This window comes from Dermacentor variabilis, chromosome 6 (genome assembly GCF_050947875.1).
Source record: "Dermacentor variabilis isolate Ectoservices chromosome 6, ASM5094787v1, whole genome shotgun sequence".
Taxonomy (NCBI): Eukaryota; Metazoa; Arthropoda; class Arachnida; order Ixodida; family Ixodidae; genus Dermacentor; species Dermacentor variabilis.
The window spans coordinates 191,758,041-191,830,129 of NC_134573.1; the positions used below are offsets into that span (position 1 = coordinate 191,758,041).

The window sequence follows — 72,089 nt, forward strand, 5'->3', positions numbered from 1 at the left end:
CCGTTTCAAAGGGGACGCAGTTTGTATAGGTGTTCTGTGGGGGACGCTCCTACCTTCCATCCACCCATTCGCAGCGCCCTCTGGGCAATGCAAGAACCCCATAGCATAGAGTTTCCTAACTCTATGCCCCATAGTACCTAGAAGCATAGAGTTTCAAACTCTATGCCTAGAAGCTTCTAGCATAGAGTTTCCTACAATATGGCTTCTAGGCATTGAATCCACCATTGGTTCCATGCGAGATTAGTGGTGCTAGAGGGCAATAGGGGCTGGTTGTAAAACAACTTCAGAAAAAAAAAATGTTACGAGTATTTATTTTAATATGTTTTTATAAACAATTATTTATTCTGTTGAAGTTGATGGCGTATCAGGACCATGGTCCAATTAGGACATTTAAGAACAAAAAAAAAAAAAGCGACGGAGACGGATAGCTCATTGTAGCGTAGAAGCCTGTAGATGGTGCCTGTAGCTGATGATGATACTGCTGACTATCATCAGCAGTAGCCACGAGCAAATCCTCCGTGAAGTGTGATGCATGGTGGAGGGTGCGAAGGGGCGTAGACTTTCTTACAATTATTGTAAGAAACTCTATGCTAGGGGTATCCTTCACTGTCCAATGCATGCTCATCCTAGTCCTCACGTTGTGGCAAAGTCTCGAGGTGTTCTGTCATTCAACTGTTTGAGATTGATTAATCGAGGCTTTTTGGCTGCAAGGGCATGAGTCGCGAGTGGCGGCCGCTCATTACGCGAAGCTGCCTGTTTGAATTCGGGCATGAAAATCCGTTCGCCTATCTGCGTATATCGTCATCGGAGTTTTTGGAAGAAATAAACGAGCGTGGCGTTTGTCCAAAATGTCGCAAGTCGCGTATGTACTTTTGCTACACGTGCTTTACCGCAGTCGACAGCATTCGCGACAGAATTCCATACTTAAAGGTAAAAGAGGCACAAAACCTTGCTGTATTTCTATCCTTATCAATATCGTGCATGCTAATGTAAAGACAGGTAAACTGAGAAACTTCGATGAAGGTGTTGTTTGGTCGTTACAAAGTATTGAAAGATAGCCGTCATGGTGCTTCACTGAATGGAACAGACTCATGTTTTGCGTGTACTTCTGCAATTTTTTTCACCACCGCTTTGAGCGCATCGTAATTCTGCACAAAAATATAACATGAAGCCAGATACGAGAGCGACGTGTTTTGAGAACGGGCTACCATTGGGTAGCCTTTAGTAGTTCTATGCAGTACTTGTAGCTGCATCAAAGCCAAATCTGAACGCTTCCTTTCATGTGCATCTGTCAAAACAATCTTTTGTAACTTGTGTAATGTACATATTTTTTTTAATGTCACAGAAGTGATGTCTGTTGGTGCCCTGTTACATCTTACTGTTTTCTGTATATTTCAAGTATGAGTGAGGGAACTAAGCTCCCTCGTGAATGTTTTCCTTGCTCCAACGAGTTCACGCGAGGTTGAGGTGTGCTAGCCGGAATGACCGACAATTCACATTTTTGTGTTTTTTTTTTTTAGTTGCCCATGCAGATTGCCATTCTGAAGCATGCTGGCGAAGTTGATGGCAAAAGTACTGCAGCTCACTTGCCTGTCCTTGCTCCAGACCACGTGAAGATTTACACATTTCCAAACATCCCAGCTTTCGACCCAAATGAGGTGAGCATTTCACTGTGTATCATTATAAACTGAGTGCTTCCATAACAGGCAAGGATTCGAATATATAACATGCCTTTTGCCAATCATTACTTATTGCTTCTCTATTTGTAGCAAAACGACAAAACAAGATTGGCTATATCTAGTTGTTTTTTAATAATTATTTACTTGATTAATCACGAATGTGCTATTGTAGACATGCCCTGATATTTTATCAAGTTTTGTATTCTTGAAATAACTGAACTATGTTCTTACAGCTAATATGCATGTATAACATTGTACCCTTTGAAAACAGCAGCTACGCAAGCACAACTCCGAGCAATGATGGACACCATTGTTTAGCCATCTCTTCACCCCACTCATCAGAACACATTTGTCAGCCCGCACCTCAGCGACTGCACACATGTCTTCATACGCCGAGAAGCAGTCGGTGCTCCACTACAACCACCATACGACGGCCCCTTCAGGGTACTCAACCGTACGCCCAAACACTTTACGTTGATGAGCGGTCGCGAAGACACCATGTCCATTGATCGTCTTAAACCGGCTAATTTAGACAATGAATCGATAAGCACACGCACCACCTTCGAACCTACATATTGAGTCCTAGAGTGCGTTTTGCTACAGATACAACCTTTATTCCTTCCTTTCGCGCCACTTGGTGCGGCTTCATTACTAGAGTGAGGGCACTGTAGTGCCTACTTTTCGGTGCATCGGCTCGAAGAGAGAAGAGGATGGTAAGATTGCACATGCTTGGTGTGTCACTTGTTCCCTGATCACCATATGTTCGAACATGTATTTGAAAGGGACAACATAACGTTATGTTGTCTACAAATGTTTGGTCTATGTATAATGTACGACAGCACATTCTATGGCGTCTACTTTCATGCCACACTGTCTGCAGTTCTGTAGTAGGCAGGTACTATCATGCAATATGCCGTGCTATCGCAATATTAATTCTAGTAAAATTTTTTTGGAGGAGGCGTTGCAGATAACACTGATAAGCACACTTCATCTGCTTGATAGTGTTTAACCATTTTACTAACTGAGCGGCTAAATGTGATTTATACAAGCATGAATGTTTTTTACATGTTTAGCTGAATATATGGATGAATTTCTCAGTCGCCGCCTATGTGTTGATGAAACAATGTTGCGATAATGTGTACTTTTAAAGTAAATTACAAACTATTGGTTCATCAATTTGCTGTTTCTCATGATGAAATCGAATAAGCGCACCCCTTGTTTTGTTTTCGTGGAAGTGGTAGTGGCATTATTGTGTCTAAATTAACACAACCCAAGTTCTAGATTTGCTTTATATGTATGCTCTTGTGTGGTTCTCACGTGACCAACTCGTGCAGAGTGACTTTGTATCTGCCAAAAAAGCAGTTTCTTGCCGTGCCTCTATTCTTTGTGGTGTTTTTATCCTGTATTATCAGTGTCCTTCAATGCTTTTCTGGTCACGAAACTCCGCCCGCAGTTTTATACAGGGACAGAAGCTGCTGCTAGGGTTGCTGCTGTTAGCATGGGGGCATTCCATGTCCGCACGCACCACACTTGGCTGAAACTCCTGTACCGGTTTGAGGCAACTGCTTATCTTTCATCAAACAACTAACATTCTACTGCCACTCATATTTTGGCTTACGTACAATGCGCTTATTGCATGTGCGCGTAAAAAAGTTACTTTCGCTTACCTGTGCAAGATAACAAGGCTACGATGGAGGCAGTCGTGCCGATGCAGCAATAGTGAATGTATGCGTCATTGCAGCGCAGTTCCTTATCTCAGGCAGAGGAGCATGAGATTATTTGTTTAAGAATAGGTCATTTGCTTGGGCTTGTGACACTGTGCAAGGCCCAAGAAACTCGCCAAGTACTCGCACATTTAAGCCTCGCAGCAAGACTTGAAACAGCACCAATCTCACTAGCTATTTGCAATGAGACCGTCTATGCCACGCGAGCTTGCCACTGCCGCATTACAAAACAGGAAAGCTACTAAATTTCCTGTGTTTACAGTTTATAAAAGCTAACTTCACTCTGCTGCAAGTTATCGCAGAGAGCGTCGGCAACATTTCAAAGCGGGAACGATGAAGATTTCGCAGGGCAACGTCCGTGTGTCGCGTGAGTACGCGCTGATCTCCAACTTGGCCTTAACTCCGAGTTTGTACCACCGTCTGCTCATTTCCGACGTGTAACCTTGACAAGTTCATGTTACGTAGGCATTGCACGAGCGAGAGCATGTCTCACTTCACCTTGTGCAGCTACGCAAGGCCACCCATGCACCCCCAATTCTCGCGTTGGTTGCGCTTTCACAAATGTCTCGCCTTCTGGGACGAGTCCCGCTATCACCTCCACTCCGGTCTGGCATGCTTCATAATGACAGCGTGTGTTGCTTAGACGGACTATGCTTGCATAGCGTGAGATTGAGTAATGAAGACTGCACCGGGGAGACTTGATTAACTGAAACGAAGCCGTGTTTCATGCCACTAATCTAAATAAAAATAAGCACACATGTTTTTGAAGAAGAAGAAGTGCCGAGCAGTGCAGACGTGGAAGCATCGGCTCCGTTTCTTTTTCCATGCTCCGCTCACCAATTTTGAGAGTGCAACGAAAAGAAGCACACCACTGGATTCGCGAAGCGACAGCGAATCTACTGACACCAAGATTCGAGGTGGGGCTTGTTTCTTCACAATTTTACGGAAAATTTTCTGCTCCTTAGTGAGGAGTAGGGCCTTTGTTGGGCGTAGTAAGCCCACATGACCGCAGCCATGGCGGATACAAACATGGAAGATGAAGATTTTGCTGGAAATGAAGGAAACAATGATCAGGACGATTACGGCTGGCAAGTAGTGGCTGGCCGAAGATCACGAGCTAGCACAAAGGCTGTGGATGAGGAGAGCACATTGCCACGTAATCAGCGAGAGCATGTAGTCAAGGGAATCGCCGTAGGTGGAATGGTCAAGAATCGGATTATAAAAGCTTCGAGGATGCCTCAACTGCCCGAGGAGCACAGAACGATTATTATACGACCTCGACGACGGCTCAATTTGAACAAGGTGAGCACCACCACGATTGGTTCCGCAGTTATCGAGGCGTCCGGCCTAACGGAAGAGGAGGCCTGTGAAGATGTTGTCTGCCCGAACTTCACTCAAAATATCATCGTAGTCAGCACACCTAAGCCCGAACATGCTGCGAAGTACATTAGAATCAAGTCATTCAAGATTATGGAAGCGGAATACGAGGCAAATGCATACGAAGCGGCACCACATGCCACATGCAAAGGCGTCATCCGAAGAGTGGACATCAGAGACTCGCAAGCTATGATAACAAGAAACATTGTGCATGGCTTGAACCCGCTTGCGCTGGCTGCGAAGCGCAACAAGACGTCGGGATCGGTCATTGTACTTTTCGATGGACTCAAAGTGCCCAATTTTGTCAGGTACGGATCCACACTAGTGAGGTGCTACCTCTACATGAAGCGATTCGACGTCTGCTTCACCTGCGAAAGGGTCGGGCACCGCTCCGATGTGTGTCCAACACCTGACTTTGTTCAATGCAGGGGATGTGGAGCTCGCAACCCAGGAGATGAACATGTGTGTGTACCTAGGTGTAAATTTTGTGAAGGCGATCATCCCCACCGGCGACAAGTTTTGTAAGCAAAGATTTCAAATCCCTTACATCGTACGACTTCGTCGAAGAGAGTGCAACAGGACTCGGTCGGCAACAAGAGTGCAGTCGGAAGCGCAACAGCTGGCACCCAACCATCGCCCCAAGGACAGGGAGCACTCACGCTCCAGGAGTCGCACCAGATGCAGGCATTGTTCACTCTCCAGGGAGAGAAGGCGCTCCAAGTCAAGGGAAGCGCAGGTGCACTTCGTGCAAAGGGACTCAATACCTGGCGAGAAGAAGACGCCAGGAACCACTTGGGCTGACAAAGTAAAAGGTATGGCGAGAGTTGCTGGGGGCGCCTCGGCTGCTGTGGGTGATGACAATGATGCCAGAATAGAGCAATTAATTAAAGAAGTAACTTCTTTAAGAAAAGCTAATGAAGAATTGACCAGGCAGGTAGAAGAGCTTCGTAAAAAAGAGCAGTCGAGCCCTGCTAGAGTAGAGATAGATAGACCTGTAATCAAAACCAGCGATCCAGGGGAATCCAGGGGCCGTATTCTGTAGCGGTTCGTTTTGGCTGTTGCCATTGGTCGGCACTTCGTTGTCGTCATCCCTGGTGGACGGGACGACAAATTTTGATGACGTCACACAGGTTCCCAATCATCTGGAAAGGAACCGGTTCCCTGTTACGAGAGGAACTGCGGAGAAGTGGTTCGCTCGAGGGTCGCGCGCGGTGGCGAGCATGATGTCGAGGGTTGCTAGGGCAACCGTGGCTGCCGGCTAGTCTCGCGCCAGCTGACGAGCCGGCACCTAGACGAGACTAGACAGAGACGGCAATGGCGGCTCCTTTGGTTGTGCTAGGTTGTGCTGCTGGCGAGCGCCGAAAGACAACGACGCGACGAGAGGCAACGACGCGACGCGTTCGGCATGGCCGAAGAAGAGTTTCAAAGGCATTTTAGGCTCTCCAAAGACATAGTGCGATGTCTTTGCGATGAGCTGGAAGAACATCTCGAACCTCAAAGATTTCGTGGTGTCGACACTACGATGAAAGTGCTGTGCGCGCTGCGTTTTTTTGCCACCGGGAGCTTTCAACAGTGCGTCGGGAATGAAGAAGCGATTGCACTGTCGCAGCCTTCGGTCAACCGGATCATTACAGCCGTTGCCAAGGCCATTACGGTTGTGGGCAAAGAAAAAGGATAGGTTAGATTCCCATCCACGGCGCAACAGAAAGCCGCCGTCAGCTGTGCTGGCCCAACACACACGACGCCTTTGCTAGGTAGGGGCGCTCCTCGACAAATGAAACAAGTATTTCGCGCTGCCTCGCTGAAACATGAGGACCCAGCCACCTGTCCTTGTGCGACGACATTGTTTCGGTTTCAGTGCGCGAACAAGTCCAAAACGTAAACAAGACGAGGCAAGTTGTTTGCATAACGTATGGCACACCACCTAGCGACTAAATAATATAACAACACAAATAAAATTACAACTCCCAGTAGCCGTCTGCGCCGTAAGCTCACATTTATTACTGAAAATATATTTGCAAGTGTTCTATACAAACCAGTGTTTTTTTATAAAACCAGCAACATCCTTCAATTGCTATACCGTCCCCCAAGTACAAACAAAAATGATGACGGGATCTTCCGGCAGACCGCCGCTCGTTCATTGGTTCCCCTCACGCCGCCCCGTTCCACTCTTTCTCCGAGTGACGTAATCCTGATGTAACAGCCAAAAGGAACCGGTTCCAAAACGAACCGCTACAGAATACGGCCCCAGCTCTCCTGCCCCTAAAAAGAGGGCGGTGATTTCCGAGGATGAGTCGGTCTTCTCAGCCCTCAGTGAAATAAAAGATGCAGTTAAAGCGATAAGAGAGACAGTGGAAACGACCAACTTTAAAGTGGACAAATCGTGGAAATCGAGGCTAACGGCGGAGAAAAGACTTAGGAAAATTGAGACGCGAGGGGATGACGACGATGAGTATCTGCCATCGGAAGCGGATAGTATAAAGTCCATTCCTGGATTGTCGGGGGCCATCACAAAGAGGAAAGTAGCAGGTAATAGAAAGGCAGCCTCACCTAATAACAGTGGACAGTAATCATGGATTTAACGTGTGGCAATGGAATTTTTGCGGGTTCCAACACAAAAAAGCAGCACTGCGACAGGTGATCAGGTCATCTGAGGCCAGGCCAAAAGTAATTATGCTGCAGGAAACCTTAGCGGACGAAATTATGCTTACTGGGTACAAAGTTATATGTAGAGACAAAAAAACGGGGAGGGGGTAGGCGACCCTCATTGACAAAAAGTTGCCTTACATTGAGCATGATATTCATCTTAGACATTCCAGGTTTGAATTTATTCTAGTTCAGATAATATTTAAAAGAAACAGAGGTAAGACGCAAAGCATTTTCTGTTTGAATATTTACAGCAGTCCTAACGACATGAGACAGAGGTTTAGAGCACTCTTCAAGGTGCTTTCGGTTGCCAAAAACTCCCCTCTCATTATTGGAGGGGACTTTAATGCTCCCTATCACACATGGGGATACACTTGGAACACAAAGAACGGAGAGGAGCTATGGAGTCTTGCCATGGATCTGGGGTTATGCTTGATTACTGATCCGGCGTATCCCACCCATTGTGGCACGTCCATAAGCAGGGACTCCACGCCAGATCTTACTTTTGTAAACAACTCAAGAGGAACCAATTGGGAAAATTCAAACATGGATCACGAGAGCGATCATTATATCATACACATAACCATACGCATACCGAGACAGGAAACTAGAATCTTCAAGTTCACTGATTGGGATCAGTTCAGAAAAATCAGGGTGAACAGAAGGAAAGTGGGGCCTCTAGATGCCGAGCAGGATCCCCTTCAGACGTGGGTCATCCAGCTCAGAGAGCACGTCAAAAAGGCCACTAAAGAAATCAGGACAGAGAAAAATATTGAGGCTATGGACAGCAGGCTGGCGCATCTGATTGAGGCCAAACAGTCTATATTACAGAGATGGAAAACGCAGAGACTTAACAGAAGGCTAAGGAAAAAAATAGCGCAATTAAACAGAGAAATTGATGATCACTCGAAAACCCTCGTGAAGCAACAGTGGGATGAGATCTGTAATTTGGCTGATGGTGGACTCAAACATGGAGGTAGCTGGAACCTCCTAAAACACTTGCTCAACGAGAATGAAACAAGGACAAGCAAGAGAACAGCTATATCTAAGTTGGTTCATCAGGAAAGCCAAGATAAAACACAGAAGGATATCATGGATAGTCTCGCAGCCAAATATCTCCCACTTAAACAACCAAACGAAGAAGACGAAAGCCCCGAATATACAGGAGGCATATGTGAAGAACTTGACCGGGACTTCACTGAGAGTGAAGTGAGGGCGGCTCTTCACAGTCTTAATAGTAGATCGACGGCTGGACCTGACGGAATAACTAACAAGATATTAAGAAATATGGATGATGAATCAATTTGTTATCTAACTGAACATTTCAATGAATGTTGGAGAAAAGGGGTATACTCAGAGGAATGGAAGGTGGCCAATACTATCCTCATACTAAAGCCAGGAAAACAACTCAGTCTAGACAACCTCTGTCCTATTTCCTTAACGTCATGTCTACTCAAATCTGTGGAACATGTCATCCTAAATCGACTCACTAAATACGTTGAGCAGAACGACATCCTCCCATACAACTTGATCGGCTTTCGTCCCGGGCTGTCAACTCAGGATGCTATGCTGCTGATCAAACACCAACTTATACACGCCAGCCCAGTGCATAAGAAAGCTCTTTTGGGATTGGATGTGGAAAAAGCTTTTGATCATATAAAGCATAAGGCAATACTTGGCGTCCTCTCGGAGACGGGGTTAGGTAAGAGACTTTTTAACATGATTAAGGACTTTCTTAGAAATCGAACTGCGCAACTCATGCTGGGTGAGCTTAAATCAGAAGCTAAGAATTTGGGAAATAGGGGCACTCCATAAGGGGCTGTGCTCGCACCCATGCTATTTAATTTAGCAATGTCCAAGGTTGCAAGAAATCTGGAGAAAATTTAGGGTATACATTATATGGTATATGCCGACGACATAACCATATGGAGTGCCAAGGGTAATGTAGGACAGACAGAGACCAGATTACAGGAAAGTTTATATGTTGTAGAGAACACACTGAAAGACATGGGGTTGAAATGCTCGGCAGCCAAATCAGAACTCTTGGTCATAAAACATCGCAGAAAAGGTCGCAAACCAAGAGGTTACATTCCGGAAGATGAGCCAAGAGTGTGCTTATACACTCATGAAGGATCTGCAGTCAGGCTAGTTGAAACAGTCAAGGTTCTTGGGTATCACATAGACGGAAACAATGCTAACTATAGAACAATACAACATATCGCGAATAAAACAGATGAAGTCATTAGGTTACTAAGGAGAATTACCAATAGACACAGAGGCTTAGGAGAGGACAGCGCTTTGAGGCTAATACACGCCTTTGCTCTCTGTCACTTCACTTATGTGGCTGGATTATTCAAATGGAAGCAGGCAGAACTTAACAAGCTTAATGTGATGCTCAGGAAGCTCGTTAAAGTAGCCCTAGGGATACCCAGTAACGCTGCAACTGACAAACTCATGAGTCTAGGGCATGGAGTAAGACATCTAGGAGGTGAAACTCCCATCAGCGCGAGCGAGTGCGGGTGACCAGATAAGGTCACAATTGTTGTATGCGCCGACGGAGCCATATACAGTGGCGGCGCCATGCGGCGCGTCGTAGAAGCTGCAGCGAAAAAAAGAAATGCAGCGCCCGGGCAGCGCGCTCTCAACGGCGGTGATTTCTTTCCAGGCTGCCAGCACGATAACGGCTCCGCGGGCATGTGACTTTTTCTGGTCGCCGCAAACAGCGTAGTTTCCACTCCTAAATGTTTCTTGCTCCGTGGTCTAGGGGTGCACAACACAATGGAAGAAATCGCAGAGGCCCAACAGCTAGCGCAACACGAAAGATTGACAAAATCACGAGCTGGCAGGAACATATTACAGGCAATAGGTGCAGAACTGAATACATCAAAGAGCCCAATAGAGGCTGAAGTAGAATTAAGGACTGACGTTAGGAACAAGATCAGAACCAACCCTCTCCCCAGAAACATGCATCCAGAATATAATGTCGAAAGGAGAAAGGCAAAAGCTAAAGCACTCTTGCAGGAAATAGAACAGCAGGACCAATTGGCAGCTATAGTTGATGCAGCCTGGCTGAAAGGTAAAGAAGCAGATACAGCCATTGTCTCAAATTATCAAGGGAAGGTGCAAGATGCTATCACTATTTTTACCAAGGACCCCATGGTGGCGGAACAAGTGGCAATTGCTCTAGCCATCAGGAGTAATAAATGGGCTTGCATTTACCGTGATTCGAAATCTGCTATAAAGTGTTTTGATAAGGGCTACGTAGCTGGTGTTGCAGCTAAACTTTTTGAAAACATTGGGATTATGAGAACTGAAATCCGATGGTTTCCTGCACATATAGGGAAAGTGGATGAAACTCGGATAAACCTCAATGAGGTTGCTCATGACTTGGCACGAGGATTTGCTAACCGTGACAGTCACAACCGAGCTGTTCACCATCAAGCCAGGGAATCTAGAGATCATTTAATGACATACAATGACATTACCAAACACTACTATTTGGGACGCAGGCAATTCCCATTGCCACATTCAAAACTGAACAGGGCTCAGGCAGTCTCACTGCGCTTATTGCAGACAGGTACATATCCCACACCGTACACCATTAATAAAATATATCCAGAGAGGGAGATTAAGATGGACTGCAACAATTGTAATGGCATCATTGGAATCAGACATATGCTGGCGGGGTGTCCCACGGCTCTCCCCAACCTCGTTGAAGAATGGACACAGTGGGAGAAAAGGATTCAAAGCCCATTGTTTCAGGACCAACTAAGGGCCGTCCAGAGGGCCCATGATGTCGCTGAAAGGCTTGGCCTGACAGTGCCAATGTGGGAGCGGCCCGCCTTGGCTTAAGAAGCCAAGCCTCCGGACCTCATTACCATAAATGTTTTCACACACACACAGACACATGTTCACGAGCATGATGCTGCTGCACTGCAGATTTATTCAGAATGTGAACCACATAACATGGGGCAAATATCCCAAAATGTGTCAAGCTGAGGAGACACTAATGCCCATTGCGTCACAAGCTTCAGTATAATGGCACATTCCATTACATATGTTTGTCAACATGACACTGTTTTGCAAAAAAAATTACAGTAAACAAAATACATAGTATGATGGAAAGCATCTCAAAAAACAGCAAGCTACGAAGTAGTTCTAGTGAAGTAGTTTAAAAATAGAAAAATGAACATGGTTGACATAATAGTGAATGAAAAGAGAGAAATGCATTTTTTTTATGATTATCTATCGCATTGAAAAAAAGCAGTGAAAAATAAACTGCTGCTTGCTTGCATGGCTGAAACCGTTAAGGAAGCAAGAAATTCAGTGGATCACTTTCTTGCCCCCACTGGCTAGGCATGTTGCGCGCTTACTTGCCTGTGCAAGTTTGTTCTTTTCCCTTGTGAAGAAGTGAAGACGGCATCTGAGAAACAAATGCACACTTTCTGCCGTGGTGCCTATTACATCGGCAGCCCTTCGAACAGCCAAGGAACGGCGCTGGACAAGGACACAGCGTCACATTTCACAATGAACTTATCGCTTCGAACAACGTCCGTGGTGCCAAAATCTTTTTCACACACTCTGATGTGTTGAGAGTCGAAGGTAAAGCCGCCAGCTTCCTGTCGTGGTATTGCACGTTTCCACTTCACCCGCTGATCGGCGTCACTAGGCAAACAAAATAACGATACCTTTTTTGCATGTACCTCTGTAGTCGAAGTGACAACGCGGCACAGATCAACAAATTATCTCTTGAAATGAGGTAAACCGACTGCTGATGTCGCCGGACTACTTGGGCGCCCAGCCACAGAATAAAGAACCAACTGATGCAGCGCGCAGCTTTCGTCTTGCCCCCACCTAGAGTTACTGTATATGCTACCAAACGTGCTCTCAGCACCGCTGCGTGGCAGCTGCGACAACATAGCAAGCTCTCTCATAGCGTTATGGCGGAGTTTCGTGACCAGAAAATCATTGAAGGCCTCTGGTATTATGAGACCAAATAAATGTATCACAGCAATGGGGGTCTTAGTGCTGGAAGACATGGACAAGAGCGAGACAAGGACGAGTGAACAAGTAACGAGGACGCTCGTCCTTGTTGTCTCATTCTTGTCCCTGTCTTCCAGCGCTATGAGCCCCATTGCGGTGTCTAACCAACTAGCCCAAACAACCATACTTGTAGATGTATTACATTGCATATTTCTCATGGTGAGCGAAACCTACGTTAGCCTCATGTAGACATAACAAGAGAGAACTGGAGAGAACTGCCTGTCAATCATGATCAGTAGCGATTGTGCAACAGCTTTGTAGGGAACATCAGGCTCGTGGGTTGTTTGAATAAAGGGGCTTGAGTCAAGCTCGAGAGTGAGGAGCAAGAGGAACCAAGGGCCCCAGTATTTTGTTAATTACAGCTACATGAGACCAGTGATCTATGTCTATGTGACACACTGCTTGCTCAAAATTATGGTGAAGTTGCATTACTGTGGCTGTATGCTAAGTAATGGAATAATGAATTCTGTGTTTGAGTACCTAGGTCAAATCTCTCTCTCTCTCTTTTATGACTGCACTGTTAGTTTTATTGTTTTATTTAGTCTGTTTTTACAGTGAAGCTGTATATGGCTAGGGTTCCTTGCATATTTGCTCTCTGTGAACGAATACTATCATCATCAATGGCTCATACCCTCGTAATCATTCATACTACCGTTCATACAGTGTATTTCGTCGTGCCTGTAAGGCAGAGGCTACAAGCACTGAGCAAAGTGAAGCGAACAGTGCTTAAATTCTTCCTAATCACGCATACAACATACAGAAAAGCACATTGAAATCTGTCATCATCAATGGCTCATACCCCCGTAAGCAAGCAAAAAATCCAATGGCTCTTAGTCTATAAGGTTCATGGTTACTCACTTTGTGTGAATTAGCTGCGATGACACTACCCCTGTGGCCGTTGTCATTAATTTCAATGTAGATGTGTCGGTACCCAAAAGGGATCGGCTTACACATTCCGTGTTGCAGGCGTATTTCTCGCAATGCGATCCGGCCCAGCCGTGTATGTGCATGTGCATGTGTATGTGCATTGCTTTGACATCATCAAGGACTGTGATTGGAGTTGCAAGTAAAATAATGACCACCGATCAGGACAATAAATGAGTGTGCATACCTTTTGTCACGATGACCACCCATCACGACAATAACTGAGTTCGTATCTTTGTTCAAAATTATGTGTCACCTCTGTGTTGTGTGCTAAACAGCTTCGCTGGTCAACCGTGTTCGCAGAGTCGAATGGCTCATGATTTTTTTAATAGTTCGTTTATAAATATTTATTATAATTTACAGCTACAACTCAATGTGTAGCTGTAACAGCTTATTATTTGATTTTGCTTTACTAGAATTTAATAACAACATTAAAATGGAAGTGCTTTGTGCCCGGGGCGCAAACGAAAGCAGTCTTAGCAGAAAAGTACAAAACTTGCCTAATGGTACGTGATGCTTAAACTATGTTGCAAGTGATTACAAGCAGTCAAAACAACTCCATGAGCTGGAACAGACTGTGTTTCTGCATTTTTGTTTGTGAAATAGGTGTTGCTGCTTTTTCCCGGAGAGAATGCCCAGCCCTTTGAGAAGCTGTGGAAGAGCAGGCAGAATGGCCAGACAGCCGGCCCATGTGTCATTTGTGCAAAGGAGCATTTCAACATTCCCTGGAAGACATTAATATTTATTGACAGGTATCTGTCCCTGCTGTGCATTTTTATTCTGACATCAGAGTTTTTTTTCTTTTCAGAAATACAGTGATATTAATCAGTGTGTTAACTACAAAGCACACAGCTCCTCATTTTCGCATATGGGCGATGCTTACTAAGGATGATGGAAATTTCTAGTGTGTGCTGTTTTTGCAATGCTTGTTTTCTGTTGTTCCTGGTAATTTCGTGAGGCGTTTTCGTTCTAGAGCTCTTATGTCACAGAGGTGTGGCATTGCTGGTGTTTTTGTGAGCAAAATATGTGGCTGTATCCACAATACAGTCGACTTCCGTTAATACGATCCTGACGGGACTGCCGAAAGTAATTGAATTATCTGGCGGGTCGAATTAAACAAAATGCTGCAAAAATGCCATAACATACTGCTGACGCATTTGTTAGTGTTTGCCCTATTCTAACATGCCCGCCAAATCAAATGCGCGTCCGCGTTCTATGAGTCCAAAGCAGAAATCTAGCGTGCACCCGATTTTTCAGCTAGAAAATATGTTGCACAATGGTGGCCAGTTGCCTAAAGTCAACTTCGCAACACGTTTTTCTAAAGTTAGCTCTGCCACATTACATCGAGGTATTGCGGTAAAGCACGCAATTGTTGCAAAAGCGGTTTTTGTTTCAGGTACGATTGCACCGCGCTGGCAATTCTCGGCCCAATTTTCTTTAAAAAAATAACAAAGGTGTGTGTTGGAATCAGGTAGAGACCCTAATAAGGCAATTTGAGTTACGGTTGTTGCTTGTAAATTTTCCTAGGACGGGCCCAAAATAGGCGTTGTCGATGAGAGGTGACATGAGTTCCACGCATGTTCCCTCCCTAAGCTCCGCTGAGACAGACGTTGCCACTATGGGGGTCGCCATCGGCTTCCCCTACAGGGACCGGGTGTGTGCGTGCTGGCTGGTCAAGTTGGAATTGTCCTGCGAAGGCCAATTATAGGATTGAAATAACGAAAGTTTGGGCCCGTAGAAATGCATAGGCACCGGCCGGCACCTTCGGTTTTATTGAATTAACCGAAGAGTTGAATCAACCGAATTCTAAATTTCTAAAGTATACTGTATTACTACATGTAAATGAGCTTATGTATGTCAACACAAGATAGTCTCAATTAGAGCACAAATTTGTTCACTATATTAATTGTAAAAGTTTACACGAACTTCAGCTCTCACAGTACCCGTCACAGTGTACGTAGTATTAGCGACAACTATTATATTGAGGCTACATAAAGGTCTATGCTACTGCTCAAGATGAGCTCTGATTGCTGCTTCCACATTGTTAAAGCACCCAATTACATGCGTTTTGTGCGTAAGAAGACTTAAATGTATGAAGAGTACATTTATCTTTTGCGATTGTTGGACTTTTTCTGCTAACTTGCATATTTCAGCTAAACAGAAACAAGAGTTTGCTTCGTTGAAATACCATGTCAGGCCCCACATTATAGCAGTAGGTTTTATGTTATGTTTACTTCATTGTGTCTGATTATTTGTTATGTCGGTATCCATTACACGAGGTGTTTCTTAAGACCATGCAGAATTTTTAAAAATCGCCTGTGGCAGATAGTGTAATTGTAGTCCTTGAGCTGGATTACTTGAAGCCGCAGAAGCTACTCGCATGAGAAATCAAAATGCATTATCAATAATTTAAAACTAATTTACTAATTATTTCTTTATTGAATTACATTATGGCTCATATTGCAATTTATTAATTGTAGCTGGTGAGCTTGCAAGTTTTATCTACTTGGAACGAATTTACAGGATGACACAAGTTTCGAGATATTCATTCTCAAAGTGTGCCTGAGTACATGGCTATTCCAGTCGCTCTTATGCTTCAGTGCACACAGCGGCATTTTATTCGAAAGGTAAGTGGAACGAAAGCACATTATTATTGCAGCTTTGATAGCACGTATCTTAAGACATGTGCCACCCTCAGAACTTGTTCCAAGTGCATATACCTTGCAAACTCACTTACTAAAATTAATTGCAATAGGTGCTGTAAAGTAATTAGTAAAACACCTAACAGGGATATTTTTATTTGTTGAATATGCATTTAGATTTCTTGTTCAAGTAATGATTGCATCTTTGAGTAATCTAGCTCAGTGACTAGAATTATGCTATCTGCCACAGGTAATTTGAAAAAATTTTGCATGATCTGAAGAAAAAAATAAAGAAAACACCCGGCACATACTCAACTTTTGTTAATTCGACCTTGAGGCAATTGACAGAATCAATCGAATTATCTGGCATGTTGAATTATAACGTCAGAAAAATTGCCCTGCTTTATTTGACAATATTTGCCAGGTTCTAATACACACTTTCTTTCTATGGGCTCATAGAAAACAATGTGCACCCAAATATACCGTGCGCCTGATTTTATTTTGTTGTTAATGTAGCATGCCACACATTCGGGCAATCAGAAATATCAGACATGCAGAACTTGCCTCCTATTTACGCTTACTGTCCATCGCCGTGATAATCGGTCGCTGTCCATGGATCACAGCCTGTGACTCTACTTGTGGTCCACATTCCTCAAGCCACTCCTCTCCAATGCAAATGGAACTGTGGCCCATGCCTAGACTGAACCATTTCACCAGTTTGTCCTGTGGTGTATGCAAGTCTCAAGAGTGGCAAAAACATATGTTGCGACCCTGTAGCCGCTAGCTTATTACGCAAAACAACTGCTATTTTAACTAAAGAGCATGGGCGGGCTAGTTGGTTGGGATTCATGATAACACAGTGCAGCATGGCAGGATAAGGACAGAGAAGAGTTTTGATGCACACACAGTACTGCTTTCAACTACAAATCCTTATTTCGCATGCGCAAGAATGTCAACATTGACATGCACACACCAAGGAACAGAAACGTGTCAAACAGCTTAACAGCAACTTGCTTGCACTTTTGCATGGCTATCTCAATAACATGAGAAACCTCATCTCTTTTTGCGATAACATCACAGAAGGCATGCTCACACACTTTTCTTTCATTTTTAAAAATTTCATAAGCCTCAAGAATTTCTCTTGTCATTCTGCTTTGGGCCCGATTCACCAAGGCAATTTTTTTAAAGACCGAGATGCAGCCACACTCCCGGCAAAGCATGCCTAAATGGCTTGAATAACTTTCATGGCATTAAAATGATGTTCTTTTAGTCTCTAATTCATACAACATCCTGTCTGACTGATATACACACGTTCGCACAAGGGTATTAAATAAACAGCATTCTTTATGCAGTGCACAAGTTGCGTGCAGTACCTTGTGGTACAGGTAGTCGTTTCTACCTTTTCAGAGTTTACTTTCTTTCACATCTTTTGCAAGCGTTTAGGAGCAAGAAAGGAAAAAAAAAAAAGAAAGAAGGAACCTACACTTTCTCGCTGTCCTTTTCAAATTATGTGAGATGCTATGTATGCAAGGTACGACTGCCACCTTCTTTCGTCCTGCAGTGCTATTGTGGACATTGGACAGATTTAGAATAGCATAACATTTGTCACCTTATGTAAACACCTTTGCAGAACATTACAGTGCGCGTCCTTTCAAGACGTTTAGTTTACCGTACAGGAACGTGAACCTAGGAAAGATGGACGGATGCTATGAGCGTCCCCTTTGGAACGGGGCAGTGGCATGCACCACCAAGCTTTTGTTATTATATTGTTAATGTCCTACCTATGTTAAAGAAGAAAAAGCTCTGTGTCCGCATCTTGCCTCTGTCTCTCGTCCCTTTTTGTGTGCTAAAAACCTCAGTCATGGAATACCAACACGCCCTAACCTACGCTCTTTCAAAAAGGAAAGAAACAAAAAAGCCCATAATGAATTCCCATAACCAAACTTTCTGAACCCGTATTATGAACTTCGGTTTTGTACGCCTCCGTTAGCAATCCATTAGCAACCATCCTGTTGTTGCTAGACGGACGCATCTCGTTAGGCCTATGGAAACCGGAATTGCCAAATGATCTCAGAAATTGAATGCACTGTGCACCCATAGCTAACATTTCAAGTGAGTTTAGAGAAAGTGAAAACTCATTTCAATACTTACTGGTGATCAACACGAGTGAGGGTGTAGCCATCACGAGAATTCACGCCGAAGCAGGAGCCATCGATGCCGCCCATGTTGAACAACGCTATTTCTTAGCACCCGTAAACATTACGAATGTTAAACTCAACAAATAAGGTATGTTACCATAGTGCACGTAAACCACAGAAACCCAATAGCGTCTGGACATGCGCAGTGGGGACGACGCTATTTCATTACGTATGTAATGCGTTTATGTGTGGTTGCAAACTGTCTATTAGAATCGGCCCTCTGCTGAGGACAAACCCTGAGAATATCCGAGAATGCAACCTTGCAGAAATGTGTAGCAATGCCTTTATGGTTGTACTTAAAACTGATGCCAGCTCACAATTCATATTAGAGCGCAGCTCTTAGATGCCCGTTCCTACATTGAGCGTCGGCGTTGTACTTCGATGTAACTGAGTGAACGTGGAGCGCAGCGGGAAATGAAACACAGTGAGAGAGAAGAGAGCACGAGGAGGAAAGTGGGGAAGGAGGGCGTGGTGGATGCATAAGGAGGAAAGCGGAGGAAGCCACCTTGAAGCACTGCCAGGTGGTGCTAACGTCTGCGCATCTGTGGCAGTGGTGGTACCGGCTGTGCGGTGTGCAGAACAGCAATGACCAGAAAGCTTGCCTTCACGTATAGCATTCTCTGCAAGCTGTGGTTGCCGGGAAGCAGCAACTGTGTGGACGGTCTATATACATGGTGCTGTGCGTCGTGAATCTACCAGTCGGTGCGATGCCTCACTATATCACGAAATTGAAACGCGTGTAGAGGTGCACTAAAATTTCGCATTGGGGAGTATTGTAATCGCTGGTGATTTTTACTGCTTAACCTGTTATGGGCTCGTTCCAATAGCCATTTCGGTTGGCGATGTTGTCTGCCGCCGCCATTCGGTGTCCGTCGCAGCTATCGCCAGGCTCCTACCCGCTATAGGAGATTGGCCGAAAATGGTTGGATTGTCTTCAGGAAGAAAAAAAGTCACAGGCCGGCGTTATACATACATGAAATACATTTATAGCATACCTTGTTAAATCAAGAAGGCTAGGCGACTGTTTGTCATCGCCCCGTTTCAAACGAGATGGCAATAAATCATCATCATCATTAGCATCGTATTGTGCCACTTGTAATGTGATGTGAGATGCACACCGTGTAGCGTCAATTTGTGTGCACTTTGCATATTATTACACCAGGTCCCACACCATGTAGTGGTTGCATAGATAGCGGTACAAGGTTGTTTGGTTTTCCTATCATGTATGTGGCTCCTACCCACTTTGGGGGATTGGCCAAGAAATTAATGGATTGTCCTGAGGAAGAAAAAGAAAATTAAGGAGATGTATATAAATACCAAAATCAAAAACATGTATATCACACCTGATTAGATCAAGCAGGCTAAGTGACCGTCACCGCCCTGTTTCAATGGGGATGCCAATAAATCATCATCAGCATCAAAATGCGCCACTCCTCACAGGATGTGACATGTGTGCTGCATAGCGTCAATACATGCAAACTTTGCATTGCAGTTGTGTTGTGTTACACCAGGTGTCTGGACATGTGGCAGTTGCATGTAGCAGTTGCATGTATCTGGACCTGGTAAACTGAAGCAGGCTAGTTGACTGTTTATCATCACACTGTATCAAAGGGGATGCCAATAAGTCATCATCATTATCAACAACATCATCGTATAGTGCCATAGGTCAAGGGATGTGATATATGTGTGCTGCGTAGCCTCGATACGTCTGTTTACACTTTGGTAGTGAAGAAGCGAATTGTAGAAGCACGAGACCACAACCAGGCTCAGCAGACCGCAGTGCGGAAAGCATCATAAACCAAAGCTCACTGTCAACGCTGGGCAGGCAGTTCAGATTGTTCTCGATAAACAGACATAAAGAGACTTTGCCGCAAAGACCCGCTAGCGCATGCTGCTGAAAATGGAGCTCCTATGGAGCCGCTCCTCCAGCTTACGCTGTGACAGTTCTGGGTGTGCCGTGCAGGCCTGTAATTTTTTTGGTAAATAAGTCAGGTCAACTGGTGGAATTTTTCAAGGACAGGCAAGACAATACCTTGCAACATTTTCTATTGACATAAAAGATATTTTTTATTTTCTTCCACAGACCGAATTGCTGAAATGTGTCACTGACGGTATTGGCAGACGGGGCAGCCCAATTTCAACCTTCCTCAAGGTTGTCATGTGATCAATATTTAGTGCTGCTTTTTTAAAATGTTAACTTCACTTACGTGACATGGAATGGAAATATTGTCAAAAAAAAAAAAAGAAAAGAATGGCATTTGTGTTGGGTCCTGCGTTGCTCCCTGCTTAAGTGACTTCTTTCTAGCCAACTTGACGATCGCTTGAGAGGTTCGGACGTTGTTGCTGTGTTCAGATACATTGATGACATTTGCATTGTTACAAATAACGAATTGGGTAATTTTGACTCACTGGTTTCAAAAACCTTAACTATGTTTACTGATGTCTTGTCCTGTTAGGTGTTGGCACATGGAGTGCCTGTAGCAACGTCATAAGGTATTTAGACTTAGGTACTTTTCATCAGGAGGTGTCTGCTGGAGCTATGAGCCGAGATGCAATAAGCCAGTGCTTCCTTTTTCATCTGCACACTAGGAACTTATAAAACATGCTGTAATACAATCTTCTTTGCATAATTAATTGATGAAGTCATGTCGCCGCAAGGTTGAAACAAATTTATGGGGCCAGGCTAAGCGTCTGGTCGATTCCGGTTACCCCTTGTGACTATTGACCTCAGTAGCAGAGGATTTGAGTAAAAAGCGCAGGGCCTGTTCGGATGTGTACAATAGCAATTCAGACCAAAGAAGGTGGTGGTCATACCTTACATACATAGCATCTTGAATAACTTAAAAAGGATAGCAGGAAAGTTCAGAGTGGACCTAGTGTTTCTTTTTTCAGCTCCTGAACGCATGCAGAGGATCTGCAAGAAAGTAAACTAAGACAAAGAAGAGATGACCGCCTGTACCTCAAGGCACTGCATGCAATTTGTGCATTGAATACAGAATGTTGTTTAACATCTGTGTCATGCGAATGCGCGTAATCGGTCAGGCAGGCCAGTGTATGAATCAGAGGCTAGAAGGGCATCATTATAATGCCATGAAAGTTATTTCAGGCCATTTAGGCATACTTTGCCGGGAGTGCGACTGCGTCCCAGTCTTGACAAGAATTACTATGTTAATTCGGGACCAAAGCAGAGTGACAAAAGTAACTCTTGAAGCTTACGAAATTCAAAAAGTGAATGAAAAGTGTGTGAGCATGCCTTCGGTGGCGTTTCAGCCCAACACCTAGCTTAAACATGTCAGCGCTCATTGCCGCGTGATGGTTGAGTCGCTCTTCGGAAGCAAGAAGCAGAAATACATTACAGGTTACTTTGAGCATTACAAACAATGTGAAACCGTTGTTTTTGCCACCGTTCGTTGATTCAACATTACGTATAATTCGACTAAATCTTGCGGTCCCGCAAGGATCGAATTAGCAGGAGTCGACAGTACTTCACCTGGATATTTGTGCTGCTCTTGCGGCCTGATCCACGGAGAGTCCGTCCCAGAGCGGCCTTGTTTTTCTTGCATGCTGCCTCCTTGTGCTTGCGTGGTCATCATCTCCACTGAAGTACGTGGAAGCAGACCAAGAGGATCTACCTTGACGCAAAGATTAAAGGTAATCCCTTACGTGCAATGCAAACATTCAGTGCCTGTTGATGCGAATGGGGATTTCGCTTGTGATGAATATTGTTTTCGAGGAGGGAGCACAAGCTACAGTGCAGCGCACGGGCCATGCTGGATCCGTCTCTGCAGCGTGCGATCGGTCTGCAAGACTGGCGTCTTGCAGAATGGGACACATGCCTTCGTTGCGACTCTGTGCATTGGATGCAGTTTCTTTAGAGCAGCGGGAGGGGAAGAAAGGTAATGTGTGCAACCGCTTAATAAAAAAAAAGAAATGTGTATTTAGCTTCCACGTATTTAGACATGCTTGTAGATGCTTCGAACCAAGCCGAACTGCCAGTCAGGTGATATTTTGTCAGTGCTCACCTCAAATTGAAAAGCCAAGGTGCACAAGAAAAGCTGTCATCTCTCCGAGTACTGTGAAAAACTCCACCGATGTGGCTCTTAGAGAATGCCCTCTTCTAGCGCGACACAGCTCGAGCACAGAATCGAAGCGGGCCGAAAGCTGTGCAATGTGCTAGTGTCGATCTACTGGTACATGCGCCTGTTGCCGTTGCAGGGGTGCTTTGTGCCGACGATTGGAGAGTGTGTGTGTGCCCTCAATGCTTTGCCACAGAACGGGCGAAGATTCCGCTGTAATGTGTAGACGCAGGAAAACATGGCTCTGAGGTCGGCCTCGAGGCGCATGTGTGCATACAACAGCCACATGGGGTTATATGTTATGGTCGCCTTTTGTTAGTGTAACAGAACGCGTGTATACTACTGATTTTATTTTTACGAGTGAAAGGTGATAATGTAATCGCCAGGTGCTGCTCCCTAACCTATTGTTTAGCTGTGCAAAGTTTTCCCTGAACATGTGAATCTGGGTGGATGCATTGCACCTCGAGTGGTGCCAGACGGCGCATGGCGGCTGTTGCTCCTTTTGCTGGCAGGGCTCCCGTGCGCAGTGCTGGAGGGTGGCCGTTCGGCATTCTGGCGCCCTCAGCGGGGCAAGCCGTCCAGCTGGCTGGCCACGGCCGAAGCTGTCCACCTGGCTGTCACTCAGTTGCTGGCTCTGCAGGGATGCGCCGGACACGTTGATGACCTGCTATTCTTCTTCAAATTCTTCTACGCCAGGATAAGGTCACGCTACAGCGAGGTGGGTCCATCTTATATTGCAAAAAGCTAGTCGAAGCTGTGCACCCATTTTGAAGGAATGCTCTCCCGAAGGAGCACATTGTACGTATGCTGCCCTCAATCCAGAAGAGCTCAAGGCCAACCACCCTGCCCCCAACATGGACACAAATGCCTTGGACAGTGGTTTTAGCAGCAACCTCAGCACAATCACTCAAGTCCGTGCCAGCAAAACAGCCAAAAGCTACTAGGGACAGAACATTAAAAGCACATTCAAAGCCTGCCCGAAATTTCACAGTGAGAGGCAAATTTGAATGGCAGTGCAACTCCCGGCGTTCCTAGCATATTGCGAGACCTGTGTTGCCGAGGAAGGCCACTAGCATGTAAACACTCCGTCAAAGTTTTGTGCCTAACACTGTCAGAAGCTTGAGGGCTGTGCATGAAGAGGTTGCGAGTTCGGATCCTGGCTGCCACATTCCGATTGGGGCGCATTACGCGCATGTACTGCGGCTTGGGTTGAAGGAGCACCACTTGATAGAAAACAATCCGGAGCCCACCACTTTCCTCACATTGCGTGTGTTGCTTTTGGACACTAACCTTACTTCCATCAGGCTTTAGAAATATCTGAGATGATCAAAGAATATTTAGTGCTTCGCCATGTGAGGTTAATACAACGCTCATGAGCCCATGATTTCGAGCTTGAAAGCATTTAAACTGGGGAACAAGAAGTGCTTTGCGGACATTCTGTCAACTTAACCATATTTTATGTCAAAAAGTCTCGCTTTTTCAGCACCTAATCAAATGGCATTCAGCAGAATGATTTATTAAAGCTAACGGGGGGGACCCAATGGTACCACCACCACCAAGGCCGGAAGCTGCAGGGGACATATTGATATCATTTATGCAATCTCCACTAAGCCATCAGAAGAGCCATCAGAGAACAGAATGGCCTCAGACCACGTAACCAAACCTTCAATGATGCTTATTTAGCATTAGAATGAGCGAGTGTTAGTTCACTGAAGAGGGAAATGTTTTTTCCAGCTTAAAGAAATTGGAATGGAGAAGGCCCGTTGGCATGTTTGGAAAAGGAAATTCCAATATTTCATGACTGCTTTCCTTTGCTTATATTCCCTTGAGCAACTCCTGTGGCTGGAATGGCTATTTCGGGAACAACCAAAACACAGTGTAATATATTTTTTACGAGGCTAATCCAAAATATAACAAATGCTCATGCGCTTCTGCCCATTTCGGAAAATGTCCGAGTTGTAAAGATTAGATTGATCTTTAAATTGCAATCACGGAGACGTTTGATACGGCTAACGGAAGTAGGAACGTGTCTTCCATTTGCGGACATGATACGGCAGCAGGGGAAAAAAAAAAGGTTCATGAGCAGCAGCTACATGAGGCACAAAGGCTGTTCGTTTTTTACTCGCGGGTAGAGTGAGAGGCTGGTGACCTCTTGGTTGTATTGTTTAGGAATTAAGGCGAGGCAAGCAAAAGTTCACTAGTACCAGCTGAAGAAGTTTCCAGGTTCCGAAACAGTCTTGGGTGCTACCACGCGAACAGGCCCTGTCGCCTGGTGCCATGTTTTCCCACCCATTTCAGTTGTAAGTGATGAGAAGTACAAATTTATCGTACTGTGCGTAGAACTTGCACCAAGATTTCAAGAAACTGAACAGTTAATTTGGGATGCGGGCTATATACTTCTACAGTGGAACCCCGTTCATACGTTTTTCACCGGACCGAGGAAAAAAAACGTAACAGCAGGGAAAACGCAACAGTGAGGAAAGCTACGAAAATGAATGTGCAGCTTCAACGAAAAGTGCAGCTTCAACTATAGACAATTTATTTCCGCAGAGTGCGCTTAGAACTTAAAGAAAGTCTAAATGGGTGGCTTGACGTTTCTTTCGCTCGCTAGAAATCACCACACGTTTCTCAGTAGCCTGGAAGGCCGCATTGCTGTCAGTGTCGCTGTGAGGTGCGACGTACCTGCGGAGGAGGTCCAGAGCCGTAACGGCTTCTCCAAAGCTAGGATTTGGCAACTCCCCGGCATCATGCAGCTCGTGCTCTCGTCGTCACCGCGCCACGGCAATGGCAACGGACGAAGGAATATCCGCGGGAAATTTTGCCCTCTTTGGCGTAATCATGCTAACGTGCTAACGATTGTTTAGTATTGCTGCGGAGCGCGCGTGTCCGAGCAACCCGGTTGCGCGCAACGCGGTGTGGTTTCACGAGAAATGTAAACAAGAGAGGAGAGCTGGCCTGATAGGCGGAGCAACGCCATGAGCAACGCCAACTTCCTGCTTCCCTTTAGTTATAGCTTCACAAAGAGTGACGTCAGGGCCTCTCCTGAGTTTTCTTCCTCCGTGAGTCGACGCGTCCAACAAACCATGCGGTGACCATAATCACAGTGATAATAGTGAGAGCATTTTTCACAAATGGCCACCTAGTGGTGGCCTCTCGAACTGGCGTGCGGCTTCTTGCAGCCAGTTCTATAGCCAAGCCCGGTCAAAACTCGTCGAATGCCAAAACGGCGCTTGGAGCGCGTTGCCTACTTTAGCCCAGGGGGGTTCGGGTTGCGACGCATCATGCGGTAACGTTCTCACAGCTACTACATAACACCGGGGTTCCTTGTACATTGGATCCTATGGGAGCTATGCCGGGACCGGATGAAAGCGACGTAGCAGCCGGGAAAACGCAGCAGTGAGGAACGTAACAGCGGGGTTCTACTGTATACGACTTTCGCCTTGACGCCTGGCTTCACGGCATCGCGATTATTGCCTTGAAATGTGGTTTCACGACAGTGCGTATTCCGCTGCTGTGAAGCTGCACTTTGAGGCAAGGGTTTCCGCCATTCGGTTCTGATATCTTGTAGGGAAGCCTACCGTCTCCCAGGCGGCCCTGTGTGCTGTGCAGCTCCCTTCTTCCCTCTCTCACGGCCACCCTTTCTCGTCTACTTTTCGGTCATCATTTTGCGTTTCGGCTGTCGTTATCGAATAGTGCGTGCGGCACCGGCGAACTCAAATCGCGACGAGCTGCGTTCAGTGGCAGTCTCTTACAGCACACAGGAAGCAGAACACTATCAGTGTCGCCGAAGAGATGGGGAACAAAACGAGCCGTTGGATGAAGACACAATGCATTCAATTCATGCATCCATAGGCACCGACTATGGGGGGGTGGATGCCTCCGGGGCCCGAGCTCTTCCATGCAAAATAAAACGGTCGCTTTAATTTGGCTTTGGTCTGAAGCAAGTTTCTGGCTCAAAGCATAGCTTCACGTGCGCTCTTTCGATGTGGTGCGAGTACCTGATGTGGAATTTTGAAACATTTTATACCTATTCCATTGCTTTTCGCATTTCGTGCGTAAACAGCGCGGCGCTTCGCTGTGTTATCAAGGGCTTTTGTTATCAATGTGATCAGTCGGCCTTGAGAGACGGATAATAAGTGTGATGTAAAAATGAGAGGAAGGAATAGCTGTGAAGCCACCAGACCTGCTGTTGGTGCTCGTTCCGTACCATTATCAAGGTGATGTGCTGTCTCTTTGGGTTTGCGACAGGCAGTGTAGTTGCTTTCAAACAGCTTATTTGAGGGCGCTGCTTTATTATGCGGACAGGAGTGCACTCACATGGTATTTTTCATACTTCGTGAGGTTTCCTTGCCATTCGGAAAAGAAACTGTATGCAATTAGTACGTCGCTGAAAACACCACAGTTAGATGTCATGTTGGGTACCTACAAATGACTCATTCACACTTTGAAAATTAGGACAGTACTTGAGTTAGATAATTAATTCCAATTAACCGAATTAAATATCAAAGAAGGTGTGAGAATACAGCTGTAATATGCACCATTTTGCCAAATCCTTTTTTCCACAAACTGTGACAGACTGGAATTTGTTACTGGAGGAATGTGTTTCAGTATTTGATAATCACGATTTTTATTCCTGTCTGTGTTTGTGACAATGCATTACTGTCTTAATTTTGTTTTAATTTTCTGTTGCGCTTTAAAATGTTCACTTATTGTGTGCTGGCACCTTGATGTTACTTTAATTTATGCATTCACTACTTCTATGAATGATTTAATACATCTTTCTCTAACTGTCCCCCCTGCGATAATGTCTGTGAGGCGACACAGGTATTCAGTAAATAAATAAATAAATAAATAAATAAATAAACAAGTAATTAAATAATAAATTAATAAATCTCTGTAATGAAAGAATTAGTGGCGGCTACTCCACTGTATTGGAAACAATGGGCACTAGGTTTCCTTCGAGTAATGCAAGTACTCTTTTTTTTTAAGTCTTGGTGTTTGATATTTGGGGAACACTATAATTCACTCAGTAACCGAAATGAGGCCAAGCTGGATTCACTCGAAATCAAAATGAACAACAGTCATGCTCAGTAGCGCTTATACTCGGACTCGGAGAAAAAGAAGAAAGAAAGAGAGGCTCCAGTTTCGCCGGAAAGGCGAAGCAGTATTAGTGATAGCCAAGCATTAAAAAATTACACGATGGAAGATTACAGCACCGAGAGGACTCAGGCTGTGAAATTGAACTGTCTTCTACTGCGAGGTCTTGTATATACTCATAAAACGCCTTCACTTCAGTGCTCAATTCTTTGAGGTCACACGAAGTTTCTTCAAGTGCAAGAAATATATATATATATATATATATGTATATATGCACACACACACACTAGATGAAGCGTTTCGCTCCACATACAAAGGTGTAATATTTAAAAAACAGCCAAAAAAGAAGAGGAATGTTAAGGCATATGTTTTTACTTACGTTTCGGCCAGTGGACCGGCCTTCATCGGAGTGTATATATCATCATCATCATCAGCCTGGTTATGCCCACTGCAGGACAAAGGCCTCTCCCATACTTCTCCAACTACCCCGGTCATGTACTAATTGTGGCCATGTTGTCCCTGCAAACTTCTTAATGTCATGCTCCCACCTAACTTTCTGCCGCCCCCTGCTACGCTTCCCTTCCCTTGGAATCCAGTCCGTAACCCTTAATGACCATCGGTTATCTTCCCTCCTCATTACATGTCCTTCCCTTCCCTTGGAATCCAGTCCATAACCCTTAATGACCATCTGTTATCTTCCCTCCTCATTGCATGTCCTGCCCATGCCCATTTCTTTTTCTTGATTTCAACTAAGATGTCATTAAACTGCATTTGTTCCCTCACCCAATCTGCTCTTTTCCTATCCATTAACATTACACCCATAATTCTTCTTTCCATAGCTTGTTGCGTCGTCCTCAATTTAAGCAAAACCCTTTTCGTAAGCCTCCAGGTTTCTGCCCCATACGTGAGTACTGGTAAGACACAGCTGTTATACACTTTTCTCTTGAGGGATAGTGGCAACCTGCTGTTCATGATTTGAGAATGCCTGCCAAATGCACCCCAGCCCATTCTTATTCTTCTGATTATTTCAGTCTCATGATCCGGATCCGTGGTCACTACCTGCCCTAAGTAGATGTATTCCCTTACCACTTCCAGTGCCTCGCTACCTATCGTAAACTGCTGTTCTCTTCCAAGACTGTTAAACATTACTTTAGTTTTCTGCAGATTAATTTTTAGAACCACTCTTCTGCTTTGCCTCTCCAGGTCAGTGAGCATGCATTGCAATTGGTCTCCTGAGTTGCTAAGCAAGGCAATATCATCAGCGAATCGCAAGTTACTGAGGTATTCTCCATCAACTTTTATCCCCAATTCTTCCCACTCCAGGTCTCTGAATACCTGCTGTAAACACGCTGTGAATAGCATTAGAGAGATCGTATCTTTCTGTCTGACGCCTTTCTTTATTGGGACTTTGTTGCTTTTTTTATGAAGGACTATCGTATCTTTCTGTCTGACGCCTTTCTTTATTGGGATTTTGTTGCTTTTTTTATGAAGGACTACAGTGGCTGTGGAGCCGCTATAGATATCTTTCAGTAATTTTACGCATGGCTCGTCTACACCCTGATTCCATACTGCCTCCATGACTGTTGAGGTTTCGACTGAATCAAACGCTTTTTCGTAATCAATGAAAGCTATATATAAGGGTTGGTTATATTCTGCGCATTTCTCTATCACCTTATTGATAGTGTGAATATGGTCTATTGTTGAGTAGCCTTTACGGAATCCTGCCTGGTCCTTTGGTTGACAGAAGTCTAAGGTGTTCCTGATTCTATTTGCGATTACCTTAGTAAATACTTTGTAGGCAACGGACAGTAAGCTGATCGGTCTGTAATTTTTCAAGTCTTTTGCATCCCCTTTGTTATGGATTAGGATTATGCTAGCGTTCTTCCAAGATTCCGGTACGCTCGAGGTTATGAGGCATTGCGTATACAGGGTGGCCAGTTTCTCTAGAACAATCTGACCACCATCCTTCAACAAATCTGCTGTTACCTGATCCTCCCCAGCTGCCTTCCCCCTTTGCATAGCTCCTAAGGCTTTCTTTACTTCTTCTGGCGTTACCTGTGCGATTTCGAATTCCTCTAGGCTATTCTCTCTTCCACTATCGTCGTGGGTGCCACTGGTGCTGTATAAATCTCTATGGAACTCCTCAGCCACTTGAACTATCTCATCCATATTAGTAACGATATTGCCGGCTTTGTCTCTTAATGCACACATCTGATTCTTGCCTATTCCTAGTTTCTTCTTCACTGTTTTTAGGCTTCCTCCGTTCCTGAGAGCCTGTTCAATTCTATCCATATTATAGTTCCTGATGTCCGCAGTCTTACGCTTGTTGATTAGCTTAGAAAGTTCTGCCAGTTCTATTCTAGCTGTAGGGTTAGAGGCTTTCATACATTGGCGTTTCTTGATCAGATCTTTCGTCTCCTGCGATAGCTTACTGGTTCCCTGTCTAACGGCGTTACCACCAACTTCTATTGCGCACTCCTTAATGATGCCCATGAGATTGTCATTCATTGCTTCAACACTAAGGTCCTCTTCCTGAGTTAAAGCCGAATACATGTTCTGTAGCTTGATCCGGAATTCCTCTAGTTTCCCTCTTACCGCTAACTCATTGATTGGCTTCTTGTGTACCAGTTTCTTCCGTTCCCTCCTCAAGTCTAGGCTAATTCGAGTTCTTACCATCCTATGGTCACTGCAGCGTACCTTGCCGAGCACGTCTACATCTTGTATGATGCCAGGGTTCGCGCAGAGTATGAAGTCGATTTCATTTCTAGTCTCACCATTCGGGCTCCTCCACGTCCACTTTCGGCTAACCCGCTTGCGGAAAAAGGTATTCATTATCCGCATATTATTCTGTTCTGCAAACTCTACTAATAACTCTCCTCTGCTATTCCTAGAGCCTATGCCATATTCCCCCACTGACTTGTCTCCAGCCTGCTTCTTGCCTACCCTAGCATTGAAGTCGCCCATCAGTATAGTGTATTTTGTTTTGACTTTACCCATCGCCGATTCCACGTCTTCAGAAAAGCTTTCGACTTCCTGGTCATCATGACTGGATGTAGGGGCGTAGACCTGTATGACCTTCAATTTGTACCTCTTATTATGTTTCACAACAAGACCTGCCACCCTCTCGTTAATGCTATAGAATTCCTGTATGTTACCAGCTATATCCTTATTAATCAGGAATCTGACTCGTAGTTCTCGTCTCTCTGCTAAGCCCCGGTAGCACAGGACGTGCCCGCTTTTTGGCACTGTATATGCTTCTTTTGTCCTCCTAACCTCACTGAGCCCTATTATATCCCATTTACTACCCTCTAATTCCTCCAATAACACTGCTAGCCTCGCCTCACTAGACAACATCCTAACGTTAAACGGTGCCAGGTTCAGATTCCAATGGAGGCCTGTCCGGAGCCAGTGATTCTTAGCACTCTCTGCTGCGTCACAGATCTGACCGGCGCCGTGGTCAGTTGCTTTACGGCTGCTGGGGACTTAGGGCCGGGGTTTGATTGTTGTATTCATATAGGAGGTTGTGGCCAAGTGCTGCACCAGGGTGGCCAATCCTGCTCAGGTGAGAGAGTGCGTTACCAGTTCTGGTCACCGAGATCAGGCTGCACTCCAGGCCTGTTTATGCAATTTTCTCAACACGCAGATTTTTTTTTCCTGATGGAAAAGTGCACGGCACCGGGATTCGAACCACGGTCCTCTTGCACGCGAGGTGGATACTCTTATGTCTTCGCCACCGCAGGAGTTGTACGCCTCATTTAACCTACAGTGGTGCCTTCTTCGATCAGTCAAGGTCGACCAATCTGAGCTCGGTTAAACTGTACAGGTGGCACTCAACTGGAGAAACCTGGTATTTTATGACCTGCACATGAGTGGCCAGGCATAATATAGGAGTTTATTTTTTTAAGAGGGTCCTCATGTGGACGGTCGTGGCGAAGATATGCAATTCCCTCGTATAGTGATGAACTAGAAGAAAAGAGATAAACAAAGGGGGGGGGGGAAGAAAGAAAGCAAAGAAAGAAGAAGGAAGAGAACAGGGGATTCAAACTCGTGATTCTTGGATGTTGCCCGGAGAGATAGCTCAGTCGGTTGGTCTGTCAGGCCCCAGGTTACATTGAAGCTTCATAGCTCCTGTCCAGAGCCTCGTATTTACGTGGAAAGAGACTGATGTTATCCGCGAGAGTCAATTTAGATTTATACCCCTGTCAAGCGGGCAAGTTAAGTGCACTTACTGGGAGTGCACTTCGGGACCTTGAGTCACACTTTTAGGCAACGCGCTTCTTAACGGGAAAACAGAGTGCACTCCCAGTAAAAAAAAAAATGGCGACAGACTAAGAGCGCGTTTTTAAAGGTGTAAATTAACAAGAGAAAGCTGCTAAAAAGCGATTGTTTTAAGTAGAGTTATATATATAAAACAAACTTCATCTATTTGTCTCAACAAAAAACGAATACGTTTTTATTATAAATCTGTTGCAAGTCAATGCTGGCCAAGACGAATGCCTAGCAAATCCAAAACAACATGGCGGCGTGCGGCGAGGCGGCAGTTAATCCTGCTAGAACAGAATATGAGCAGTTATATATGAGCAAAGACGGCGAGTTCGATATTTAGCTACACTGCAAAATGCCACGCACACGGCTCAAAGCACGACCGGCATGGTCCCCCACCCCCCCCACCCCCCAGCACGCTTTCACACCAAAATAAACACGAACTGAATGAACCTGGCGGCGCCGCAGTGCCGCATCATTCTGGCGCCGTTAGTTGCGTACATGATAAATTCGTTTCTTTATTGTGCTATTTCGCTTTTCGCTAAACACAAATTATATTGTTAAAAGCTGTTCACTAACTGAAATGAACTTCTGTGTCCTTTTTCTATGCATTACATTTTGCGCCCTTGAAAGCGTTGGCGGCGAGGCTACGTACTCGGCCAGCAAAGTGCGTTCCGTGAACGTACTCCGACTTGAGTGCACTCATCTGAGAGTACACTCCGCTGCGACGTTAAGATTTGGGAAAGTGCACTTAAAAACTGAGTGCACTCGCCGTAAGTGCACTTAACTTGCCCGCTTGACAGGGGTATTAGTTGGAAGGCGTACCTTCTTGGAAAAAATGGCCGCTCGTCGATGAGAGGGAACTCGAGCGGCTCTACAGCCTAGGAAAAGCTTAAGCAGGTGCGAGCGCGGCACGCTTAGCGTGGGAAGCTAGCACGAGTAACTATCCCAAGGGCTGCTGCTCACGAGATCGAAATACCTTTGTGTAATTATAATAACCCTAATAAGACTACTTTCGAAAAGTGAACAGCCCAGAGGGCTGTACTACGAGTGCTATGACTGATAATGTTCTATATATATATATATATATATATATATATATATATAAAGATATGTTATGTGGTGTACTCCTTTATTCATTATTTATACCTGATCTGCAGCACCATTAAGGAATTATTTCGAGGGGGGGGGCAAGTGGCGGCAAAACGTGTCAACATTGTTACGGTACACCTCATCCGCAAGTAATGAATTCCGAGCGATGATGGTACGTGCAAAAAATAATATTTAAAGAGATCTGCCTTGGAAAGCTACGTCCTGAACTTAAATGAATGGTCGATAAAACGTAGTGCGGATAGCATTCAGGTAGTATTACCGGCAGATAATACTATCATTCTTTTTTCCATTGCCGTTACTCTTATTGTCGTTTTGCCTCGGTCGTATCTCTCCAGGCCAAACTTTGCCACGACAGTCTGGATTTATTCTAATGAATTAATATCGACATCACAAAACGGATCCCATACAGGGCAGGCATACTCCAAAATTTGTAAAGCATGTTTTATAAGCTGCTTCTTTTATGCTTACATGTTTAAAACTTCGTTCCAAGAAACCAAGGACACACCCTGCACTACGGTAAGAACATGTTCTGACCAAGAGTCATCCTCTGGCAGCATAAGACCTAGCTATTTCATTGGTGAAGTATTTTTTTCCTTGGTCAATAACAAGTACTTATATCTGATTTTGTTAATATTTCTTGCAAAGCTAAAGTGTACACATTTATTTATGTTAAGAGGAAGCTTTAGTTCTGGCCGAACACCTATACCGCCTACTCAGATACATGTAAGACATAGAAACGCTTTTCTGAGATAACCATTAGGCCGATTTTAAACAAATTTGTTGCATTTGAGAGAGAAAGTTAAATTATAGTGCCTGCTAGAAGCGGAATCTTGATTTAAGGCCTGAATTCTTAAAACAAAAATGGATAAGTTTGAAAAATCAGCAACATAGAAACGTGAAGTTCACAAATCCGTAGCTCTGCACGAAGAACAGATATCACAGGTTAGTAAAGTGCATCCGTTAGAGCATCCAAAGCAGGCAAATTTGATATGTCAATTTATATTTTATGTGAGCGTGTTACATAGTTTACAAGGGTTTTGCAAAAGTTCTACTCCCATATTATGGTTTATTTGAGAGCCATGTAGAATAATCTTGTCCGCTTTAGATGTACTATTAAATTCAAGTTACAGAATTGTGATATCGTTTTTCATTGCTGAGAGACATGGTTGTAAACGTGATAGTTTCGGTTTCCGAAAATTTGTGATTCTTGCCGAATTTTATTCAAATATGAACGACCTAAATAAAAAATTTGCTACCAACAGCCACTGGATTCTAGCTTTTCTTTTAAATGCAACATACCTCATTAAATTTGGTGCACTGGTTGCCGAGAAAAACAGTTTCTCCTTTCCCATGTATTTAGATAGGAGCCCCCGAGCTTCCTCTTAAGGACCATTTCCCTGTGCAGTTCAGGTTGGTGGCCAGTTGAAAACAATTTGTTTGATGAGATACCTTTGCATATAATACATAATCACCCACAAATAATCGTATCTGGGGTTTGACACCATCACAGATTTCATTAATAAAAACAAGAGGAGGCGGGGCCCCAACAGTGGAGCTCTGTGGCACACAAGACATATACTGGCAGCATCACCCGAGCATTTTCCGTTTAAAACAACTCTTTGCTTGCCAGACAACAAAATAGTACTTGACCCAGTCTAAGACAGTTGGGTTAGTGCTTGTGTTATCAAGTTTCTGTAACAAGAGTGAGTAAGGCACCAAGTTGTACGCTTTTTGAAACCCAGAAATATACAATCTAATTGACCTCTGTTATCCATGCAATGAGTAATTTCATGAAAAAATTCAAGTAGTTGCGTGGTGCCTTGTCTAAATCTATTCTTGCGTTCGGTTGGATAACCAATTGAGTTTAAATTGCGAAATGAAGCATAAAACAAGACATGCTAAAGTGGTTTGCAACATATAGGAGTAAGGGAAATTCGAGACGCACATTCGAGATGTTGTTCTCGGAACTGCTCTTGAATATGGGCACTATATTAGATACTTTCCAAACATAAGGAAGTTTACTGTCTAGGAGGGATTTGCTACAAATTACAGTGTGTGGAGATAAGTTTGCACAAGGCTCACCCTACGAGCGACGGTCAGGAGAGGGCACGACAGTCTTCCACTCCGCAATGCACAAAGGAACTACGACAGAGGTTCGTCGACTCTCCGACACGGCGCAGAGAAGGCTCCAGAGTCAGATCGCCAACAAACGTGGGTTTATTCACCCGAAATGGTTTATTCACCCAAGACAGCATAGTGCGACAGTTACGGGGCTTACGGTCGAAGGCTCACCGCAAGACCGGTCGAGTATGCGCACCCGCTGCGCTAGGGCTAACTGGTAAGCGACCTTACAATTGCCAGTGAGTACAGCAGGCCATGACACTTACAGAGGCGCTGAACATTTTTGCGCTTATGCGTAAATAAGAGTGGGTGCGAGGGAGAAAATGTGGGGGGCTTTTGCTCTCTGAATATGCGAGTCTGCCCAGGCCCTATGGAGAAGTTTCTTAGCGCGTGTTGGTATGCGTTTGTCCCTAGGCGTGCCGGCATTGCGGAGTGGGGTCGAGTTTGTTTACGCTTGGACACTGGCTGGTGCAGCGGTGAAACAGGGGATAACATCGCAGATGTTTCCATGGGAGCAGTAGGGACTGTGGAAGACGCCGGTTCGCATATATTGAATATCTGGAGAGCCTTAGCAACTGCGGCTGAATGCGAGTGGCTGAAAGGGCCCCGGCGACGCTCGCTGCCCCTGCAGCCGCTATGAGAATACGCCGCGCCCCCCTAAAGGCGGAACCGCATGGCGCGCGGATGGTGGGACGCACGCGTCATTTTGACGCGTGCCCAGCATGATCCGTCACAACATCGCGCCGCCACGTGCTGCTGCTCGGAGTAGAAAAAATCGCGGCGCGTCCGCCAATCAGAGTTCAGATAAGTCACGTGGCATTTGGTCACGTGGCATTTTGGTTTCGCCACCAGATGGCCCTGCCGTCTGCGCATCTCGACGGAACGTCTCTGGCGCAATTTTTTTTTCTCGGCAGAACTGGCGCATGCGTCAAAAAAAGCACGTGCTACCGTGATTTCGTTTGCGCATCGTGTTCACCTAAAATGGACAAAGCAACCTTCAACGAGGCCCTAATAACTGAAGTGGAGAAGCGTCGCGTCCTGTCGGACGTACGCGACCGCAATTACAAGACCAACATCAGACGTGACCAGGCTTGGCGAGCTATAGCAGATACCCTCAGCGTAGACGGTATAGCAGATGCCCTCAGCATCTCCCTTAATAGTAGCAATCGCCTCTTTTGCTCGGTAGTAAGCGGCCGACACTCTATTTTCTATGTGAAGTTGTAAACAAGCAGCGGCCGCTCAGCATGCGGAAGGTACATAGTCGCAGTTTCGTACACAATACTGCTGCTTGAAATCAAGCTTGATAAATACACTTCGGGAAAAAAAAATGTTGCTGTCTAATTACACTAAGATTACTTTTATTGTTGTGTTCTGTAAGTTTAAGGGCATATTATGTATGCGGTAACAGAGACAATTCATGTCGTTGGGAGTTGTTGTCTGGCAACCCCGAAAACGCGACGCAAAAGTGCCGCTCCCTTTTTTCCTGCGGGTGCTCGCGCGTCGGCGACAACGCGGGCGTTCGCCGCGCCTCACGTTTTTCGCTCGCGGAAAACATGCCATGCGGTTCCAGCTTAACGCGTCTTACGCTAACCTATCCTAATGTTAATCTTGCGAGGTCGAGACAAGAAGACAATAATGCTCACGACGTAACTGTTGTGAGAATACGCCGTGACACTTTCACGGTTTCTAGTTAGGTTAGGCTAACGTAACGTTAGCCTAACCCAACCTAAGCTAATGTTAACCTAAAGCTGGAACCGCATGGCGCGTTTTTCGCGAGCGAAAAACGCCACGGGCGGCAAACGCCCGTGTTGCCGCCGACGCGCGAGCACCCGTACCATAGAATAAAGAACAACTTTAGAGAAGGGAAACTGTACCTTCCGCAGTGGTTCGAAAGTAAGCAGCGGCAGCGCATGGAACTTACCTAGGTGGACGCCAGATAGCGCTGCTAAAACAGGAAGCGGAAATGCACATTTATTTTAGAGCGTTATCCAATATGGCCGCTTTTCGCCGGTCGTGTACGCTTGTATCCGCTCATACGCGCCGTACTCGCCCCGCCGGCTATGCGACATGCCTCGATGCCTCAGCTGCCGCGTAGCCGGTGCGTTCTAATTGCCAAGAGCCTCTACTGACGCCCATACAAACAAGCCACAAGTGAGTGAACAGAACGTGCGACTTTATTGGCAGAAGACAAGCAGTGTACATTCTCGTGCAATAGCAGAAATAAAATTTGTATGCCGAGATACGCTGGAATCTTTGACGCGAGCTCGTAAACGGCTTGCCGTCGTCGTCGCACATGGCGATCTAGTAACGAGCGACAACCAGCGGCGCAAGCAGATTGGACAGTGTCCCCCGCCTGTTTGCAGCGGCAGTCGCCGTTAAAGATGAGCAATTTGCGTTGTGAAGCAATCGGGTGAACCTGGCATCTGCTGCCGCAGCCAACACAGCGACATGGACTACCCGGCATTTTAGCGTTAACTCCTTTCCAACCTGCACGTTACTTTTCTTTCGGGGGCCGCTAATGTGTGGCTCGCACTTGGTGTCCCACATTGTCTCAATATGGACAAGTCGCTTTCGCGGGCATCACCTTCATCAGCCACTTTTGCGGGCCTTTCCGCCCAACTTCATACACGTCGGACCATGTAAGCACGTATGCCGGTCTCCGTTCGTGCTTAATCGCAGCCGAGAAAGGCCACATGCGCAATTTGTCCATGGCTGCAGCAGGAAAGGCTGAACGGGGAGCACGAATCACGGTGTGTGAATTGGGAGCCACTGTCGCTGTGTGGACTGGCGGAGCAAATGCTTACTTCGAGAGACTGCTTCCCAATGCAACTGACCTGGCCGCCATATTCGAAAAACATAACACGGCGACCGTAACCAAGTAAGATAACAGCGATATTAAACAGCAAACAATCAATGCATGAAGTTCAGAGAATACATTATACATTGAAGCAAGAAAAAATGCGGGTCCGGAGGTACATGTGGGTGCGGCCTGCGTGGCTGAGAAGAGAGCGAGCACCGTACACTGGTAATATTATTAGCAAATTGTCTTGCCAGTATTAGCGATGAGACGCGACGCTTTTCCACTTTAGTTATTAGGGCCTCGTTGAAGGTTGCTTTGTTCATTTTAGGTGAACACGATGCGCGAACGAAATCACGGTACCACATGTTTTCCTTAACGCGCGCGCCAGTTCTGCCGGGAAAAAAAAGTTAAAATTCCGTCAAGGAGGTTCCGTCGAGATGCGCAGAGAGCAGGGCCATCTGGTGGCAAAAAAAGAACGAAAATGCCACGTGACTTACCTGAACTCTGGTGGACGCGTTTTTTTCTACTCCGAGCAGCAGCACGCGGCGGCGCGATGTCGTGACGGATCGCGCTGGGCACGCGCGTCCCACCATCCGCGCGTCAATCGCGCCATGCGGTTCCGCCTTAACAGAACATAACGTGGCCAAGACAAAGACAATAATGCGCATGGTGTAACCGCTGTGAGAATACACCGTGGCATCCTAACGCGTTTTACGCTAACCTAACGTAACCTAAGCTAACCTAATGTGGACAAGACGCAACGTCAATAATCCTCACGGCGTGACATCAGGGGATCACGTTCAACCGTGGCTGCTAAGGTGCTGTGTGTTTATTTCACTCAAGCGGGACCACTCAAAAATGCTCCTGAAAAGTCCAGGAGAGCAGGTCCGGCTTCTACTACGGCCCCTATCGCTCCCCCGGGAAAATCAGTGATGCTTTCTTTTTAATTTAGAGTGCCGTAAGGTGCGACAAAGTTATAATCCGGCATGACTGACTCAGCAACAGCACCGCATGCGTGAGAACGTCTGTCCGATGCACCTTCACGCACAGAAATCACCAAATGGGACGTCAGTGCCTGCTGCTTTACCTGTTTCATTGCGCCAGCATACGCGCGTAAACGGCCCAGGCCGTTCATGTGACGCAAGGAATTCACTGAATTGAATTTCTCAAGCTAAAAGATGTGGAAAAATCGCAAACTATGACTTACACGCTACCTACATATATGATAGCTCTTTGATTGTAATTTGAATATACGAGAAAACATAATTATGTTACGTGAAAACTCAGATCCCTTTTCCAGCGTTTCTACAGAGCACAGACCGGAAACGGCGTCTGCCATTTGCGCACGCTGGCACGTAAATATCTCAGAGTTCATGGAGCAGCGCGCCCACTTCCTTGAAAGGTTTCCAGATGGCGCTCGCCTCCGCCGCATCGCGGACCCCGTAATAGGCCGCGTTTCTACCAGAAAGCCCACCTTCGTGCATAGCGTTCACCGCTATTGCTTTCCACTCTTAAAGGCGAAGTTTAAGCTTCCTCCAAGAGAGAGAAAGGATGCATAGAAAGACAGCGAGGTTAACCAGAGGTAGTTCCGGTTGGCTACCCTGCACGGGGGAAGGGTTAAGGGGGATAAAAAGAGAGAGTGGAAAGGGGAAATAGAGAGAAAGAGAGACGAGCACGAGCAAACAGCGTACAATACACAGCGGTAGGGGGCGGTGTTCTTAAAGTCTATCGTGAATCTCCGTAGACCACAGGAACCTTACTAACGCGAGTAAGGCCTTCAGCACGGTTGTTCTTTGGGAGTATTTTTCAAGGAGCAAAGACCTCCAGATTTTCTCTTTCGCACCCACTCTTACTTGTGCCTGCGCAGAAATGTCGGGCACCTCGAGAAATGCCCCGCCCCGCTGTACTTACTAGCAATTGTAAAAGTACAACCGGGAAACCATGGTTGAACGGGAGGATTATTGGCTTTGCGTCTCGTCAACGTTAGGTTAGCTTAGGTTACGCTAGGTTAGCGTAAAAGGAGTTAGGGTGCCGAGGCACATTCTCACAGTGGTTACACCGTGTGGATTATTGTCCTTGCGTCTAGGCCACATTATGTTACATTAGGTTAGGTTAATGTTAGCTTAGGTTGGATTATGTTAACGTTACGCTAGGCCAGCGTAGAAGCCGTTAGGGTGCCGTGGCATATTCTCACAACGGTTACGTTGTGAGCATTATTGTCTTTCTTTCTCAGCCTCATCAGGTTAGGTTAGCCTAAAACGTGTTAGGGGGACGCGGCGTATTCTCGTCGCTGGCGTCCGTTCAGGCACTTCGCATTCAACCGCGGTTGCTAAGGCCTTCTAGATTTTGAGTACGTGCGGACCGGCCTCTTCTACGGTCTCTACTGATCCATTGGAAACATCTGCGATGTTATCACCTGTTTCACCTCTGCGGCAGCCAGCGTCCAAGCGTTAACAAACTCTAGCGCACTCCGCAATGCCGGCATGCCTAGGGACAAACGTCTAAAATGCGCTATCTTCTCTTCCATAGTGCCTAGGCAGAGTCATATATTCAAGGAGAAAAAGCCCCCACATTTTCTCTCTCGCACCCGCTCTTACTCGCGTATGCGCGCAAATGTCCGGCGCCTTCGCAAGTGCCACGCCCCGCTGTACTTACTAGCAATTGGAAAGTCGCAACCGGGAAGTGATTCACCAAGCGCGAGAACGAGAAGTCGCGGCAGCAAAATTCGCATGTAACCAACTCGTTGCATGCGGGCCTGTGAGCGTCTGTTGCGGCGGTAAAGCCACAGAACACCTATATAAACTTAGAGAAGGAAAACTGCACCTTCCTCAGTGCAACGGAAATAAGAGTAGTGATGGCGTTGCGAACGTTGTATGCGACCTAGAAATGGTGCTGGCAAAATCAAAACTAATGTCATCATCATTATGTAGTGAGCAATATATGCGCTACGGTAGCGGCTGGTAGGGCTCATCGCGCTGCTCGCTGGTCTTGGACGTTTTGCTACCGCTTTTGGGGCGGTGTTCGTGTGTACGATACCTTAAAATGACTACCGATACCTTTATTATATCGCCAGGTGACCTGGAGGTCTCAACTGGCAAGGAACATGTCAGGCAAGTAAGCTTATATTGTTATTGTCAATCGTGAATGAAGCAGTACATGCCCACAATTTTCGTACAGGACATATGGAGCTAATGCTGTCAGTCACTGAGCTTACAACAGACAGAAATACAGATAGCCAACAAACACTGACACCGAGGACAACATAGGGGAAATAAATGAAGTAAACGATAAATTAGTTAACCTAAAAGCCTTCTGCAAGTAAATATTACTTGGTGCCAGCAAGAATGACGAAACGACAACGAGCAACGATTGCTAACTAGCACTTTCACAGTGCACGCTGTTTTCCACGTCAGCCCGGCAGTGCAGGTGATCTTAGCTCGGACACATGACTACGCCGACGTCTCGAGCATGCGCTGAGCGTTTCTAAAGCTGCAAGTGTGCACGGCGTTCTAGCGACGGACGTACAGAGACGATAGGAAAAAAAAAAACTTCGCGTTTCACTCAACCAGGTCGCTCGAGCTCAGAGATCGTTTGTTTCGCTAGCTCCAACATACGTTTGCGTCTTCGTGGAGACTATTCGCATAAGTCAGTAATGACAATAACAGAGAGTTAAACTGCATATGCCAGTACACACCTGTCACAAAGTGCAGCTCTACTCTAGGCTTCACGGCGTTGTCGATCGCGTTTTACCGACGGAAATCTGAAGATCCCCATTGCCCTGCTGGGATGGTCACGGGAGGTGCACCCGTACACGAGATACGCCATTGGCATCGCACCAAATTTCGATGGCAATAATGTTCGAAAGGCGTTCCTAGCGCGCGGCAGGGAGAATGGCAAGACTAACAAGTGAGTAAAATAACTTTATTTGAGTTCCGGCGAGGACGCAAACTCGTTGCGCTGCCGGCTTGCCCTACTCGGGACTGGCAGGTCTAGCCCATCAGCCCGCTCACGGGCACGCCGGACAGCCAGGGTTTGCTTGGCTACAGCGGGGCCGCGCAACGCGAGTCCCACTCTTCCTTGCTGAACTTGGAGTATCTCGACCCGCACTGCCGGAGCATGTGTGCTATACGCCAGAACACCGTGAATTCAAAGCGCGCCGCCATATTGATGAGCGCTGGTCGCGCCATCTGTCCCAAGCGCCGCGAAGTAGCAGGTCTGGGCTGCCACGCCGGGAGATGCGACCCGGCGGAAAAGCGAAACTTGGGCTTTTCAGCTGGGCGGAAGGCGTGTATCGCGTCTTTTCTGGCCTGTCCTTCTCGCTGTCTTCGATCCAGTCAAACTTCAAGGCCTCATGCAAGTCCGCAATGGCCACACTGAGTGCTGTGCAGGCTGCAGAAGCGAATACATCGGGCAAATACGCTATTACGTTTGTACAAACCGCGCGCTATATGCTAGAACACGTGTGAGCTGTAATATCTCCGCATTTTTGGCACGTAACCTGTGAAGAAATATACAGCACTGTGTTGGTGCCATATATTAATAAAGCACGCAGAACGTTGTACTCTGCACTTTCAGTTTGGTCTTGTTTGTCATGGTCACTACTGGGTTGGCCGCGTTTGGCAACCAACTGGCGAGGTCGTATGACTGGGCTTATAGACTGCCTGATTAGCAGACGCCTGCCCTTCACCACCTGCACATTGAAAACAAAATATATGTTATAGTAAGAACGGCTGTAGTTCTTTCCCATGCCATCACTATTGCGAAGATATAAAGTCCTCTCGATATGAAAAATACACCAGGCAAATTGTATCGTGCAACCACTTAAGAGTACAACATTGAGAACACAAGCCTACAGCACTCGAACAAGCAGCATACGAAGCTAAACCTGCACTCAATGGAAAATGAGGAACTACAGTAGTTATAATGCTCAACTACATGTGCAGTCAAAGCCCGTATAACAGGGTGAGCATGACAGATGCAGGTGTTGTACAGCTGCTGCAAAAACCATGACAGGGCACATAAAATTACCATCCCTACTTAAAGCTGCATCATCATGGACCCCTTTGTACAATACAACAACCGCACCTGCATTAAATTAGCCCCACCAACTGCAGCTACCTGGTATCAGATCTGTTTCGCCTGTGCAAGGCCATATCGAATTGTTGGCGCTCCCTTAAGCCCAGACCACACGTACGCTTACGGACGCGCGCAAGCTCGCGTTCACGCGCCCACGCATGCGCACACGGTGCGGCATGGCTCGTACGCGTCGAAACGCGGCGTGGTCTCGGGGAACAGCTCCTGTCTGTTATCGCGCGCTTGGGTTGCCTCGCGTCGGCGCGTTCATCTCTCAATGAAGCAGATTTATATCGTGCAAGAATGTGGTTCTTCCTTCCTTTTTGCACTGATCTAACAGCTATAAAAATATAACAATTACGTTTATAAATATCGAAGCATCTTGAAACGCTGTCAGTAACAAAGTACGAAGCGGCGCCTGCCGAGGCGTCTGTGAGTGAGCCCAGTGAGCACGCGCTGTCGCGCGTCTTTGTGGATGCAAACCACCATTACTCGCGAGGCGCGGCAGGCGCTAGGCGCGCGTCCGCGAGCGTACGTGTGGTCTCGGCTTTAGAAAAGAAAACAGTAAAAAAAAAAAAACTGGCGAGAACGAGCAAAATTTTGTTACAAAATACAACAATAACTAACCACCTTATTTTCCTCGCTATGTGAACGGAAAAATCTTGCGCTTTACCCCGCATAACAGCCCGCACGCAGTTTAGAGCTCAGGAAGCTCAAATGAATTCGTTACCAATGACACCTGCAACACCGGCTCGTAAACACAGGCGCGCTGCACGAACACCTTCGGCGACGAGCAGTCGTCGTTTACGTTTTTGTGGACGCATGCAACGTGACGAGCAGTCTTCGGTTTACTTTCATAGCAATAACGCTCACCAGCAGGGCAACATTCTATTGCTTACAACTTGTCGTTCACGCTTAATGGTCATGCCGTGCACCAGCTGCAAGTATCGCTAACCGCAAACTCAACTGTTCCGCTTAACCGTCGGGAGCTCTGCATGACTGAAAACACGAAAAGGCTTGTCTTTTTGTTATAGCCAAGGCGAAGCACCGGCACGGGATTCTGCTCTGTAGGCTTGTTGTTCAGAAAGTGTTCGGAGCAAACCTGCGTGTTACACATAGTACGTTCGTAGGGCGCAAAGTTGAACGTGGCACCAAAATATACAGAGATCGAATACTCGTGCATTTTCACTGGGTTGGTAGTTCTTCCTATCCACTGCAGCTGTCCACCGGTGGCGCAGCTTGGCATTCTTCGTTGCGGATAGAAATTGGTGCAGGCTGAAAACACCGCACCGGCACGATTCCCTACGTGTGTTGTGCTCTTCGCAAACAGCGCTAAGCAACCTGCTCCTTTTGTGCTGGTTGTTTTGGCCTCCAAACACGACACAATGATGCCCAGATGACTTCTTGTACTTTGGATCCGCGTGAACGGGCACATTTCCGCACTTTGGAGTCCTAGAGCTGACGCTTGCTATGTGTGCCGGTCGCCGGCGAACACACTTTGGCAGCCCAGTACAAAATGGCGCCGGTCGACCCGGGAAACCTGGGTGCGAGAGTATGCGTTCGGTTAGTCTGGGTGCGAGGCTATCGTGTTCTGGAGTGGAGGTCTGCCCGCTGGACGGGCAGGCGTCGTCGCGTTGTACGTCGGGGTAAACCGTGTAGATCGGCAAGACACGGATATGTGCCGGTCTGTAAGAGACTAAGAGAAACGCCTGCCGCCCTATTCCACTGACCAGTGCAGCGCCTGCCACGGCCGTACTCCACTCACTCGGAGGAGAGAGTCGAGTCCGGCCGGTGCGCCCACAGGTGCGCCTGCCAAATTGCTTCGGTCCTCAGCCGCTAGGGCGCTGCGCATGCGCAGTTCGGCGTCGCCAAAGGCGGAAGTAAATACGCGCCCGGGCCGCTGTATCTTGAAAGGCATCTGCAACGGGGCATAGTCTGCCGCGCGCTGTGTTTTCGCTGCTTAGTTCGCGTTGATGCGAGGCGCAGCACGAAGGTCAATTCGCTCGCCGCTGCTGCTGCGCTTCCTCACTGCAGCGTCTTGACAGCGAGTTTCCGCGGTCATCGAGTGAGATGTGTTCATGTTTGACGTAGTAGTTCTGCGGAAACCCGCAAGGTGGAGAGAAGTAATTAATACAGGGGAAAATCAGACATCCGCCCGTTCGTAGCAATTGCTACAAAGGAAACCCATACGGGTTCCTCGAAAGAAAAGCCTCAGAGTTGAAGAAAAATTCGTCCTGGTCCGGGACTCGAGACCACCGCCTTTCCGGGGCAGCCGCTCTACCATCTGAGCTAACCAGGCGGCTAGCAGATGGTAGGGCGAAGTCGAATTTGTCGACAACACATGTTTGCTTGTGCGCACGTGACACCATGCTTCTAATTTTTTTTATTTCTTTATTTTTAAATACTGCAGCCTATCTTGGGCTATAGCAGGAGTGGCGATAACATCATATGTCAATTGCAGACAAAAAGTTGGTCAAGGGCAATGAACAAACATTTCCAGGCAATGCATTCCAACGTTCAATTGTTTAGAGGAAAAACTATGTTTATACGGTGTCATTTCTAGATGGCAGTGTCAAAATATTTAGGTTGCGAGAGCTACGGGTGCGGGGAGGTTCAGCAAATCTAAAGTATTTATTTAAACGGGCAGGGAACTCCCTGTCATAGCGACGGTAGATAAAACGAACAGCTTTCTTTTGTACGGACTTAGCCTTGTCAATATTTTTTTATGAAAAGGGTTCCAAACTATAGATGCATATTGAAGGATTGGGCGGATTAGTGTTTTATATGTTAGCAGTTTAGTTTCATTAGGAGTCACACGAAGGGTGCGTTGGGGATAGCCAAGTTTTTTAAGTGATTTATTACATATTACTTCAAGATGCTTGCTTCAAGATAAGCTGTTAGAGAATAAGGGTCCGAGGTACCTATCTTCGGGTAATTTTAGTAGGAAGCGGTTACTGAAAGCGTACGAGAAAACAGAAGGAGTTAGACGCCTAGTGAATGTCATTGCAACGGTTTTGGAGAAGTTTATGCTCATCTGCCAGATGTTAATTACCCCATGAGCAGAAGTGTGAGAATGCGTCGTTAAGAACAGTATGATCTCGAGTGTAGTTAATATTCTGCTAGAGGACGCAATCATCAGCATAGAGACGTATGTTGGTCAATTATATTTTGTGGAAAATCATTAATGTAAAGTAGAAAGAGTATGCCTATGCTTACAATTTTGTACGGCCGATAAAACTACTGTCCTTACTACGTCCACTAATTTGCTACCGCAATCGATGGTTCGCCTTTCGGGCAAAACTGCAGCCTTCTTTTAAAAAGATATCGTCATCATCGTTGGACCTTCAAAATTCGCCCATATATGTTGTACATGATGCCTGGAACACATGCGCAAAACTGCAAGTATGGGAAAAACAATAAGGAAACAAATAAATGGTTTTCTGGTTTCGTGCCACAAATTCCAACTAGGCTGTTCCTGACCGCAGTGCAGGCCGCGGCCACTCGTCTGCACCCACCTCCTCGATGTGGCGGCCTCTATGGGATTTCCCTCGCTGTCGTGTCTCTGATAAAAGTGCGGCTCGTATCGGCGGGAACCGCAATCCGCGGGCAATCTTGCTTTGTCGTTTTCCCGCATAGTAAAGTTGCCCTTTGGATAATTTTGAACACTTTTCATTGATTTAAGCCTGCTTCTGCATTCTCATACGCGCGACTTCTTCATGGGCGTTTACTTTGACCACGAAAGAAAGAAATAAACTTAAAAAAATCCGACAGAACCGATCTCACGATGATTGCTAACACGAGAGGCACTCGTTTTATGGCTTCGTCTTGGAGACCGTTGCTGGCAGCCGAGGAGCGCTTTGCTACGGAATGGTTTGTCCTAATCATAATTGGTGCTAAATATTCCAAAGATGGGATCGCTACACACTGACTTGATTTTGCTTATTTCTTGCTGATTTGTTTAACGTGCCTTACATGCGCGTCGTCGCATTTCATCCCCGAATATCGATGAAGCCGCCAGGGCCAGGAATCGAAAGCGCGAGCTCGTGCTTGGCTGCTGGGCACCGTACATACACTAAATCAACGCGGCGAGTCGAGAGAGAGAGAGAGAAAAAAAATAGGTGGGCAGAGTGGGGGGTGTATGAAGGCAGCCACCCTCAGAGTTTCTCAAGTTGCCCCGAAGCTAACAGCGTGGGGTTGTGTCCACTTTTGTCACTTCAAGCATGAGGGCTTGTATAAGAATAAAAAGAGACACCGAGAGGGCAGACAACGAACTAGGAGAAAATGAGTGAACCGTGAGGTGAAATAACGACGTCCGTAAAAAGAGGGCCGTGCACAAACAATCTTCCGGCACGCGCCATATAGAAACAGAGCTGACGCTGTCATGCGAAGCCCGTGTGCCGCAGTTCCCTCACTATGGGAGAGGGGGTGGGGGAAAGACAACAGCCGTCTTTATGGGGCCAAGTGTCGCGGGAGATGATTGGTTGCGTCGAGGAGCTGTCAGGCCGGAAAAGAATTTCGGAACGGCTTCGCGATTTTTCATTTATTTCTGCTCGAGGGCACGAACGCGAGGGAAATCCGAAGGGAGAACATAAAATGAAAGCTACTATTGCAGGCTCAAAGAATTCTGAGAACAGCGCAGTGACAACACACACGGTCTGAAAAGGTGAGTACATTCGACTGCTACGTTGGAGTCCTGTCGCGATGGGGGGGAGCAATCTGGTGGCGGCGACAGTCGCAGACGTTGTTCACGCGTGCCTTGTTTTCCCCGCAGGACTTGGGAGCGAGCAGCCGGGAACAGCGGTGACGATCGCTGTTTGTCCGCATCTGCTGGACTGTGCGCCCAGTGTTGGCAGCGCCCACGGGGAGGGGCGAAGCTGGACGGCTGCGGGTTTTGTAAACTACCGAATCCACGTCAACGTACATAGTGAGTGTGGAATCGCGCAGGCCACAAAAACGAAAACTGCGGCGTCAGCCTTCACTGACGAGCTCTGTTCGTGCACACGTAACAGGCTTACCAAACAGCTGCCGCCTGCATTTCGCTTTGATTCGGTCGTGCGCCGTGCTCGTGCTACATTATTATCTCTGAAACTGTCGCACGATGTGGAAAGTAGCTCACAACTGGCAGACGTTGGGTTTCTGTAGCCGAGGGACGAGCGCACTGTTCTTGCCGAGATTTCTCTACGGGCGTCGACTCCGCTATTTCAGTCTGTGCCTTGCAGTGAAGGGGGCATGCAAACTGTACCTTGAATGTAGAAAGAAAAAAGAGTGTGCTATCCCTCAATAAAACATTGTGATTTTCCAAACAAGACACAGGTTTATTTTCTGTCTCTTTGCATCATCATCGGCCTGTTTTTTGTGTCCACTGCAGGACGAAGGTCTCTCCCAGCGATCACTGCTTGCCCCCTTCTTTCGCCACGTGACTTCAACCTTGCGACTGCGAATTTCCCAATTTCATCATCTCATCTAAATTTCGGCCGACCTCGACTACACTTCCCTTCCCTTGGCATCCATTCTGTAACTATAATGGTCCACAGGTTATCTGCCCTACGCGTTACATCTTTTATTTTACATTATTTTACATTCAATTATTTTATAGCGAAGCTGCTAAGGGCTACTTTCCCCAGTATTGTGTCCTTATATGTTAGCACAAAACTATGATCATCATCACGATTGCCTCCAGCGTCGCCGTCTTCCACAGCTGGCTCGTTGGCGCCCCTCGGCGCGACCGCGCTCCCGCGTTCGTCGTCGGCATTAATTGATTAATTAAATAATTAGTTAAGAAACAACGACGTAATCAATTTTACAGTGAAGCTGTTAAGGTGTAGTTCGCCGAGGATCGTGTCCGTGTGTAGGCACAAAACTCCCCATACGTGGGTCGATCCCGCTGATAGTGCAATACCGGGCCGACCCGCGGCGGAAGTGACACAGGCTTTAAGCACTCGCAATACGTGGGTCGATCCCGCTGATAGTGCAATACCGGGCCGACCCGCGGCGGAGGTGACACAGGCTTTAAGCACTCGCAATACGTGGGTCGATCCCGCTGATAGTGCAATACCGGGCCGACCCGCGGCGGAGGTGACACAGGCTTTAAGCACTCGCAATACGTGGGTCGATCCCGCTGATAGTGCAATACCGGGCCGACCCGCGGCGGAGGTGACACAGGCTTTAAGCACTCGCAATACGTGGGTCGATCCCGCTGATAGTGCAATACCGGGCCGACCCGCGGCGGAGGTGACACAGGCTTTAAGCACTCGCAATACGTGGGTCGATCCCGCTGATAGTGCAATACCGGGCCGACCCGCGGCGGAGGTGACACAGGCTTTAAGCACTCGCAATACGTGGGTCGATCCCGCTGATAGTGCAATACCGGGCCGACCCGCGGCGGAAGTGACACAGGCTTTAAGCACTCGCAATACGTGGGTCGATCCCGCTGATAGTGCAATACCGGGCCGACCCGCGGCGGAAGTGACACAGGCTTTAAGCACTCGCAATACGTGGGTCGATCCCGCTGATAGTGCAATACCGGGCCGACCCGCGGCGGAGGTGACACAGGCTTTAAGCACTCGCAATACGTGGGTCGATCCCGCTGATAGTGCAATACCGGGCCGACCCGCGGCGGAGGTGACACAGGCTTTAAGCACTCGCAATACGTGGGTCGATCCCGCTGATAGTGCAATACCGGGCCGACCCGCGGCGGAGGTGACACAGGCTTTAAGCACTCGCAATACGTGGGTCGATCCCGCTGATAGTGCAATACCGGGCCGACCCGCGGCGGAGGTGACACAGGCTTTAAGCACTCGCAATACGTGGGTCGATCCCGCTGATAGTGCAATACCGGGCCGACCCGCGGCGGAGGTGACACAGGCTTTAAGCACTCGCAATACGTGGGTCGATCCCGCTGATAGTGCAATACCGGGCCGACCCGCGGCGGAGGTGACACAGGCTTTAAGCACTCGCAATACGTGGGTCGATCCCGCTGATAGTGCAATACCGGGCCGACCCGCGGCGGAGGTGACACAGGCTTTAAGCACTCGCAATACGTGGGTCGATCCCGCTGATAGTGCAATACCGGGCCGACCCGCGGCGGAAGTGACACAGGCTTTAAGCACTCGCAATACGTGGGTCGATCCCGCTGATAGTGCAATACCGGGCCGACCCGCGGCGGAAGTGACACAGGCTTTAAGCACTCGCAATACGTGGGTCGATCCCGCTGATAGTGCAATACCGGGCCGACCCGCGGCGGAGGTGACACAGGCTTTAAGCACTCGCAATACGTGGGTCGATCCCGCTGATAGTGCAATACCGGGCCGACCCGCGGCGGAGGTGACACAGGCTTTAAGCACTCGCAATACGTGGGTCGATCCCGCTGATAGTGCAATACCGGGCCGACCCGCGGCGGAAGTGACACAGGCTTTAAGCACTCGCAATACGTGGGTCGATCCCGCTGATAGTGCAATACCGGGCCGACCCGCGGCGGAAGTGACACAGGCTTTAAGCACTCGCAATACGTGGGTCGATCCCGCTGATAGTGCAATACCGGGCCGACCCGCGGCGGAGGTGACACAGGCTTTAAGCACTCGCAATACGTGGGTCGATCCCGCTGATAGTGCAATACCGGGCCGACCCGCGGCGGAGGTGACACAGGCTTTAAGCACTCGCAATACGTGGGTCGATCCCGCTGATAGTGCAATACCGGGCCGACCCGCGGCGGGGGTGACACAGGCGTTAAGCACTCTCAATACGTGGGTCGATACCGCTGATAGTGCAATACCGGGCTGACCCGCGGCAGAGATGACACAGGCGTTAATCACTCGCAATACGTGGGTCGATCCCGCTGATAGTGCAATACCGGGCCGATCCGCGGCGGAGGTGACAGGCGTTAAGCACGCAATACGTGGGTCGATCGCGCTGATAGGGCAATACCGGGCCGACCCGCGGCGGAAGTGACACAGGCTTTAAGCACTCGCAATACGTGGGTCGATCCCGCTGATAGTGCAATACCGGGCCGACCCGCGGCGGAGGTGACACAGGCGTTAAGCACTCGCAATACGTGGGTCGATCCCGCTGATAGTGCAATACCGGGCCGACCCGCGGCGGAGGTGACAGGCGTTAAGCACGCAATACGTGGGTCGATCGCGCTGATAGTGCAATACCGGGCCGACCCGCCGCGGAGGTGACAGAGGCGTTAAAGGGACACTAAAGGTTACCAGAAACTCAAGTTAAAGTGGTAGAGCAATGTTCTAGAACGTCTAAGGCGTCAATATAATCGCGAACAGAGCTTTAGTAACCGAGAAATTGAGGTAAATGCATGACACGATTTGAGACCCCCAAGCGACATTCCGGTACTAGCCCGATGACGAAAGGTCTCCTCATAATTTGTGTTACTAATACTCAACTACTCGTATTAAAAATATCATTTCATTCGATTATAAGCCGGAAAAAATGCTACTTGTCTACGTCTATTCGATTCTAGGAAAAAATAACATTTTGACGTTACCCTTCAGTAATATGGGTGTTCGAAAGGTTTCGTTTTCGCTCGACTCTGCGCCGCGCACGCTTTGGAGTTTCAGTAGTTTCGTTATCGCGTCGTGCTGTGAGGGTTCTGCTTGCGAAACTTTCATTTGGAACAAGCAGCGAGAATGCCACGTCCATGTGATGTCGTGGGAAGCCCTCGTTGCTTTCCCGCTCCGGAGAGCCGGTGTCGAGGCCGCCGTCGTAGTACGCAACGACGCCGGCAGTGCGAGCCCTCAGAAGCAGGTCGCGCTCGTCGGTGCTCAAATCGCTGAAGTTGAGCCCACCATCGCGAGCCAATCTGTCGGTGTCAGGGTCCATTGCGACGAGCGTCGAAGTTAGCGTCATAGAATGAAGTACCAGCTTATGGGCGTCTTGCGCTGGAGTGTGAGGTATAGTAGCGGCGCCTGGTGGCGGTGCGGGAAACGACATCTGGGTCGTGCCAGCTTGGGTCGTATTGAGCCCTGGCTGTGGCGAAGCACGTTTCTAGGCCGAGTTTTGCGTCGATTCGCACATTTTTATGCCCTGTTGCGAGTGCGAAAAGGCTCGTCGCTTCTCATAGACCACGCCGACCACGCTGCGAGCTCGCTGCAGCCTATAGTTTAACGAAAACGGACTCTCCGTGTGCCGTGGGACGTAACGTGGGACGTAATTCGTTTCTCCTTCCGCTAGCCACCATACTCCCGCTTTCGCTCTGCTGTCGGCTCTGTCTTGGCTCTGTTTCTGGCCGCGCGTTCGCGTTTTGCGCAGAAAAGCCGTAGCGCCGTCTGCGGACGCCGTTCTACTCACCGATGGCGCAACGTCACTATGAGACCATGATGTCAGTTCTCCTCGATCGGAGGCGGGCGATTTGAACTGCGCTAGAGGTACGCGGACGCTTCAGAACGCATTTTCTCTTAAAATAAGTCTCTCCTTGGCACGAAACAAGCGTTTCGAGGTTTCTGGGATGGTATTTCAACAGTCCACGTTGACTTAATAGTAACCTTTAGTGTCCCTTTAAGCACTCGCAATACGTAGGTCGATCCCGCTGATAGTGCAATACCGGGCCGACCCGCGGCGGAGGTGACACAGGCGTTAAGCACTCGCAATACGTGGGTCGATCCCGCTGATAGTGCAATACCGGGCCGACCCGCGGCGGAGGTGACAGGCGTTAAGCACGCAATACGTGGGTCGATCGCGCTGATAGTGCAATACCGGGCCGACCTGCCGCGGAGGTGACACAGGCGTTAAGCACTCGCAATACGTAGGTCGATCCCGCTGATAGTGCAATACCGGGCCGACCCGCGGCGGAGATGACACAGGCGTTAAGCACTCCCAATACGTAGGTCGATCCCGAAGATAGTGCAATACCGGGCCGACCCACGGTGGAGGTGCAGTTTGCCATTAAGGGGCCCACATAAACAGCTTCGCTGGTCATCCTTCTTCACAGAGTGGATAGGCACTGAGGTTTTTATCCTAATGTCAAATAGAATATCGGCTGTCGCTGCTTCTGATCCACACCGCTCTCTTCCTGTCTCAACGTCACACCTTCCATTTTTCGTTCCATGGCGCTTTGCGCGGTCCTTACTTGTTCTTGAGTTTCTTTATTAGCCTCCAAGTTTCGGCCCCATATGTTAGCACCGGTAGAATGCAATCATTGTACACATTTCTTCTCCCCTTTCTCACTCATCTTTTAATTCCCCTTTTCCCCCTGTGCAGTGCGGTTGAGGTGTCCTCTGCGGAGAGACAGTTACTGCACTGCACTTAATCCCATATTTTCAACTCTACTTCTTTAGAATCTCTTTATTCTTCTCCCCTTCTCCCCCGCTTGCCTCCACCCACCTGTGATGTGTGGTGCGCGACACGGTGCGGTGTTCGGGACGGTCAGGAGCAGACGACACTGAGTGCACGCTCGCCGAGGTGGAAGGAGGAAAACAACGACGCCGAAGAGCGTCCGGCACGAGAACGCGCGGCGCATGAAACAACAAAAAGAAGAAAAGCAACCAATCGGAAAAGACCACGGGGAGTCAGGCAGCCAATCCGAGAATGCCGAATCGGCCAGACCAGAAGAAAAAGCGTGGTGCGCGGGCAGAAAGAGCGGACACTCGAGGACACGCAGGGAGACGCCGGGGAGACGCCAGGAGAGTCCCAGGAAGCGACGGCAGGAGGAGGTCAACCACCGGAGCGGGCGTTGAAGACGGGCCGTCGGGTTCCGGACCCGAGCCCACCAGGACTTCACCCGACCGGGGCCTCCTGCCAACCTGTTCCTGTGCGTCGCCCGTCTACCTGAGCGTGCCGCCAGCTCCTCGAGGCCGGTGAGCTTCTGCGCCAGTGGGCAGGACGAGAACAGTCGGGCTACGGGCCCGAGTTCTACGCCAGCTGCCCGGCCAGAACGCCACCCCGTCTGTCGTGCCGCCTGCTGCCCGAGGCCGGCGTTCGAGCTTCTGCGCCCGTGGGCGAGACAAGAGCCGTCGGGCTACGGGCCCGAGCTCTACATCCAGCTGCCCGGCCATAACGCTGCCGCCGTCTACTCCTGCCACCAAGCCGCCCGCTTTACCTCGCCTAGCCAGAGCTGGCGCGCTCATGTCGCTCGCCCGGTCGATCAGCTTGTACCGCGACCTATGGTGAGACCGGCGCCACTCCTTTCGCTAGCCTGCCGCCGCGTCGCCGCGTCGAGACTGTTACGCGTCCCTGCTCTCGTGGCAAGCCCGGACTCGCGTACTCGTTAACCGCATGCAAGCCCCATGTGTGTTTCTATCTGCGATTATGCCTATTTGAGTGTTTGTTTTCTGTTTTCTATTTTCTTCTACTTATTCTAAGATTTCTTTTGTTTCATTAAAGGTTTGTGTGTGTGTTCAAACCAACGGCTTTGTCCTCAATTGGGTTCTCGGAGGCTCCGCCTAAGAGAACCAACCGAACCATTGAGTACACGAACCTTTGCCCCATATTAAGGTCATCACACCACCCTTGCCGCTATGCTGCGCGATGCTATTTTTATACTCTTCTTTCACTCTCTCTCAGCTCTTCCCCAGCTCGGCGAAGCTGCCGACGTCAAGAAAAACCCAGCTAGGTTCTAACAGCTCCACTGTAAAAAAACACTCGTGTACTTATATTTAGGTGCATGTTAAAGATCCCTAGGTGGTGAAAGCTCAAACGCCGCGGGTGCCTCCTAATTGTATATCGTTGTTCTGCCACGGAAAACTCCAGAATTTCGTTATTTAAAATAAAAAGAAAGTAGCTCTGTCCTTCGGCTCTTTCCTAGAGGTTTAAACAAAATGCTTATCTTATATTTCAAACCTGCCTGTAATGCTTTTCCGAACTGCACGTCAGATCAACTGAGAAGCTTGTATATATACAAATGGCCGCTTTCAGGTATTCGGTGCACTGTCAAAGCGACGATAATGAAGCGGTTAAAGGAACGGCAAGCATCACATGTCGAGGTATATGAAGATTTGTTCGTTGAAGGAGATAAGTGTGCTACAACCTGCACGACTAAATTTTAGTGGGATGAAAACATGAGACTGTAAAGAAATCCTTGCCTGAATCGAGTTAGCAGATTTGCAGGCTGCCCGAAAGCGGGGCGTTTATATTGATTGACAGCTAGGGACGTGTTAAAGGGAAGCTGAAACATTTTCCAAAAAGATGAGTTCCCTGCGGCATTCTACAGTTTTGAGTCCCCTGAACATGAATATCTGGTTCAAAAAGTGCGGAAACAAACGCAAGCGGCTGTTTTTTTATGAAAACGCGCACCAGCGCCTCAGGGCATCGCGCGAACGCCGCTGTTGCCCGTGATTGGTCAGGGCCGCTGTGACGTCATTCGCGGCAGTCGCCGGTCGGCGCCGCCGTTTCAGAGCGTAGCACGCTGTTCTGTTCTGGCTTCGTAGGCGAGTTGTAAGCATTATGGAACGTTCTCGCTGTCTCGGACAGCTTGTATTTTCGCCGTACATGTTCGAACCGACAGCCGATACGGAAAACGACGGCGGCAACGGCGGCAACGACGATGTTGAGTGTGCCAACAGCGAGAGCGATGTGTGCACCTTCTCGCGCGTTGGAAATCTTAGCTGGTACGTATGTTTTTTTTTTCATGTAGCTGCACGTTCCAATGACGGGAGAAAAAATGCGCTAAAGTGTCACTGGGAACTTGCTGCTGGAAGAATGCCGAAGCACTAACTTCTCATTAGATTGTAAACACGGGTGCAATTCCGCGATGTCATGCACCTTGCCGCTGCTTGTCTAAAGTCCCGTGGTTTTTTTAGTGTTGATACACAATCGCGAACATAAGTGCCGCGTTTCAAAGCGCCCACATGCAGTGCTGCGAGGTACAGTCAGGGAAGTTGCTTATCATGCACATCCAGAGTTGGCCAGAGGTATTATATGTGCAATATTCATACTATGGTTCGACGACTTTGCGATTGTGGCTCGATCAAGAATTGGTATGCGTGCTCCATGCTAGTGTTGACATAAAGATATTAGGCAGTTTTAGCACCGCCGTGTGGTAAACGCGATAACTGCAACCGTACGTCGAATGTCACTAGGAAAGTCTATACTCCATTTCATACCTCAGGTGCAGCACTGTGGAAGCTACGCACGAAGTCCGGTCACCAAAATTTATTACTGCGCGCGTTTCCGTCTATGCTTCGCAGCGTGCCAGTGGCGTTTGCTCGCGCGAGCATGCACGTGAAGCTGCCGCGACGGGCTGCAATTAAACAATGCCGAAAAGAAAATTGATTTAAAAGAACGTGTTAGCAGCCGTATAAGTACACGGATTGTTTCTATGGGTAAATTCTTTTTTTTTCATTCAGAACTGAGCTTATATATGGAAAATTTTCTAAAAAATCAGGTGAAGAAACACCGAACTTTTTCTAAGTGCGAACGCAGCCACTGCAAGAAGTATCTCAAGCTTCCACAGCGTTGCACCTGATGTATGAAAGGGAGTGTAGCAACGCTAGCAATAACGCGTTTCCGCATTTGTCGTAAGGCTATCCGGCTATCGCGGAAATTGTCCGAGTGCAGCACAGTTGATTTCGTCGGCACGAACTTATCTCTCCTCACCGCATTGATCCACTGCGCTGCAAGCTTCTTGTCCTTCGGGAACCTGTGAAACACCACATCGTCTCGCCCGCCTGTGTTCGCGCAGCCGAATGCTGCACAGAACGAGGGCATGTTGGGAGCCCTTGGCTGTAGGCACTCACGCAGCACCGAAGGAAAGAACAGTTTACGAAAATGGCAAAAGAAAACGTGAGCGGCGGCGGCGGCAGATCACTCGTAGCGTCGTTCAGTAAAGCGCAGGACGGAAAGAGGCACGCACGCCAGCACGCCGGTCCGGCAGCTCGGTCCCCGCGAATGACGTCACTCTCGCCGGTTCTCTCCTCTGGCAACCACCTCACCCGGCGCTCCGGGAAGCGATGGGGGCGTTTCGGCGGGGATTATATAGAAAGCGATTTCCGCCCCTTATATTAACAAAACGAAGAAAAAATTTCGGAACCGTAAATTATTAGGTCTGTTCTTCCCAATCCCAGCAATTCATTGAAATTGAAAACCGTTTCAGCTTCCCTTTAAGCAGAAGTTATCAAACCCCGTGCGTTAATTCTCAGGAAATTATGGGCCTCCACGCAGCAGCCGCGACTCGCCGGCAGCAGAATCATTTGGAACAGTCCGTGCACTTACATCGGACACGTCCTCGAGAATTCAAAGTGCTGTAATGCGTTGCATTCGAACAAAAGCGACTGTTCAATCATATTTAATCTTGTATTCAGGAACCGCATACGATCTGAATACTAAAGAGCATTCGATGAGACTTGTATGTTTCTACTTCATTTCACATGCAAGCACATTGAAAGATTGCCTGACCAGCCGTGGAGATTGCATTGGTCTTCGCAGTCGGCCCGGTTCAGTCCAAGTATACGTATTCAATATCATCTCTCTTAACACTGTTGTTCATATTAGCATCCAAGCATTGCCACAATTCCTTCTCTCGGAAAGCCCGTGTTACGATCGGCCTGCAGGGGTACTGCTCTGCAAAGCCACCTCAGCCCGCTGCAGGGGCTTCGATCGACCCGTGGTGGTGGCGCCCTTCAGAGAACCGGCGAAGACGACAGCGCTAACCGACCATGAACTTCCTTTGGAGAACTGGAGACTACGGCAACGTTAATCCACCATGCGCCTTCTTCGAAGAGTCGGCGACGGTTGCAGGGCTGGCCATGTTTGGCGGACCGGGTATTGTTGGTTGATTTGCCGTGGTCTATTTGCAGCAAGAAGGGCTTCTCTAACAAAAGGGTGCTTTACGGTACGTTTTTCCTCGGGGCCCAGGATTTGTCACAGTCTGCTGGCACTCGTGGCGACTACCGGAGAAAGTCAGCTCTGGAATTAAGAGGCGCCGGCTGGGGTCAGGCGTGACCACCTGGCGACGAGGACCCGCTCAACTCGGGTTCTGGGAATCCAAAGTGCGTACGTTTGTGTGTGAGCCCTCCCCTTCAAAGGCGGTACGACTACGCCCCAACAACTGTGGACGGCCCGATTGGACTAAGGTTGGAGAGCAGTTTTCCCTCCCCTAGGGATCTAGGGAGGACAGAAGCTTTTCAAACAGCAGTTTGTCGGCTGCTAGAGGTGTGATCGGGCTCGTGAGCAGTGTGCTCTGTGCAGTGCGCTTGGAGCTTGGAGCTCGTCTGATGTGTGCTTCGTCTTGCATGCTCCATTTAGGAATCGTGCTAGACTGTTCAAATGTAGCCCTTGTTCTAATGTAAATATGTAAGTAACTCCTGTACGCCTAGTCCCGATGAAGAGTCAGGTCCTCCCTACGACGACCTCCAACCCCTACACCCATTGGTACACTTGGTGTCGGTTCAATTTAGAGTGTACTGTAATTGTTGTGCGTTCCATCCAGGCCGAAGTAGGTGCCTTGCATGCTCCCATGAAGAAATGTATGACGTGGTGCCGCGTTTGTTAATGCAAGCACGCTTATTCCGGTCGAGAGTTGTCACTTCTTCAATTAGTACATATAGAGTATCTCGCAATTTTTCTATTATAGATATGTCGTGAATATGTCTATTTACGAGTCACCCGCTTTTCCTCTTCGCGCCACGCACCTAATAAACCTGGTTTATTTCGCTATAATATTGTTTTCTTCGATTATTGTCTGTGCTCTTTAATATTCCACCAAGAAGAATCGGGCGTGAAATAACACGATGAAATTTTCTTACGTAGCTGCACGTTGTAGATCGGTGGCTGCTGTGGTAAAATTACATGCTACCCGCCGTGGTTGCTTAGTGTCTATGGTGTTGGGCTGCTAAGCACGAGGTCCCGGGATCGAATCCCGGCCACGGTGGCCGGATTTCGATGGGGGCGAAAACACCAGTGTATTTAGATTTGGCTGCATGTTACAAAAAAAAAAAAAAAACTAGGTGGTCCATATTATTCCTGAGTCCCCACTGCGGCGTGCTTCATAATCAGATCGTGGTTTTCGCACGTAAAAGGTGCCCGCATAAGGTTTGTTTCTTTTGCGTTATAATATTATTCTTATTCTGCTTTATTGTTATCATTCCCACATGCACTGTTGTTCCCCCTGCTGCTGCCATAAAATGGGTTTCAGGACTTAGTCAAGCTGCTGACGCAGCTTTTTTCCTCAAAACCTGTCCATAGTCAAATGTATGTTGTACATGGGAAAAAAGCACTTACTTGCTTACTTACTTACTTATTTACTTACTATAAAGGGACATCATAATTCTTTTAGAACTACATCCTAATTTTGGAGATCTGTGTTAAAGACAGCAGTTCACCGGGCTAAAATTTCAATTGGTAACAGACGACATGAGCCGTGGGTGCGCAAAAGAAAATAAAGAAATAAAAAAAATTGTACTGTTGGGGGCGAGCTCCACCACTGGAAAAGCTGGCGCCACCGTCGGCGTGACGTGGCATGAGGGATCAAGTGGACACAGCGGCCGCGTCGGCTGCTTCGGCAGCGCCGAAGCCAACTGAAAACATAAGTTTAATGTTCCACCTGCGCTGTGGTTCCGATTAAGTGGTGAAGTTTTTCTGCCTTGGGTATCTGCTTGACAGCATTTGAAAGCACTATAATAGGTAGTGGCTGCTTTAGGAGGCGTGCAGCATGGTAGGCTGCTGCCCGGTGCCGTAGGGCAGGACGTACGCAACGGACCGGTGTCACCCTTATTCACACGTAGCCGCAGGACAAGAAGCTGCGTTAAGCTTGGCGCGCGAAACTTAGAACCGGAAAACAGCCATCGGCTGCAACTCGGGTACGCAGCAAGCACAGACGCGAGGAAGATTTCTGACACGGCGTCGGGACTGCGATGTTCAGTGAGTAGCAGAAAACGCGCACAGAGACGCTCGCCCGCGACCGCTGCCAGGGTAGTGTCATGACGCTTTATTAACGCGATAGCGTTAAGGAGCTCGTGTCGCAGAAAATGCGGTGTCGTCGGCGTCGACGTCCGCGGCGTTGGCCGTGAGCGATAAATCACGGCAGGCACTTCATAAATAAAAAGCAACTTCCAAGATGGGCTCGGTGGGAATCGAACCAGGGTCTCCGGAGTGTGAGACGGAGACGTTACCACTGAGCCACGAGTTCTTTTTTCTTCTTTATTGCACTGAGCCACGAGTTCGATGCTTCAAAGCGGTACAAAAGCGCCTCTAGTGAACGCGGTGTTGCCTTAGAAACGAGCTGTTTCTAAGGCTCAGGCGTGCGTCGCTTGCTCAGGCGCACATTTCGTTATCGCGCCGAACGCTGCGTTGCTCGACGCTCACCGCGTCCGATGCGGGGCGCGTAGTCGCTGCGCCGTAGCCCATTGTCTTACACCCCTTGGCGGGTCGACGGGAACGCTGTCGCGTTCCACTCTTGAAGGCGAAGCTTAAGCGTCCTCCAATTTTTTTGGTTATAAACTTGTTGATGCTGGATTCTGGCAAGTTCACTGGAATGGAAAGGGAGCGGTAAGAAGCACATTAAAAATAGGTATTACACATATTCATGTTTGTGTTATAAATTAATGTACTGGATTACAAAAAAAGAAGCAGCGGGAAATCGCACGCTGAGAAGAATGATAAACATGCAGTGCGACGCAACTTCAGAAATAATATTGAAACGTCCAAGAATTTAGTAAAAAAAAAATATTGAATCGTCGCGACGGCACACCAGAGTCGCCGTAGGCGTCGAAGTCTCTCTAACGAAATTATTTTTGAACAGCTCTGACAGCTTCCAAGCAACAATGGTTGCTTGTGTACTGTCAAATGCTCATATTCTGCGGCCTAAAGCTCACGGCATAGTGCGAAAACGTGCTCGCAGCGAAAGCGATACATTGTGCGCGGACATGCATGCAAACGCGCAGTCAGTCGCTGCGAACCCGTGTGATCGCTTATTTGAGGCTTCATTCTGTTCTGCTCCATGAGGTTATGCAGGCAATCCACTATAGGAGCATATTTACCATAGTTTTCTCTCAGCGTTTGCCTACCATTCATGCAAGCAGCCGGTTCGGGAGATGCCATTACTGCGGGACGCTTCGTAGCAGCCGTGGAGAGCAGACGCATTCACTTCTTGGCTCTCTTCATCGAGTAGTCTAACGGCGCCGGCGTAGTCGGGACTCCACACCGACACGACTGCATTACCCTAGTGATCCGAAAATTCTGCAGCATGGAAATCGTCGTGTATGGGGAAAACATCACCGACGAAGAACTGGACGGCAGTTGGACCGCTCTCGACACGCAGCGGCGATGTGCTCGACGCAAGACTGGCGCCGGGACGCAGCCAGCCGCCGAAGTGAACAAAGGGACGCCAAGTGAAACGCCAAGCAGATATCGCGCTCGCTCGCCGTCGTTACCGAAGCTCCCGGCCGAAGATTACAAGATCATCATTCGCCCACAATGCGCGATCAACCTGCTATCTTACGGCCTAGCCAAGATTCTGCGTACAGTGTATGCCGCCGCCCAAGCTGACCTGGATGAAGTGGTGCAAGAAGATCAAGTCACCAGCAACACTGCGCTAATCAGCACCCCATCCAGGGTAAGAGCTGAAGCTTATTATAACATCAAATGCCTTAAAATTCAGCAACAGGGATGTGCCGTTTTTATATACGCACCGGCCCCAGAAAATTCAGTGAAAGGCGTTATCTATTGTGCTTACTCGGACGAGACTGACGCCGACATATTCAAGGAAATATGCACGAGAAATACAGGATTGGAAATCGCAGAAGCAAGAAGGATAGGATCCTCTCGCCATATTGTGGTGACTTTTGCCGGACAAACATTACCCAAGCACAACCACTTTTGGTCCTTATTATTTATTGTGCATCCATTCCGCGAACGGATTGAAGCCTGCTTTAACTGTCGCCGGATTGGCCATCGCTCTGATGTCTGTCCGTACCCAAGACGACAACGCCGCCGCCATTGCGGCGACGAAGAACGTGAGACGCGGCCACGGGGAACTATCGACCAGCCTTAGACATCCCACAACGACACCCCGGATGTCTAACACTATCCGGACCAAGATCATTGTCCCCCCAGCTTTCGAAAAACATGAGCACCGCGTTAGATGCAAAGCTAGGGCGGCGGCACTCCGGCAATGCTACAAAAACCAACCCGCCATATACGTGGATGCTGCTCGCACCCGTGATGGTCGATACACCATAGCCGTCACTACTGGCGACGGACACACCATCAGCTGTGCGACTGTAAAAACATCTTCCATTGTGGAGGCGGAAGAGGTCGCCATCGCCATGGGCACCTCCATCCCGGGCACCAAGATTATTATATCTGACTCGAAAAGAGTGATTTATAACTACACCTCTGGTTTCATTTCCCCTCAAGCATTCAGAATCAACAAAGAACTCGATCAATTGAAGTTAGGGTGGGTACCCGCTCATGCGGGCAACCCTGGTAATGAGGCCACCCGAGCAGCAAGTAACTGGGAGGTGGGCTTGCCCGACGGGGTTGACCGATATGAAGGTATCCACACCTTTAACGAAATGACCGTTTATTCCGAATCGAGGCTAATATATCCATCCCCGCACGAGACACTGACAAGAATACAGGCCACTAACCTCAGGAGAGTACAGACTAGGTCTGTACTTAGTCCAAAAGGACTAGCTTCAATGACCGGTGGTGAATATCCACCAAACTGCAAACATTGTAACTGCCCCCTGGCGGACCAAGGTCACATCTTGTGGGGATGCCAAAAGAACCCTCCCCCGAGAGAACTCTTTAGACGAGCTCCGTCACACGAAGAGTGGGAGATGAAGACGAAAACTTACAACCCGGAAGACCAGATACGGTTGGCGGAATGGGCTGATAGCGTCGCGGCAAAGCAGACGCCCACGCTAGCCCACACCGCTGGGAAAGAAAATTCCACTCAACCTTGACAATAAAAGTTTCTCTCTCTCTCTCTCTCTCTCTCTCTCTCCATCGCTGCGACCGCACGCAGTGGCGTTCACTGTACGTATTCAGTAAAGAGATAGCGTCTGTAAAACGATTCTGTGCTTTCAGTTTGCCTAAGGTAATTATATTTACAGTAAAAAAACTTCCTTCGTTTTCAGAGTACTTACAGAAATGTCCAGGAGGGCTGCCGCGTGTTTTCATTGAGCTCCGTAAGCGAAACCTATGAGGAGCGCGCTGCGTTATCCTTCGTACTACGCAAGGTAGGCGCTTCTGACCGATGGCGACTCCGTAAGACCTCGACCCCAGTACAAGCTCTCTCCAACAAAGATAGGGTGTCCGCATAGCGAACGCGCGCTTGGTAGCAGACGATGAACTTCACAATGACAGCAAAATTGAAAACGTCGTGTTGTATAATCCATGCCTCAAATATATATTTAGTAAAACAATGAAGGGGGCTAGTTGGTGAACGTTCATGGTTATATTGCGCTCAGTTTTGCACAGACCATGTTAGGTGAAGGACAGGACGTGGACTGACGTAGCGCGAACCACCAACTCCAGTTTGCGCTACGTCCGTCCACGTCCTGTCCTTTACTTCACATCGTCTGTGTAAAACTGAGCGCAATATAACCATGATCAAATATATATGTTTGGCAAAATGCAGTGTAAGCATAATTTTGCAATGTAAATAAAGCAGTATGTTAAGAGCGTACAATGCGCAATCGGCCTCGGCGCACGCAGCGAAAGTACGTTGAATATGCCGCGGAGTGCGTCCCCGCCCCAGTCCAGTTCGCTCGTGCAAATTCAGCGCCGTTAGGGGCCCCGTGTCGCAGAAAGTCAGGCGTCGGACGTCGCTTCGGCAAAAACAATTTCGGACCAAATTCTTAACCACGCATACTCAACCACTCTTCTACCAACAAAGTTTACCTTGTCTTTTATTCTTTGCAAAGTTATTCCTCGGAATTTAGAGAACAGCAGCCCAAAAACAGATGAAATGAAAAAAAAAATACCGACAGCGCATATTTTTTACGTTAGCTCTTCTCAGACTGAAACATTAGAAGTGCGAAACAAAAATAGGAACTCGACCGACGCAAGAGGCCGCGTTTCTACCAGAAAGCTTGCCTTCGTGCATAGCGTTCGCCGCCAGTGTTTCCCGTTAAACGTTACGGTTACGTAAACTGCAGTTGCCGAGAAGCATGAAAAGCAGTCAGGGGTCTTTGAGTGCTATCGCGTTCCACTCTTGAAGGCGAAGCTTAAGCGTCCTCGAAATATTTTCCACACGTGCCGCCTCAGCGAGGGAGCGCCGCAAAGAAGGGAAACAAAACGGACCCTGGAGATTTAAAAGAATATGAAGAAACAAAATAGAAGGAAAAATCTGTGCAGTAACAGAAGGGGCAGTGCCTTACTATTTCAGGCTCGAGCCGGTTTCCTAAGGAGAAAAACACTGGAGCGAATATTCGGAACCAGATTAGGCATGTGTATGCTGCAGCAAAAAAATGCGGGCACCACTCAGCTCATCCTAATTGAATGCGAAGGGATTCACCCAGTGAGAACGTACGCCTTCCAGAAGCGACTGGGTTTAAAGTGGACGGAAGCGTCAGCCGGCCAGCAGTCGAAATAAGCAAGAGATGTTTAAAGTATTGGTGAAAAAGCAGGGACGATATTAATACGACCGGTTCTCTTACAGTCATAGCTAGCGGCACAATGTAGATATTGAAGGGGAGAAAAAAAATTAAGGAGATGTATACAAAATCCTTGATAAAAAACATGTATAGCATAATGCACCACCTCTACCCGACGCTCCACGGCTACCTCTGCCCACTCTGAAACCTACCAGACATCCTGGCACACTTGCTCCTGGAATGCCCGTGGCAGGAAGGCAGCGAAATGCAACCGGAAACATGCAAAACGAGCACACGAAGAAAACGAAGACCACATCATAGAATAAAGAACCAACTTTAGAGAAGGGAAACTGTACCTTCCACAGTGGTTCGAAAATAAGAAGCGGCAGCACAGGGTACTTAGCAGGGGGCCCGACAGATGGCGTCACTTAAACAGGAAGCGGAAATGCCCTTTTTTTTTTAGTCCAATATCCAATATGGCCGTATTATACCGGTTGCGTACGCTGGGTACGCGCCGTGCTCGCCTCGCTGGCTTTGCGGCATGTCTCAGCTGTCGCGTTTTAATCGCCAGGAGACTAAAGAGCCTCTACTGACGCCCATACAAACAAGCCACAAGTGAGTGACCAGGACGTGCGACTTTATTGGCAGAAGAAAAGCAGTGCACCTTCTCGTACAAGAGCAGAAATAAAATTTGCATGTCGATATGCGCTGAAACCACCAACGCGAGCTCATAAACTGCTCACTTTCGTCATCGCACATGGCGATCTGGTAACGAGCGACAATCAGTAGCGAAAGCAAATTGGGCAGTACACCACCTGTTTGCATCGAAAGTCGCCGTAACTTGCATTGCGAAGCAATCGTGTTATGCAAGGTATCTGCTGCCGCAATCAACACAGCGACATGGACTAGTCGGCATTTTAGCATTACCTCCTTTCCAACCTGCACGTTTCTTTTTGTTCTTTCGGGGTCCGCTAATGTGTAACTCATACTTGGTGCCCCACATTGTCAATATGGCATCAAGTGGCATCACCATTTTGCAGCCACTTTTGCAGGCCTTTCCTCCCATGTGGCTATCGACTTCGTACACTTCGGATCGCGTAATCATGTGTGCTGGTCTCCGTTCACACCACATCACGGCCGATGAAGGCCCACAAACATAATTTGCACGCGGCTGTAGCAGGAAAGGTATCGGGAGAGCACCAATTACGGTGCATGTGAATTGGGAGTCATTGTCGCTGTGTGGACTGCAGGAGCAGATGGTTACCTCGGGAGACTGTTGCCCATGTAGCTGACCAAGTCGCCACATCGAAGAAACATAACACGGCGACCGTTATCAAATTAGACTCTGCATTCAATCACCGCATAAGGTTCAGACAATACACCGTACATTGGCTAAGATCCACATGACAACAGTGGGCATTCACGTACTACAGGTCGCTTACAGCACATTCAGCTATCCGACTTCACGCACAGTGCTTGGCTACATCGCACATGGCAGTCTAGTAACGAGTGACAACCAGCAGCGCAAGCAGATTGGACAGTGCCCCACCTGTTTGCATTGACAGTCGCCGTAACTTGCACTGCGAATCAATCAGGTGACGCAGGCACCTGCTGCCATAGCCAACACAGCGACATGAGCTACCCGGCATTCTAGCGTTACCTCCTTTCCTACCTGCACAATTCTTTTTGTTCTTTCGGTGGCCGCTAATGTGTTGCTCACACTTGGTGCCCCACCTGCTCTCAATATGGGCATGGTCTGTTTTTTGGGAATCACCACTTTGCAGTCACTCTTGCAGGCCTTTCCACCCATGTGGATATCATACACTTCAAATCATGTAATCATGTATGATAGTCTCCACTCACGCCAAATCGCGGCCAAAGGCCGCAAGCACACTTTACCCACGGCTGCAGCAGGAAAGGACAGACAGGGAGCACCAATCGCAGTACATGTAAACAGGGAGTTTGTGTCGCTGTGCGGACTGCAGGAGCAGGCGCTTACCTCGAGAGGCCGTTGGCCAATGCATGTGACCAAGTCGCCATATCCGAGAAACGTAACATGGCAACCATGACCAAGTGGGACAACATTGAAACAAGACTCTGCAATCAACTCACTTCAGCATATTCTAACATAATGCTTCTTTTTCACTCCCTTTACTATAGTGGTTCATCTTTTTCATCTGCTCCCATCTTACCCGCCCATTATCTGTCCACCCGCAATGACCATGTATGCAAAGTGGCTCCCATATTTGCTAGGACCAAAAAATTCCAAAATTCCCCTTTCGTGTTATCAGTGGACGAATGGAACGCCCTACCTGAAGACATTGTAACAATCACTGACCCGTCTGCCTTCCAATCAGCCCTGCGCACATTTTTAAATGTATAAAATGTTCAGCTGCCACTTCTTGACTGGCCTGTGTTACATATATGTATAATTTCTAAATTTCCATTTACCCGCACCCACCTGCCACTTGTGCCTTGTTGAAAAGTGCCATGTACAGCAAATATGAATTGTACCATGTACTCTCGCCCAAATTACTTTTCGTTTTTTTCCCTTTTTTTATCTTTCTTTTACAAAGTGTTTCTTCTACTGAAATCTGTGCTTCTTGCCTTCAGTCATTTTTATTACAATATCATGTGTGAATTGTATCCCCCCCTATGTAATGCCTCTCGGGGCCTTTAGGGTATTGAAAATAAATAAATAAATAAATAAATAAATAAATAAATAAATCTATACATTGGCACTATAGATTGGCTACGATCCACATGACAACAGTGAGCATACACGCACACGGGTGGCTTGCGGCACATTCAACCGTCCGACTGTAGGCATAGTGCTTGCCTTCGTTGCACATGGTAGTCCGGTAACAAGCAACAACCAGCAGCGCAAGCAGATTGGACAGTGCGTCCCACGTGTTTGCACCGACAGTCTCCGTTGAAGATGAGCAACTTGCATTGCGAGGCAATCGGGGGACGCAAACATCTGCTGCCGCAGCCAACACAGCGACATGGAGTGCCCGGCATTTTAGCGTTACCGCCTTTCCAACCTGCATGTTTCTTTTTGTTCTTTCGCATGCCACTAATGTGTAACTCACACTTGGTGCCCCACATTCTCTAAATATGGGCAGGGTCGGTTTTGTGGACGTCACCATTTTGCAGTCACTTTTGCAGGCCTTTCCACACATGTGGATATCAACTTCATACACTTAGACCCATGTAATCATGTATGAGAGTCTCCGCTGATGCCAAGTCATAGCCGAGGAAGGCCACAAGCAAAATTCGCACACGGCAGCAGCTGAAAAGGATGGAACAGGGAGCACCAACCACAGTGCATGTAAATTCGCAGTCTATCTCACTGTGCGGACTGTAGGAGCAGGTGCTTGCCTTGAGAGACTGTTTCCCAATGCAACTGACCAGGCTCCCACATATGAGAAACGTAACACGGTGACAAGTACCAAGTCGGACAGCAGCGAAACCAGATTTTGCAATCAATCACTTCAATGTAGCTTGCACAAAAACACAGGCTGTCGAGCAAGAATAGCAATCCTGAATGGGACTAGGAATTCAATGTGGGAATGAGAAAGCTTGCATTCAAGAAAGAAGCCACTCTACCTTGCAAGCACTGAAAGCCTAAAACATTAAGAAAACTCAAATGCTACATAGCACACAGGTAAAGGCAAGACACAGGCCAATGCCGCATCAGTTATTTCAGGAGAGGAATTGCACATGGCAACATACACGAGAAAATACTGCTACAGATATGTTATGCTTCTAGACAGTGACTGGCATTAAGTATGAGCAAAGAATCGGTTGACCTTTAATGTTTGGATGAGGACGAGGAATGATCTCTAACAAAAACGTGGAATGAAAAAGCTTGCATTCATTGAAACAAAATTATACTTGGCACGAATTGGCAAGGCCAGGAAACTCACTAAGGAAGGGCAAGCTGACGGAACACTCTTGGTCAGCGTCGTCTGTGCTTGTTCACAGGTTGCAGGTACATCTGAAGACAGAATTTTTGTTGTTGAGGTACCTGGATGACTCTGCCAATATCCGTGCTGGTGAAATCATGGCAGAGGCTCTTTTCACTCTTCAAACAGTCGTGCGTAGACTTGATATCTCGTCCAAATAACTCTGGAATGGCTTCTTTGTTCGTGGTCTGGCGAATTCTGCTCCAGCCCCTTCCTGTTGGTGTAGATGGGGGACTACCGTGATGACCAAGATGTACTTGGCACAGACTCTGTTGGGGCAGAACAGTGGCATATGAGATACAGCAGAGATTATCCAAACTCATGGAGTGTTGTCTTTTATGTTCGAACCAATTATGCTGAACTGTAAACATGAACAAACATTCATATCATCTGCCACAAACAAATGACATGTATCTCAAGACTAGCAAGCCAATACAGCATATATCAAGCATATTTATTTCTGAACCAGGTGTTGTTTACCTTGTAGTAGCAGCCGAAGTCCACACAATAACCTTGTTTTAGCAGGCAGCAGCTTCTGTTTAGTGCATGGAGTGTGTTGCTTCATAGTGCTGCCGTCTTCATTACTGCATGTCTGGAACAGAAATTTTGACTGCATCAGAAATTGAATCAGCACAATTTTGCAATATGCTGAAAGGTGCGACATATACATTGTAATTGTTTGTGACTACAGAACACATGCAAATGTACACTGTTCTTAAGCGGCATGGTAAATAAATATTGTTACTCTCCTTAAAATTGATGTATGCGTAACTACAATGCATGTCAACAGCTTAAGTATCATTAAGATCACAAATTAGAACATTTGTATGCTCGTTTATACGCTAGAAGAGATCACACTGCTGGTTTCACAAGCAAATAGATGAAAGACATGAATCTATTAGAAATGATGCATTCTTTTTCCGCATGAACGTGATGCACCGCTTCACTACTGCAAAAATAAATGTCCTGAGGTAAACCAAACTGAACAGCAAGAACATTTGGAACCAACAGGTATGAAATATGGGTGAATTATCATGCGTGCAACTGTTTAATACATTACATTCAGTACATTAGCTTCAGTTTATCAAAGGGTTATTCGGTTCTGTGAACGAAAGAAGTTGCCGGCGGACTCGAAAAAAGAATATATTGATAAGGCTACTCACTCACCCATGGCTACGGCTACAACGAGATGAAAAATGTGACGCTCGTTCCGATATCGCTTTCTCTTTCGTGAATGTGTGTATAATGATGGCCTCGTAACTGTAAGTTCATTTCGGAAACAGCTACGGAGGGTCCTGACTGCCCATACGTAATGCAGCATCTAGTTCGTTAACTTGCCTCCGCGCGTAAGTTAACGAGACGAATATATTACGTAGCGATTGAAGCAGTGATGTTAAACAACTCACCGGTATTGCTGTCCCCAGTCGCAGCAGGACCCGGATCCCATTTCGATGCAGACGTGTTCCACATGTCTCACGACTGAAACCTAGCTTTCGGGCTTGCATCTCAAGTTAAATAACGCGAGATATCGAAGCGCAATAAACTGGTTTTAGCACAAAATAACCAACCGATGTACGAACCAAAGAATCTGTACCTGCCGTGCACGTGAACATTCCGGTAAAAAATTTGAATCCAAGCCACAGGTCACGTGGGAGGTCGATGATGCTGAACGCTATTTTGCGTTTAAAATGGCAAAAAGCAACAAAGTTGGTAATAAAAAGTACAATTTCAAATTAGGAATTATAATTTTGTACTCTTTGTCATGTAATAAAAACGCTTCGTTTGTTGTTAAAAAAAGTTTGTAGGTTAAAATTGATGGATGGATGTTATGAGCGTCCCCTTTGGAACGGGGCGGTGGGTTGCGCCACCAAGCTCTTGCTACTAACTACCTTATATCCTACCTAGGTTAAACAATGAAAAAAAAGAAACACTATGAACTACCACGCCCAAATTTTCTGATTCCCTATTGCGAACTGTGCTTTTGTACGTCTCCGTCTTTTGTCGTTTCCCTACTTTTCTTCCACCAATCCTCCAATCGCCTCTTACTAATGTCTATTGCGGACATGTTTGCTTTACCACTGCTCCCTCTGAACCCAAGGGCTTCAAGGAGGCCAGTGGTGCCTAAATCGACTGCTGGGTATAGACGTCTTCACATTCTAATAAAACATGCTCCGTCGTTTCCCTAGCTTTACCGCAGCAAGCACATGCTTCTTCTTCCTTCTTATATCTCGCTTTATAGGTGCGTGTTCTAAGGCATCCCGATCTCGCTTCGAAAAGTAATGAGCTTCCCTTTGAGTTATTATAAATTGTTTCTTTCCTGATTTCGTATTTTCCTCTTAAGTAGTTACTCATGGCAGGTTTCTTTTCCATTGCCGCCATCCATGAGATTAATTCAACCTCTCTGACTTTCCGCTTGACCTTCTTTGTTGCTGTGTTGCCCAGCCTACAGGCCGCATACTTGCTGGTAAGCTTCCTAGTTCTTTTCCTCCACTGTGAATCAATGTTTTTCCTGTACAGATACCTGTACACTCTCCCAGCTCATTTGCTTTCTTCCATATTCCTCAGCCGTTCTTCATACTGAATTTTACTGCGAGCTTCCCTCACTTCAAAACTAGTCCAGCCCATATCACCCTGCACAGCTTCATTTGTAGTTTTCCCGGGAGCGCCCAGTGCGAGGCGACCCACTGACCTTTGGTTCCCGTCGAGTCCTGATCGTACCCCTGACTTATAGCAAACAACCGCATTTCCAAAAGTAAGTCCTGGAACCATTACCCCTTTTCACATACCTCGGAGGACCTCGTACCTATTGTATCCCCATAGCGCTCTGTGCTTCATTATGGCTGCATTTCTCTTCCCCTTTGCTGTTATGGTTTTTTCCTGTGTTTGCATATATCCATTGCCTTCGTTTATCCATATACCAAGGTATTTATATTCTGTTACCCGAGGTATTTCTTGGCCCTGTATCTCCACTGTCTGTTCACTGTTTTCATTGAATACCATAACACCTGATTTTCTAACACTAAATTTCAAACCTAAATTGTTGCCTTCCTGTCCACAGATATTAGCCAGACGTTGCAAATCACTTTGCTTGTTAGCTAGCAATACAATGTCGTCAGCATAAAATAAACCTGGGAGTTGCTGCTCAATTACTGTACCCGCCTGTTTGTATGAGAGATAGAACCCGATATTACTTCCTTCTAGCGCCCTCTCCATCCTCACCATGTACACCATAAACAGCAGCGGGGATAAAGGTCACCCCTGCCTGAGTCCCTTGTTGATATGAACTTTCTCCTCGCTCCTCATCCCTTCCCATTCAACGCAAACGGTATTTTCTAGGTAAATCTCTCTCAAAAGCTGTAGACAATCGTTACCTAAGCTTTCCCCTTCCAGAATATCCCACAAAATGTTACGGTCTACGTTGTCGTAGGCTCCTCTAATGTCTAAAAAGGCCACATACAACGGTCTGCTTTCTGCTTTTGATATTTCAATACACTGAGTAAGAACAAACAAGTTATCATCCAAACGCCTACCTATTCTGAAGCCATTCTGAAGCTCTCCCAAAATGCCATTATTCTCTGGCCATGCTTGAAGCTTTAATTTGACTGCCTGCATTGCTAGCCTGTATATTACCGATGTAATGGTCAATGGTCTATACGAGTGAATTCTGTCTTTCTCCCCCTTACCTTTATAAATTAAATTCATTCTGCTTTGTCGCCAACTGTCTGATATTCGTCTATCTTTTAAAGTTTTTTTCACTGCTTTCACCAGATCTTCCTTACTTTTTGGTCCTAGTTCATTTATCAGCCTAACGGGAACCTCGTCTAGTCCTGTGGCTGTGCGCTTAGGAATTTGGCGCTTTC

General features: G+C 47.4%; 1 protein-coding gene across 4 annotated transcripts; it reads left to right on the forward strand.

The window, feature by feature from the left end:
- Positions 1-487: 487 nt before the first annotated feature.
- Positions 488-48,084, forward strand: LOC142586012 (tRNA-uridine aminocarboxypropyltransferase 1). 4 transcript variants are annotated; one of them, XM_075697228.1, is made up of 8 exons: positions 488-656; positions 1,521-1,658; positions 14,000-14,145; positions 21,838-21,884; positions 22,822-23,027; positions 40,777-40,813; positions 47,389-47,439; positions 47,548-48,084. In XM_075697228.1, exons 1-7 carry the CDS (start codon positions 588-590, stop codon positions 47,433-47,435), a joined length of 690 nt encoding a protein of 229 aa, XP_075553343.1. In that variant the 5' UTR covers positions 488-587; the 3' UTR covers positions 47,436-47,439; positions 47,548-48,084. The 4 variants fall into 4 exon arrangements, with proteins under 4 accessions (XP_075553343.1, XP_075553340.1, XP_075553342.1 ...); XM_075697225.1 differs by having other exon boundaries at positions 489-930; XM_075697227.1 differs by lacking the exon at positions 40,777-40,813 and having other exon boundaries at positions 490-930.
- Positions 48,085-72,089: the final 24,005 nt, after the last annotated feature.

Excerpts from the sequence above, each read along its gene's own strand:
- LOC142586012 (XM_075697225.1), top strand. The coding sequence starts at position 715 with ATGAGTCGCGAGTGGCGGCCGCTCATTACGCGAAGCTGCCTGTTTGAA. Across the intron at positions 1,659-13,999 it reads CAGCTTTCGACCCAAATGAG|GTGTTGCTGCTTTTTCCCGG; the intron begins GTGAGCATTTCA and ends TTTGTGAAATAG. Across the intron at positions 23,028-40,776 it reads TAAGGTCACGCTACAGCGAG|GTGACCTGGAGGTCTCAACT; the intron begins GTGGGTCCATCT and ends TTATATCGCCAG.